General features: G+C 38.9%; 3 protein-coding genes and 1 pseudogene across 3 annotated transcripts; 1 reads left to right on the top strand and 3 right to left on the bottom strand.

Moving 5' to 3' along the window:
- Positions 1 to 8,285: 8,285 nt before the first annotated feature.
- LOC107620160 (uncharacterized) lies at positions 8,286 to 9,533 on the bottom strand (annotated as a pseudogene).
- A 12,596-nt stretch (positions 9,534 to 22,129) lies between these two features.
- On the top strand, positions 22,130 to 23,202 carry NF-YC13 (nuclear factor Y, subunit C13). Its single transcript, XM_016323784.3, has one exon. It carries the CDS (start codon positions 22,249 to 22,251, stop codon positions 22,912 to 22,914), a length of 666 nt encoding a protein of 221 aa, XP_016179270.1. The 5' UTR covers positions 22,130 to 22,248; the 3' UTR covers positions 22,915 to 23,202.
- A 253-nt stretch (positions 23,203 to 23,455) lies between these two features.
- MAP65-8 (microtubule-associated protein 65-8) lies at positions 23,456 to 27,861 on the bottom strand. The gene is made up of 11 exons (XM_016326720.3): positions 27,539 to 27,861; positions 27,234 to 27,437; positions 26,484 to 26,735; positions 26,168 to 26,380; positions 25,670 to 25,825; positions 25,406 to 25,565; positions 25,149 to 25,300; positions 24,971 to 25,058; positions 24,821 to 24,894; positions 24,127 to 24,201; positions 23,456 to 24,006 (listed from the first exon to the last, which is right to left on the bottom strand). Exons 1-11 carry the CDS (start codon positions 27,620 to 27,622, stop codon positions 23,677 to 23,679), a joined length of 1,788 nt encoding a protein of 595 aa, XP_016182206.2. The 5' UTR covers positions 27,623 to 27,861; the 3' UTR covers positions 23,456 to 23,676.
- A 4,319-nt stretch (positions 27,862 to 32,180) lies between these two features.
- Positions 32,181 to 34,657, bottom strand: LOC107623920 (uncharacterized). The gene is made up of 3 exons (XM_088506255.1): positions 34,245 to 34,657; positions 33,805 to 33,881; positions 32,181 to 32,581 (listed from the first exon to the last, which is right to left on the bottom strand). Exons 2-3 carry the CDS (start codon positions 33,849 to 33,851, stop codon positions 32,347 to 32,349), a joined length of 282 nt encoding a protein of 93 aa, XP_088362381.1. The 5' UTR covers positions 33,852 to 33,881; positions 34,245 to 34,657; the 3' UTR covers positions 32,181 to 32,346.
- Between the last annotated feature and the right edge of the window lie 37,091 nt (positions 34,658 to 71,748).

The following is a 71,748-nucleotide window of genomic DNA, read 5'->3' on the forward strand; positions in this document are numbered from 1 at the left end:
TTTATTAGAGATATTTTATTTCCATAAATTATTTCATTGAAATTAAATAAAGCAGGTTTTGATAATTAAATTAGATTTTTATCTTATATGTAATTATTAGATAATTTTCATATTTAAATTAAAAAATTTGATAATTGTGAAATAATAAGAATTTTACACGATCTGGTTTAAATAATTGAGATTTGGAATTTAAAACTTTTATTTTCTTTATGAACAAAGAAAATTAAGCATATTATCTTGTATTTTAAATTAGACTACTTATTTAAAAATGATTTGTAATTTTGATGAATAATTTATATATATATATATATATATATATATATATATATATGATTATTGTTTGATTAAATTAGTTTTCAATTACTAAATTATCCTTAGTACAAAAATTATCCTAACACTAAATCCCCAAATCAACCTACACTAAACCTAATTTCAAACACCCACAGTCTCCTATGTTTCCATCAGCGCCGCCACTCATTTTCTTTCTCCCTTCTTCATTGAGTTCACATATGTCACCGAGAGAGAGAAAGAGACCCGAGAAGAAGAGAGCGCACTGACGGGAGAGGAAGACCGCGTAGCTCGTCACCGCCTCGCCACGGTCGCCGATCCTGTGCCGTCGTATCGCGAGTAGAGAGAAAAAGAGGATATCCGAGAGAAGGAGAGGAAGAGAAGCTGCGCCGCCTCCTCGCGCCAGTCACCGACAGCTTGCCGTTGCAGCTGTTACTGTTCGTGCCGTCGTCGCCGAAGGAAGCCAGCATCGCCGTCGAAGCCTTCGCCACCACAGACACAGTCAACGCTGATTAGGGTAGGGGAGAGTGGAAAGCAAGAGAGATGCACGGAAGACAGAGGAGTAGAAACGCGACAAGGGGGAGAAGGACGAGGTCCGTTCTCTTGCCATCCTGCCCCGCCACCGCTGCTGCTATCGATTAGATTGAAACCGTTGCTGTTGTGCCCTGTCCTGTTGATTGAGCCGACGTTGGAGTTGTTGTTTCGGTTCCTATTCCTCCGTTCTTGAAACTGTAAGGTTTAATCCTTGCTCTGCTTCAATCTTGTTCCTTTGTCTTTCTCCTGTTCAAACTAAGGAAACCAATGTCTCTGATTAGTATTGTTACTTTATTTTTCCTATTTGCTGCTAGAACCATCATAGGGGATAGTGTTGATGCCATCAGGAAAATACTGAAGCTGCTGCTAGCTCTGATTTTGTTATCTTGGTACAAATGGTACTGGTCTGATCTTTCTCTTAGGTTTGGTCAATTCGTATGTCCTGTTTTATCACTGCCATGGTTTCCATGTTTTGATTTTAATTCTAGTCCTTACTTGGTCTTGACTCCCCAGGTTGTAATTGCTTTTAATTCCTATCCAATTTGAATCTTCCATTTTGTTGTAACCATAGCCACTGCCGTTCTAGTTGCGTGAGAGTCGTAGCCGCTGCAGAATAAGGTGAAAAGAGGGTTTATCGCATTAAAATCGCTGCGGGTTTGATTCTGAGGTAGGAGTTTTCTTAAAATCTATTTTATATTACAGAGTTGTGATAAATAGATATTGATGCAAAGAGATTTACTTCTGTGATTATATTTATTTTATGGATGTGATGGTTTGTTGAACTGAATTATTGGGTGCTTGATTGCGTGAGTGGTGTGTGGTTGTGGATAAAAACCGGTTTGGAATGTCATTTACTTGATTATTAAGAAAGGTGGATTTTTCTTGGTTTTAGAGTTTACTTAGTAATATAAATGAAACGATTTTGGAAATAATTTGAGATATGAAAATAAATTGATTTTGGGAGCGGTTTGATTGTGAGTTGGTTTGATTTTATGAATGATTTAATATTTGAGCTGATTCGATTTTAAAAAGAGTTTTATTGTTAGAATTGGTTGATTTGAAAATGATTTGACATTGGAACTGGTTCAATTCTGGAAAATGTTTGAGATTTGGAAAAGGTTGAGAAAAGGTTTGAGAAATGTTTGGATGTGACCCTAAAAGGGTGGCAGTATCCGAGTTTTAGAGGAAATGCTGCCAAAATTTTATAAAATTGAAAGTTTTATTTAAAGTAATTAATTAAAAATATTTGTTTTTAAGCATTATACGTTTTAAGATTGATTTGTCTATCAAATAAAGAATTTTGTTTTGGAATTGAGATTGTTAACGAACAGAATGAAAAAGAGGATGATGAGGATTTTATTTGAAATATGGCTTTGAAATGAACTTGGAAATGAGATTCGGATTGATGAATGATTATGATGTTGAGAATGTTGAGAGGTGAACTTTGAATTATTCACATGCCTTATGAATTTGAAATATCTGAGATGCGAGGTTCCCTGGATTAAGTGCCGTGGCTTGCCACCACGTGTACCAGGTTGAAAACTTGATACTCTGTTGAACTTACGACGTAAGTGTGTGACCAGACACTATATAAATTCCCGGGAATGTTACCCCCATTGAGTAATATTGATTATTTGAGAAAAAGCTATGCATAGACTCTTGGGGATGCACGTCGGGGGACAGTCTAAGTACAATTCAGACTTGTCGGGTTGGCTGGATAACCGAAAGATGAGCCTCATCAGCCATAGGACAGGCATGCATCATATGCATTTGTATGCTTTGCTTGAGTTTGAACTTGTTTTGGTTTGCCTAATTGTAAACTGTTCGTAACTGCTACTTGAACTATTTGCTGTAACTGCTGTCTACTTTTGCTTTCCTTGTCTGCCTTGCCTGTGTTTGTCCTGGCGTGCTACATTTGAGATTGAACTTTGGTGCTGAATTAATGATTGTGTTGTTTGATTGCGTGGTTGGTTTCTGATTGGGTTTTTCTTATAAGAAAGGAAAGGTTTCGGATTTCTGAAAGATTAAACATTGTTTCTTTGAAAAGGTTTTGAACGATTACCTATTTTTTTTTAAAAAGATTCATAAGGCAATGATAATCACTGAGTTTGAAAACAATTTTCCTGTTAAATATCTTCTTATGACAACTTTGAAACTCCATGGTGAGACCGTGTGGTTAGGTTCTCACCCTCCTACAGCTTTACTTTTCAAGAACCGGATCAAGAAGCACTAAGAAGAGTTATACTGTGTTTGGTTTATATGTTCTTGTATTAATTAGATTATTTTCTTCCCTCGTCTTTGTTATTACAATTTTGTAAGAGGAATAGGAGTTGTATGTTATATATATATATATATATATATACTATATATATATAAGATATTATGTAAGAAGTCTTGTATATGAATCTATGCCAGCTTGTTTATTTTAGATGAAGTATGTATTTCCGGTTTATAAAGTGATTAGCGATACGGTGTTGAGTCACAGGCTCCTATTTTAATATTTAATATGTAAAGTAGTCGTAATACTTCTTGCTATCAGAGTAGCGCAGCCGGAAGCGTGACTTCTGATAGTGAGGGTATTACAGAGGAGGAATCACTCTAAGCAACTCCTGAAACCACTCCCACGCTGGACGGCCACCCTGGATGTATATCTAAAAATCTGTAAGGCAACCACTGACATAACGCCCGTCCACTGGCAACCCCAACTGGTACGTCACGTCCTGAAGTGTGATCGTGCACTCTCTGAACTGCATGTGGAAGGTGTGCGTCTCTGGACGCCACTGCTCGATGAAGGCACTGACAAGGGGCTCATCTAACCGGAACCATCTATCGTTCAGCCTCGCAAGATGGTATAATCCGGCCATCTGCAAGTACGGAACATACCGCTCATCGAGTCGCATGCCCTGTTGCCGCCGCATGCTCGAGATGCATCGCTGGGGCTGCGCATTACATGGACCTGGCTTATTAAAACCACTTACAAAACCACTAACAAAAACAACTAACACCAGAAACCACTTATGGAAACCACTAACAGAATCTACATGCAAAACCAATATAATAAACCACTAGCAAAACCACATGCTTAAACCGCTAACATAAACCACATACAAATCCACTTACGAAAACCACATGCAAAACCACTATCATAAACCACATGCAAAACCACATAATAAACCACTTCCAATACCACCAAACTAAACTGCCAAAATAAACCATCAACAAAACCACATACAAAACCACTAACATAAACCGCCAACAAAACCACATGCAAAACCTCTAAAATAAACCACTTGCAATACCACTAGGATAAACCACTAACATAAACCGCTACTAAAACCGCATGCAAAACCACTAACTCAAATAAACCACTGCTAGCACAAAGTTTTCTATCTACTAACCTCGTCGTTGATGACCCCGGCTATATGAGCAACTCCATCCAACCGATATAGCCTTTCCGGATCGTCCCCCATCGACTGAGTATTCTACTCGAGTCTTTGTCGAATCGAATCTGGGTCGTTTTCTCTGGGATTTGGTGGGATATGAGAATGGAAAAGTGATTCGAATGAGGGGGATTCGAACTCCTTATATAGCCGAATCCAGTGTAATTCGAATCAGCCCCATTCGAATTACTATTTGAGGCAAATTGTGAGTAATTCGAATCACCTAGATTCGAATTACTTGGGAAAGCGTTCACATGAGTAATTCGAACCAGCCTAGTTCGAATTATGCTTCTTTGTAATTCGAATCATGTAGATTCGAATTAGTGTGGGCTCGTGTTCCTTTATAATTTGAGTTATATTGATTCGAATTATGTGTTAATGTAATTCGAACCCAGCTGTTTCGAATTACATAGTAATCTGGTTTGGCTGATTCATGAAGCTATTTTCAGTTTGGCTGATTCGTGTAATTTGGTTCTTCCCTTGGCTTAATTGTGTTTTTTGCCCTATTTTTTGTCTTTCTATTTTAAAAAACCATATATTAGAGAAAATTTTACTCCCCTCCTCTGCGAAATGTTAAAATGACACTCCCTTCCCCTCTATTTTATAAATGTACATTTTTCTCCTTTTTAATTTTTAAAAAACCTCCTCTTTAATCCATTTTAAACTTTTTGTGTTAACTAATGTTAACTTTATCCATTTTTTAAGAAAAAATACGCATTAGCAAAATTTTATTTTTTATCATTAAATTTGCTTACCATAATATCCTTTAATAAATTATTATTTTATTGATTAAATTATATTTTTAAAAAAATTTAATAATTATATTATTTTTTTCTAAAATATCTTTCAATAATTTTTTAATTATTAAATTATAATTTTACCAAAATTTTCGTTAACAATTTTTTTATATTTTATTATTAATTTTTGATATCTATATATATTATTTTAACATTAAATAAAAATTTTAGTAAGATTATTTTTCAATATCAATATATATTAATTGTTATACATATTAACAGTGGTAAGATTTTTTTATTTAATGTTAAAATAATATATATTGATATCAAAAAATTAATAATAAAATATAAAAATAATTGTTAACAAAAATTTTGGTAAAATCATAATTTAATAATTAAAAAATTATTAAAGAATAGGTATCTTAAAAAAATAATTTAATTATTAATTTTTTTAAAAATATTTTGGTAAAAATATAATTTAATCAATAAAAAAATTATTAAAGAGTATTTTGATAAGCAAAATTTAATGATAAAAAATAAAACATTTGTTAATGAGTATTTTTTTTTAAAAATAATTTATTTTTTCTTAAAAATGGATAAAGTTAATATTAGTTAACACAAAAAATTTAAAATGGATTAAAGAAGATATTTTTTAAAAGTTAGAATGGAGAAAAATGTACATTTATAAAATAAAAGAGAGAGAAGTGTTATTTTAGCACTCGCAAGAGAGAGGAATGAAATTTTCTCTAGAATTTATCTCTTTAAGAGTTAATCTGTTTGAAAAATTTCAAATCCTAACCAGTGGCGGAGCTTAGTTCAGACAAGGGGGGCCATGGCCCCCAAACTTTTTATAAAAAATTTAGTAATACTTTTTCAAAAGATAAAAAATAGTTCAATTGACTTAAATACTTTACTATGACTTAAAGTATTTAATAAGTTCAATAAACAACACTCTCTCTATCTTTAAGTTTAAATATAAAAAATTAGATATTTTTTATTTATTTAATTTAATATTATTTTATATTTTACTATTTATTTAATTTAATTTTTATATGATAAAAAATAATAGAATATTCAATAAGTATTAATATTATTGTATTTGTATAAATTGATAAAAAAATTCAATAATTATAAATTTTAATATTTGTCCTTCTAATTTCTTTACATATTTTACAGGATATATATTTAAATTTTTATATAAAATAATAATGAAAAATCAAAGAATTGATACATTTTTTAAGAGGAAGACTAATATTTAAGAAGGAGAACATATAACTTTTATAATATCAACACCTGTAGATAGTTCTTCTACTTTAAACGAAGAAAATGAGATATAACCTTCAAAAATTCAAAAAGTTATATCTGATGACTTTAACCTTAACTTTTTGAAATGAGATCTTAAAAAACGGTTTTAAATTTGGCAATATCACCCAAACTAGAGAGATGAGATTAGACGAATTTATCTTAAATGGGTCCATATCAAAAACATTTTGACAATTATTTTCTATTTGACCCCCAAAATTTTGCTTCAAGTTCCGCCACTGATCCTAACGACATGAATTTTAAAACTCCATGCAAGTTTCCTTGCATTAACATGTTATCATATGTTTCAGCTATAATGTGTTCAATTTTAACTAAAGCACCTAAAAAGGATTTTTGTTTCTCACGTGACAATTCAAACTCAGAAAGAAAAGCAGATGGCAAGTCAGCATAATGCGTTTCAAATAAATGCGTCCTTGAAATAATATTAAATTAATTACCATTTGTGTATATTATCTGCTAGACATGATTGAATCTATTTGTATTTTTTTGGCAACGACTCTTTTTTTTTTGGATTTCAGGTAACAAAATAAATATTTTTTATTTATTTTATGATATTTATTTGATTTGAACATTGTCATGCGTTCAACTTTGAAGGTGTTTAGTTGTCAATTATACAGAATTTCACGTACTGCGTATGATACGCTACACTTATTAATCACAGACCTAGTTATTATTCTCTTATTTTATATATATATATATAAGTGATGTTTGTGGTGGATAAATATGTTTAATGGTTAAAATGGCTAAATGGCGTATTTAGAAGATAAGTTGACAAGTGAAAGGAGGTATGTAATTAACCGTGAGAACAAGATCCGTTAAAATCCTCTAAAAATATAATTTTTTTTATCTAAAGTCAACGATAACAGATGAAAAGATGGTACTATATCAGAGTAGTTGAAGCTAAACAATACTTTCTTCAATTTACATAATTTGGATAATTTTATATGTTTAAATTTTTAATATTAAATATTTTAATTTCATAACAAATTTGATACCAAATGAAATAAAAATAAAAATAATAAAAAATAACTACAAATAAAAAATTATATCTTAAAAAATAATTAAATACATGACTGTAAATATTTTTAAAATATAAGTTAAAAGTGTTATAATAGTAAAATGGAAATTGACAATTTTTGTTACTTTGTTCCTATGGAACCAAAAAAAGAAAAATAATTAATTTAAATTTTTGTTGATAAAATCTTAAATATCGATAATATCATATTTTTATTTACTTAAAAAATATTTAATTCAGATATAGTTATAACTTAAATTAATTTGTAGATAATTGGTATATACTAATCATGCATTACCCAAATGATAAAAAATTAAAAGTGTGAAATTCAAAATAATTCTAATATTTCATGATCATTCTTACAATCTAAGTTTTATATATATTATATATATTATTTGTCAGTGAATTACCAATTATACTGGTAATCAATAAATTCATATCAACAAACAATATTTAATAAAATTTTCAGTTTAAATTTTATAAAATGTTTACTTAACAAATAAGATAAAAATAAAAATAAAAAATCTAATAAAGTTTTTAAAATAAAAATAAATATAATTTAGTTAAAAAGTATATTTATTTAGACTATCTCCAGTAAGAAACTCATTCCAATCTTTATTTATGGTTCACCTGTCATAAAAAATAATTCCACATCAGCTTTTGGGTCATAAACAGTAAATAAGAACTTAAAGTATCTCTCTCTTTTCTATTACGAAAAACTAACTTTAGTCCCTATTATAGTCCTACTTAATTAATTAATTAAAATACTTAAAATTAATATAATAATTTTTTCAATAATATTATTTAAATTTATAAATTTAAAAATAATTCACTATTAAAAGATATTAATATTAAAAAAATTCATTTGTAATAATAATACACAATATATAATTCGAGATTACACTAATTTGTAAAATTACTTAATACAAAGAAAACCATAATTAAGCTCTATCGTTGACGACAAACATTGTGAAATTGCCATATGTGTTTAATCAAGTTCTCTTTCAATTGTCTATGTTGCTGCCTATTTTGAAGTTGGGCATTTCTTTGGAGAAATTGATGGTATGGTGCAAAATCTTCCTCTCCCAACTGAGGTTGTGATAAGCCATTTTCGACATCGTTATACTCTAAGTTTTGAGCAAAATTTTCTGCATAAGTGTCTCTTTCATCCTCAACAATCATATTATGTAATATAATACAAGCTCTCATTATGTTAGCAAGTTTCTTCTTTTTCCAAAAGCGAGCTGGACCACGTATAATTGCAAAGTGTGCTTGCAACACTCCGAATGCTCGCTCCACATCTTTTCTTTGCCCTTCTTGATATTGTGCAAATAACTTGTGTTTCTCCCCTTGTGGATTTGAGATTGATTTGACAAATGTGGCCCATTCAGGATAAATACCATTTGCTAAATAGTATCCCATAGTATAATTATTACCATTAATAGTATAATTTACCTTCGGAGCACGGTCATTTAGAATATCATCGAACACTAGAGAACGATCTAACACATTGATATCGTTATTTGAACCAGAAACTTCAAAGAACGCATGCCATACCTTTCAACGCCTTTGGACAATTTTTCCATTGCCAATGCATGCAGTCAATGCTACCCAACATGCCAGGAAAGCCACGACCCTCCGCCATTTGTAGCAGGCGTCGTACATAATTTGGATTTGGTTTTCACAAGTATTCATCCTCGAACACCGAAATGACACCTTCAACAAATTTTTCCAAGCATTCAATTGTAGTGCTCTCGCCTATGCACACATAATCATCAACAGCATCAGCTGCTACGCCATATGCTAACATCCGTATCGCAGCGGTGCATTTTGGATTGGTGACAAGCCTCTTCTTCCAGTTGTATCAACCCTTTGTTGGAAATACGAATAGACGTTTGAGAGAGTGTCTACTATCCGAAGGAACACATGTCTTCTCATTTGAAATCTCCATCAAAAAATGTCAGCATTATACACCGGTTCATTTGCAAAGTAATCTTGGAAAAGGCGATTATGTCCTGCTTCTCGATCTCTGTTGATCCATTTACGAGGAGTTGGGATAGAACTTCTATCGATATCTTCTTCTTCTGAATCTTCGAATAAACACTCATCGATCCAATTATCTATGAGTGTGTTATATTGTCGTCTTCTTTTGCCATACAAAGCCTCATTAAACGTGTCATCAAAATTTTTAGCCATATCTTGAAATGTAATTTTTAGTATCCTTTCAAGGTGAGAAACAAGAGTTGAAATGGAGTTGCAAAATCATTGATATTTGATATTTATAAGTGTGTCTGCAACAAGTACCTACTTTTCAACGGCTAGTTTTACAACGGTTACTTAACAGATAGTTTTGCAACGACTACTTAACGGCTAGTTTTGCAACGGCTACTTAACAGTCACTTTCATTAACAATAACAACACAATAATATTGACTAATTTGAAAAGTTACATCAGAAATGAATAAAACAGACTACATCACATACCAGTAATACGCAATAAAAATAAGAACGTACTACATAACTCTACTAATACAAGGAACTATTAAGTAAACCACTTCGCGATTATTTTCTCATATGCAATCTCATGAAGAGCTCGTCGTTTTTCACTCATTGTAGACGTGTCAGCATTAAATATTTGCATATCAATTTTCCTTTCCCTTTTCTTAGCCATCCTTTCCATTTTCCTTTCTTTTGCTTTTATCTCTATTTCTTTAATATACCTTTGAGTTTGTAATTCTTGTTCTTTCATTGTCGCTTGAATTTGTAACTCCTCTTTCATTGCCATAATCTTTGCTCTATGTGCCCTCTCCTTTTCTCTTTCTTTTTTTCTATCCATTAGTTCCTTTTCTCTAACATTTTTAATATCTTCCATGAGAGATAGTTTTTTAACAACCGATGATTTCTTTTCGCTAAGATCTTCAGACATTTGTGCTTTTCTCTTACCTTTTTGCTTGCTCTTCTTTGATCTTTGTGGGCGAACGGGAGAGTCCACACCGGGTTCGTTTGCCAATGGTGTATCTGGGTTTGATGAGGATGAGTATCCTCCAGTTGCACTAACCTTGGTTCTCTTTGAGCTTCCATTTTGTGTAGGTAGTTGGCTTCTCCATTTTTACTCCAAACAAAGCATGTTCCAATGCCTCTCAAAAGTGAAATTTGGATCATAATTTGTGGAATAAAGTTTATAGGCCAACTCCTTTATATCATCAGCATTCGAACCATTCCTTATGTTTCGACTAGCTTGATCGTAACAACCAGCAAATTGTGCAACAGTCTTGTTGATCTTATATCATCGTTTCTTACCTGCAATTACCCCCTTGTCATGTAGGAGCAAAATTCTACACAGTAGCTATGAATTCGACTCCAAAATATTTTTTCCTTTTGATCGGTACCAACTATAGGGTCAGTTGAAACATTTAACCATGCACTAATCAGCATCTCATCCTCTTTCCAATGCCAGTGTTGAATACTATCTTGCCTCCGATTTTCAATATCATCATTATTGAGGTCGATAGCATCTAATCCACGAGGGTTGGCAAAATCTGAATATTGCGAATTTGGACTAGATTGTATCGGAGTCTGAGAGGATGGGTTAGAAGAGCCACCAACACCAGATGAGTTATGTCTTGATGCACTGAATTGAGTTGAAAACGGCAAAGATGTTGGAGTAATATTTCCAATAGAGGGGTTAAATATGGATGAAAATGGAAAATGTGGTGTTTGTGAATTTTGATTTTGTGGTTAGAATATAAGAAATTAATTATTATAAGGAGCTTGACAATTGAAATTAGGAAGATTTTGTGAATTTGGATTTTGAAATGTATTTGGTAGTGTGAAAGTTTGATTTGGAACTTGAGAGTTTGAGGTTTGACATTGTTGGGTATTTGGAGTTTGAGAAAGTTTTGTAAATAATTGGAAAAAGAGTTGAGTTGGTTTGGATCCATTTTTTCGAACAAAAAATAATATCAGCAGAACTTTGATTTCATAAACTTGGAAGACGATGAAGAAGAGTAGAAAAAAGTGTGAGAATAGAAGTGTATGTAAGTGGTATATATAGAGTAATAAGATATTAATTTATTAATAATAACGATAACATAGTAACGGTTAGTTTCCAACGGCTAATTTTGCAATGGCTAGTTTTGTAACGGCTAAATTTAATAATATGATTAGCATTTTAAATTTTAAAAATAAAAATAACCAACCCACCAAAAATTATTTTGTAAAGTGTAAAAATTAAATTTATCTTTTAATGTAAGTAAATTAATTAATTATAATTTAATATAATAATATAAATAATATTTAATATTAATTATGACATAAATAATTAACATAAATCTTTAATTAAATAGAAATTTAATTATTTAATTAATTATTATTTAAATAATTAATATAAATTATTAATTAAATAGAGATATAATTATTTAATATAATTATTTCAGATTTCATATAATTATTTATTTTTATGATAACGTGCCAAGTGGCAAGTTATTATTGGTTAATATAAGTCCCTCTGAATGAAGACTCTCTCTTCTTAAACTATGTGAAGGGACTCCATCTCTCTCTGCTCCAACCGTAGGTTCTCCCACATGTCAGAAAAAGTTGAATGAGAACCCAGTCGTTGGTGGTGCTATTAGATAAAACACACTAATAAACTAGTTTAGCCTCAAAATTATGTCAATGTCTTATTTTGATTTTTCGTTATAAGTATATTCTAAATAATTCTATGTAAATAGAATCAATTGGATCCGATTTAGCATGTATATGTTGTAACAGTAGTAAATCTAATTGATTCGATTTATATAGAATCATTTAGGACATGCTTGTAACGAAAATTAAAATAGAATATTGACGTAATTTGAGGCTAAAATAATTTATTAGTGTGTTTTACTCTTAAATATACTCTTAAACGCAAGTAAATATTAATTTTGTTATTTATTTACAAAATACTTCTTTCGTACATAATTATAACTTAAATAAATTAGAAGATAAATAGTACTTATAATGTATTACACAAATAATAAAAATATTAAAATAGTTTATAATTCAAAATAATTCTAAAATAAATATCATTATAAAATAAATGAAACTATTTTTTATTTTGATTTATAATATTTAAAATTTATAATTATATAACATATAATATTAATAATATAAATATTTTTTTATAGTAACAATATTTGAGTAAAATACTCTACATAAATTAAGGCATCAGTTCGTAGTAAGTGACATAAAGTTAAGATAAAATGATGTTTATTTACATAATTTTCTAATTTCTTAGTATTTGTTAATACGTGGGTCTATACTTCCATCAATCTCGCCTCAAATAATTAATAAAATAAATTATGTTTTTTATTTAAGTTAAAAAAAAAGCATAATATATAGATAGATTTTTTTCATAACAAATATGAGTTTATTTATTATTTGTTATAAATTATATTAACTTGGCAAAATATTACAAATGGTTGAATATAATTATTTTTGTATAATTTTAATTATTTAATACCACTTTTTTTCTATTATTGGTCGGCCTTTTTTTTAGTTGTTCCTAATTTCTTTCGATCTTTTCCAATACTCACAAAAATTCCTTTTCCGAAAACTAATTTTCATATTTGCCATTGCAATTAATGTTTGTCGTTTATCACACTCCTCCTTTAATACACTTTTCTATGAGTTACCATACATGCCACATGTTGTAAGGTTATTTGTCAGTCAACACACAGTTATTCTTAGCCATCCAAAACTATGTCATCAAAGAACTCACCATATATATAGAGATAGATAATAGATCAATAAATAATAAATAAATTAATAGTCAATAGATACTACATTTCTATTATATATTAATAGTGTTCCTGCGCGAATCTGAGTGCTCCGAGGTATAGCTCATCCTGCTAGGACTCAGACCAGCTTTCCTTGGAGCGGAAGGATGGAACGTCGTCTACTTGCTGGGGAGGCGGCGTTAAGCACCTGCAAAGGGACTCCAACGCTCAAGTAAATAAGGTTGTGAAGTAATTCAGAGTAAAATTGAATGTATTGCCTACATGTGACTAAGTGAGTCACCCGTATATAATGGAGTTACTGAAGGCAGTTATCCGTATTGTTTGTTATCGATTTGAACGGAGTCTTTGCTGGTGGCTCGATATTCGGGGCTTGAGTAGTTTTGAGGAAAGATTTGCGGAGGAGTTGTGTGTTGATCCTGGTTCCGAGATTATTGGTATGAATCGGTTTTAGGCTAACGGATCCTAGCCCCCAAGGTTGACCTGTTTCGGAAGTCGAGCTATAAACAGGTTAAGCTTTTTAAAGTGTTATAACTCGGGACCAGGATCTGAGGTAGGTTGTTTCATTGTTGGCAACTTTGGAGTATGGTGGTTTTGGTGTTTTGATGTGCTGAGTTATAGCTCAGAGCCCCCAAGGTTAACTTGTTTATTGTCGGATTTGAAAAGTAGAAAAAGGTCAATATTTTGAATTTTCACGGTAATTCCTTTTGTGTGTGTCTTTAGGGAGGAAAGAGAATGTTGGAAAAGATAGTTTCATTTAATGCGTGTTGGAAATTGGAACGGCGGTGAGATCTGGCCATTGATTTGCTTTTTTGGTTTTATTATCAACGGCTGGGAAATGCTCTTGAAGATGTAACATTTACAAAAGGTACAGGGTAGTGGGCTGGTGGGTGGTTTTCATTGGACTCTTTGTGTATCCAATTTTGGGATTTGTTTTTCTTTTTGCTTCTGTTTCCGGAAGATGAGTAAGAAATGTTAGTTGTTCTTCTCTTGTTGTCCTTTTGTTTTCTATGTGCATGTTTATTTTCGAAATGGAAAAAGGAAAAAAGGTTGAGATATGGATAGTTGTGAGGGGTAAGGCAGAGGTTAAACTCGCGGAAGATGTGTGGGTTTGGGATCCTGTAAATTCGTTTTCTTGGGTGACGGAGTCGGTTAAGGGGTATGCTTCCGTGTTTGACGATGAGCAAAGTGTGTTGCAGTTAGGGTTAATTTCTTCGTGGATTAGAGAAGGTAGTGATATTAAACTTAGGTTCGTGCCATGCAGTACTGATGATCACATCTTTCATCGCGAGGAGGGATTTGAGTTCTTCTTCATGTATAGTTGTGTATTTGTTGATTTAGGTGTGAAATTCCCTTTTTCTGAGTTTGAACGTGGCGTGTTGATGCAGCTTAAGTGTGCACCATCGCAGCTACACCCTAATTCCTGGGCATTTGTTAGGGCTTTTCAGATTCTGATGGGGTATTTAGAGATTGAGCCTTCTTTGGAAGTCTTTTTTGCTTTGTTTCAGTGTAAAGGGGTTAGGCGTGGTTGTTGGTTGAACCTTGCCAGTGCCCCAGGTCGTGCCATTTTCAGTTTATATAGTTCATATAAGGGTTTTAAATCTATGTTTTTGAAGATTGGTGTTGCTGAGGGTGAATTTTCCTGGTTTGTTGATGAATGCCTGTTGGAGAGGTTTCCTTTATTCTGGGTTCCGAGGCCTAGACAGATATTGGGTATGGATGGGATGGAGTATAGGAATAAGATGATTGTAGAATTTTTAGTTAATCATATTTCTTCTTCAGGTTTGTTGTCGGTTGTTGAACTTCTTGAGTTGGAAATGGATAAAGATGCATTGGTTGGATATATAGGTAATTGTTGTGTGTAGTTTGTTTGTATGTGGTTGGTTATGGTTTGTAATTTCTTTCCTGTTTATTTGTTTGCAGTTGAGAAGGCTCCTAAGGAGACTTTGAGTAGCCTGCGAGCTTATTTTCAGACGAAGAACGTCGAGAAGCAAGGTTCTAATAGCCATATTATGGCGGAGAAAGGTGCTGAGGTTAATCAACCATCTCCTAAGAAGGTGAACTTTAAACGAAAAAAGGGTGAGGTAAAAAAGGATAAGCTTGTGGATGTGGCCGAGGGTAAGCTCGGCGGGAAGGATGTTGATTTGGAAGTAGTGAAACGTTTTATTGAGAACCATAGGGTACTGCATGGGTACCGAGGAGATGAGGATTTGACTTCTCTTTGGAGTGAACATTTCCCGCTGAGTATGGTGGCTGATGAGTATTGCCAGAATCCGGCCGATGTCAAGCTCGTTCAGGAGGTTGGTGACATTGGGGTTTGTCAGTATCTGCAGGTGTAGTATCTTTATTCGTCTCTCTCTGGTAGCATTTGCTTGTTTTGATTTTATTTGTTTTGCTGGTTTGTTTTAGGTGATGGGAGCTCAGTTGATATCTATCGGCCGAACACAGGAGTTGAAGCATGCTAGGGATTTATTTGATAGAGCTACGGTTGATCCAGAGGCGAAGCTAAGTTGAAGTTGAGGGAGGGGCCAAAAATTAATCTTGTAATAGAAAAAAAGTAAAATAAAATTTTTAAGGGGAACTAAAATAAAATTTGTACACAATTTATAAAGAAAATTTGAAGTTTGGGAGGGGCCATTGCCCCCCTTTTGTTATAGGTAGCTCCGCCCCTGGGTTGATCAGCTGATGCAGGATAATTTGGAGAAAGGGAATAAACTTCGTACTGCTCTGGTTTGGTTGATTCTTTGCAAGATAAGCTAACACCCGCTGAGGGTGTTGGGAAGAATATTGACGAGGATAAGGCTGCTTTGGAAGCTCGGTTGATAGTTCTTGGTGTTGAGAAAAAGCAGCTTGAGACTGAGAAGGAGGATCATGGGCTTGAGATGTTCGCAGCTGGATTTGAGAGGGCGGTTGAACAAGCAAAACTTCTGGTGCCTGCTGCGGATTTGTCTGCCATGGATCCGTGCAAAGTAGTCGTTGGTGATGAGTTGGTTGATGACGATGATGGTGTTGAGGGTGAGGGTGAAAACCTTAATGTTTAGTTTCATAGTGGACTGTTTGTTTTTGTATATGTACGTTTGGAACTTCTAGACTTATAGCCGTTTGGCTTTGTTTGTTTTGAACTGCTGGCTTTTAGCCAAACAAATTTGGTAATGTTAGGATTTGGTTTCATGTTTCTATTACATGTTTGATTTTTGCGAAGAATGTGTTTGAATACTTCGGATTTTAGTATTATTTGTTGGTAGTAATCGGACGAGTAGAATATGAGATAGAATGTAGATAATAGTTAGTGTTTGTATTGTAATATGATGAATGAAAGAAGTGCGGGGTTGTGTGCCTCATTAAAACCTCTCTAGCAAAACCCTCCTTAGGGATAAAATCTGGTAGTAGGAAAAAGAGTGCATCACCATGTCCGACTTATAGACTAACTGAAATATATTTTTAAAGAAGATGTGTTCCAACTGTTTGGTAGGATAGTTCCATCGAGCTTTTGTAATTTGTATGCTCCTTTGCCTATGACTCTTTGGATTTGAAATGGACCTTTCCAGTTGGCGCTTAGCTTGCCGTGTCCTTGTAGTTTTCGTACATCTTCTATTCTTCTGAGAACGAGGTCTCCTTCTGAGAATGTCCTCGGTTTGAGTTTCTTATTGTATTTCCGAGCTATAGCTCGTTTAGCAGCTAGTTGTTGTAGTGCTGATTTGTCTCGGCTTTTTTCAACGAGGTCGAGCTCGGTTCTTCTGTTTTCGATGTTTTTGATTTTGTTGACGTTTGTAGTTCTGGTATTTTGTAGGGAGATCTCAATGGGTAGCATGGCATCACATTCGTATACCAGCCTAAAGGGGGTTTCCTTTGTTGATGATTGTTCTGTTGTGTTGTAGCTCCATAGTACTTCGGGGATAAGCTCGGCCCATTCTCCTTTTGAGTCTTCGAGTTTCTTTTTAAGGCCCTGCAAAATGATCTTATTGGCAGCTTCGGCTAAACCGTTAGTTTGCGGATGTTCAACAGAGGAGAACTGTTGAACTATTTTAAAATTTTGTAAGAAGTTTGTGAACTTTTGATCTATAAATTGTATGTCGTTATCAGTAATAATTGATTGAGGAATACCGAATCGGCATAGTATATTTTTCCATACAAAGAAATCATTTTTTCGGAAGTTATTTTTGCCAATGGTGTTGCCTCTATCCATTTTGTAAAATAATCAATGGCAACGATTAAAAATTTAACCTGGCTTGGAGCGGGTGGAAAAGGTCCAAGGATATCTAGCCCCCACTTGTTGAACGGCCAGCATACCTCGGACGTGTGTAATTGCTCGGCTGGGTTGTGGATAATTGGTGCGTGACGTTGGCAGTGGTACGCAATGTTTGACTTTATTCATGCAATCTTGTTGTAACGTCAGCCAATAATAACCTGCTTGGAGGATTTTGGCAGCTAAGCTTCGTCCTCCTATGTGTGTTCCACAGACGCCTTCATGAACTTCGTCCATTGCCAGTTTGGCTTCTATTGTGTTTAGACACTTTAGGAGCGGTCTTGTGAAACCTCTTTTGTATAGCTCGGTTCCGAGTATTGTGTAGAAACTTGCTCTTCTTTTGAATATTTTTTTATTTTGAATGTTGCTGGGTATGTTACCTGTTTGCAAGTAACTTATGAGAGGTGATCGCCAGTCATCTTTCTGTGAGATACTTGAAATTGTTGTTAGCATAACACTAGGTTCATCAAGCATTAGTTGAGATAATATAAGTGTCGTATTTTGACTTCTTGTTGTTGCTAACTTTGAAAGGACGTCTGCTCTATCATTTTATTCCCGAGGAATATGGGATATATTGAATTTCTGAAAACTGTTTACAAGGTTATTGACAGTGGTGTTGTATTTTTCTAATAATGGATCCTTTACCTGGAAGTTACCTGTTACCTGTTGTACCACCAATAAGGAATCGCATTTGGCGTTTAGCTGCGTTATGCCCATTGTGTGAGCCAATCGCAATCCTGCTATTAGTGCTTCATACTCTGCTTGGTTGTTGCTTGCGTGGAAATTGAATTGCAAGGATTGTTCTAAGGCTGTTCCTTGTTCGTCTTCAAGTAGTATTCCTGCTCCGGATCCTCTACTATTTGAAGCTCCATCGATGTATAATGTTCATTTGTTCTCTGTAGAACTTGGTTCTTCTGAGGTGAGTTCTGCGATGAAGTCGGCTAGTGCTTGGGATTTGATAGCTCCTCGAGATTGGTATTGGATGTCGTATTTTAATAGTTCGATCGACCATTTGATTAGTCTTCCTGCCAGTTTGGGCTTCATGAGGATTTGCCTTAGGGGTTGCTCGGTTCTGACCACGATGGTGTGGCTTTGGAAGTAATGCCTCAAGCATCTGGCTGTTGTGACAAGAGCCAGAGCCAATTTTTCTAGCTTAGGGTATCGGACCTCGGCATTCTAAAGGAATTTGTTGATGAAGTATACTGGGTGTTGTTGCTTTCCTATTTCTATTACTAAGACAAAACTGATAGCATGATTAGTAACAGATAAATAGAAATAAAGTGGTTTACCAGCCTCTGGTGTTTGAAGGATTGGTGGCTCTGATAGGATAGTTTTGAGCTCGGTGAAGGCTTCTTCACACTCATTGGTCCATTCAAACTTTTGTTGTTTTCTTAGAGTCTTGAAAAAATGATGTGATCGGGTGGGCGATGCGTGGTAAAAACCTAGCCAATGCTACAAGTCGACCAGTTAATTGTTGAACTTCTTTGACTGTCTTTGGGCTTCTCATGTTTAGGATTGCCTGGCATTTTTCGGGGTTGGCTTTGATACCATGGCAAGTTAGCATAAAACCGAGGAATTTCCCGCTCTACACTCCGAAAGCACACTTTTCTGGATTGAGCTTCATGTTATATGTTTGAAGTTGTTTGAATATTTCTCTCTGGTCATTAACGTGGTTTGTTGTGTGGGTTGATTTGGCCACCATGTCATCGACATAAACCTCTATGTTCCTTCCAATTTGGTTTGCAAAAATCTTGTCCATGAGTTTTTGGTAAGTAGCACCTGCATTTTTGAGTCCAAACGGCAATAACTTTATAGCAAAAATTGCCATTGCCAGTGATAAAAGCAGTTTTATCTTGGTCAGTTGAATGCATGGGAGGGGGTATGCGTCCTTCGGACAGGCCTTGTTAAGGTATGTGTAGTCCACACACATCCTCCACTTACCGTTGTTTATCTTTACCATCACCACGGTGGCCAGCCAAGTGGAATACCTTAGCTCTTTCATGAAACCAGCATTGAGGAGTTTTTGGATTTCCTTCAGGGAAGCTGCCCTCTTGTCAACACCAAGATGTCTTTTCTTCTAAGCTATAGGTCGAATTGATGGGTTGATAGCTAGCTTGTGGCAGATGACGTTTGGGTCTATCCCTCGCATGTCTGCTGGGGTCCATGCGAATAGGTCGGCGTTGTGCCTTAATAACTCGGCTAGTTGATCTTGTTCTTCATTTTTGAGTGCGTTGCCGAGGTATGTATGTTTTCCTTCCTCGGTCATTAGCTGAATCTTAGTAAGATCGTCGGTTGGCATCGGTCGTTCTTGATGGTTGGTCCTTGGGTCCAGTTCGGCCAGGGGGGTAGTTGTTCTGAATTGTATAATGCTTGGACGTATTGTTGTTTGGGTTGTTTTGATTATTCGTTCTTCAGGTTGGTGTTATAGCACTGCCTGGCTTTCTTCTGGTCTCCGTGTATAGTTATGACTTTGTTATCCTGTGAGAGAAACTTAACACACAAATGCACAGTAGAAACAATAGCATTGAATGCATTCAAGGAAGGTCTGCCCAGAATGATATTATAAGGGCTTTTGCAATCAACGACAAGGTACTGTATGTCTATGGTTTTATTGTCAGGATAATTTCCAAAAGTGGTTTGTAACCAAATGTAACCTCGGATGGAGACTCGCTCACCTGAGAAACTACCAGTTCTCCGAATGAGGGTTAGAGTGTCTTGTCGCTCAGTTTCATCTTTTGGAACGTTGAATAAAATAATACATCGGTGCTGCTGCCTGGGTCCATCAGGATCTTCTTTACTAGTGGCTCTTCGACCTGTGCTGTGATGACTACGGGGTCGTCCAGGTTTCGATCGGTTGCCTTATAGTGTTTAGGGGTGATGAGATCTCTGGTTTGTCCTTGTTGACGGGTTGGGATGAGGTTGACTCTGTCATAGTCATCATAGCACGGTACGATCTTTTCTTGTCGAGTTTCTGCATCCGCCACCTGCAAAACTACCGAAAATGCAATTTATTATTCTGTGAGGTGGATTGATATCACTGTCTACCTTTTTCCCTTTATCTCGGGAATCGTCAGTTGTTTTGGATTGCTGGCCGAGGTCTTCTATGTTCCGCTTTCGTCCGCGGCTATCGATATACCTATCTAATAGTCCTCGGTGGGCCAGCTTCTCGAGAAAATCTTTTGCTATTACGCAGTCATCTGTGGTGTGGCCATACTTTTGATGGAAAGCGCATTACTTAGATTTGTCTACATATCGCTGGTCTTGATATGTACTGGCGCTGTTTGGGGGTTTAATGAGTTTTAAGTGTAGGATGTCTTTTATAATGTCTTCTCTTTTTGTATTAAGGGGAGTGTAACTATTGAATTTAGGTGTTAGTCTGAAGGATCTCTGGTCCGTTCTACTGCTTGAATGCTTGTTTCGTCTTTCCTCCTTTCTATTTGAGGTAGGTTTTCTACTCTTCGCAGTGCTCGAAATTCTTTAATTTTGATATGGGTTGTTGCTTTTTCTTGGAATTCGTCCAAAGTCTTTGGTTTTGCTATGACTATGGACTTTTGAAATTTTCCTGAGCGGAGACCGCTCTTTAGGGCGTGGAGATGGACTTCGAGGTTTAGGTTGGGTATTTCATTGGTTGCTTCCGCAAACCTGGTCATGTAGTCTTTCAGGATTTCATTCGGCCCTTGTTTGATGGTGCTCAGGTAATCAGAATTGTGGACGTATATTTTGGATGTGGCAAAATGATTGACGAACTGGTCGGCCAGCTCATCAAAGTTTGAGATGGAGCCTTCAGGGAGGTTGGAGAACCAAATTAAGGCGACTCCATCCAGAAAGGTTGGGAAGGTGCGGCATAGAATTGTGTCGGATTCTTTGTTCATAAACATCATGGCGTGGAATTTAGTGGCGTGGACATTTGGGTCTCCTAGTCCTTGGTAAGGTTTTAGAGTTGATGGCAGGGTGAAGTTTTTGGGCATTTCGAAACTCATGACTTCCTTTGTGAGGGGTTGGTTCTTTTGGTGGTTGTTTTTGGGGGATTAGGTATAGTGTGTTTGGTCTCCGATGTATGCTCATCGTTGTTGTCTTTGTTTTCAGCGTTCTTGTGATATCCCCCTTTGCTGTGGTCGTGCTGTTTCTGGCGTAAGAGTTCAGCCATTCTCTGGTTCTCGGCCCTGAGGGCCTCATTGATTGCTAGGAGTTCGGCCTGGTTAGTACTCGAGGGAGCATGACTGTGCTCGTCCGCCATGCGCTGTGACCTGCAAAAAAGAGTAGAAAATGTACGGGATCAAGAGTTGTGGGGTAAAAAAAAGTCGAGGCCCACGGTGGGCGCTAAATGTTCTTGCGCGAATTTGAGCGCTCCGAGGTATAGTTCGTCCTGCTGTGATTCCGACCAGCTTTTCTTGGAGCGGAAGGATGGAACGTTGTATACTTGCTGGGGAGGCGGCATTGAACACCTGCAAAGAGACTCCAACGCTCAAGTAAGTAAGACTATGAGGTAATTCAGAGTAAAACTGAATGTATTGTCTACCTGTAACTAAGTGAGTCACCCGTATATAATGGAGTTACTGAAGGCAGTTATCTGTATTGTTTGTTATCGGTTTGAATGGAATCTTTGCTGGTGACCCGATATTCGGGGCTTGAGTAGTTTTGAGGAAAGATTTGTGAATGAGTTATGTGCTGATCCTGATTCCGAGATTATTGGTATGAATCAGTTTTAGGTTAACGGATCAAATAGATTTAACAAAAATAAATTAAAAGCACAGTCGGGAAAGAAGAAAAGGAGCTCGAATTACGATAATACCCCACAGCCACTTTCCATTCCCGCCAATTCGAAACCCTTACAAAATGAAAGAGGGGGAAAGTGAAAATAGAATCGCAGTCGTAGGGTGGAGTATCTGAAAATGGCGGAGGATGAAGTTCAGATTCAAGAAAACGAGGAGTCATCCCGACCCGAATTCCCGACGAGTCGGGTGAAGAAAATAATGAGACTAGACAAGGATGTGAATAGGGTGAGCGGAGAAGCGCTGTTCCTGGTGTCGCGCTCCACCGAGTTGTTTCTTCACTTCCTGGCTCAGAAATCGGCGCGCGTGGCCATCGAGAAGAAGCGCAAAACGGTTACCCTTGACCACCTTCGGGTCGCCGTCAAGAGGCACCAACCTAGCAGCGATTTCCTCCTCGACTCGCTCCCTCTGCCTTCTGAGCCCAAAAATCTCCCTCCTTCCACCATCGCCGACCGGAGAAAAGCTGATAAGCCCGCACCTGCCGGCACGCGTCGCATCGATCAGTTCTTCCGGAAGCCTGAAGTCCAAGTTGCTCCCGCGGCAGATCCTGAAGCCGAAGCTCCTGCGGAAGCTGATGCTGAAGCTAAAGATGCTCCCGAAGCTGATTCTGAAGCCCAAGCTGCTCCTGTGGAAGATCCTGAAGCCGAGCCTTCTGCGGAAGCTGATGCTGAAGCTAAAGCTGCTCCCGAAGCTGATTCTGAGGCCCAAGCTACTGGAGCTGAAGCTGACGCCGGAGCTGAAGTTGCTGCCGAAGCTGAAGCGGCAGTTCACGTAGATGAGTGTTAGGTTGAGTTTGTTTATAGTTATACTATTTGGAAAAAAGGAAAAAATTTAAAAATAGAGATTAATTAAAGATTGCAGCCAGGTCTTTGATTTCTCTGCAATAGCTTTTTTGTACATCGATAGCGACATGTGATTCTAATTTTCAAGCTGATTAAGGGTAATTCCTTTCTTTCTGTATTGCCTATATCTTTATCCATGTAGGGCTTACTTGATTTTCTTCTTTTTGACGATTTGTTTTCTTTCAATGAACTAGTAACTTTGCTCTTTGGTTTACACGTCATCATTAGGATCCGCGAAACTGTTTTTTATGATTATCATGCATTTACAATGTCAAGTTGTTATTTCTATTCAAACTGTAAATTGTGTGTTTGTATCAGCTTCGGTTTTTTAGAACAGCTTATAATCAACTGCTGTATATGGTTTTCTTGTCAATATCCAATTCAAGTCTTCCACTTGGATCTGCAAACCTGAAAAATGATTTCACTTTTTGTTGGGGACCTAGCAGCAGCTTAGCACACTGGAAGCAAAGTTACAAACAAAGCAATGGACGAAGAATTTAATCTGTATACAGGTATACAACTAACAAGGTCTCACTCATTTAGGAAACTCAAGTGCAAAGAGATAAATACAAAAAAAAAAAAAAAAAAAAAAATCCTATACATGATGAGTTCATATTTATTCTTTTGCAGGTTGGTAACAGTTTTATTGCAAACCATGCTTTCTACAGGTGCTTTTCACTCAAATTATGTTTCAAATAAAGAAAATTTAAGGAGAAAATGGTCCAGAATGTGTTGATATCACAGAAGATGCCTCGTCTCTTGAATGAGGAGGAATGCCAGATTCACCAAACATCTTTCTTCTTTGCATCTTCCTTCCATCATTAATGAAGGATATAGCTTGATTTCCTGAATTTATGCTGTTTGATCCGAATTGATGGATACTGATGGGAAGCCTTCTGTTCACTGGCATCGGACTGTCTAGACCTCCATTACAGCTTTTATTTGGAATTCGTCTACTGCTGGTGCTTGGTCTTGATGCATACATATTATCTCGCTCAACTGCTACTTGACTCTGGACCTTCTTCTTTTCCCATGGCTAAGACCCAAAAAATATTAGAGGAGCCAAGAATTTGATGAATATGGCATAGTTATTTCTTGAACAACATAAGGTGATATAGAAATTAGTATCTGTTTAAAACCGGTGTATGATACCAACCTGCTGTCTTTTCTTTTCCTCCTCTTTTTCTCTTCTTAGCATGTTATACTCTTCCAACATTTCCATTAGAGGTACCTACACAGATATTATTTTGCCAGCTATGATCAACGTAAAAACGAATGGAACCATACTAGAAAAAGCATGGCAATGAGAAAGTAAACTGTGCCAGTGTAAGAATGCTCAAATCATTGGTCAACATAACTGAAGCTAGAACTGTATAATATGATTTGTTTCTTGCAATTCTTTAAGTTTTTTGTTATCATTTTGTGTGCTGCTGGTGTGCTTTTTGTTACTCTGTTGGGTGTTTCTTGAAAATTTATCTATAGACGGTTATGCCATTACTTGATTAACTGTAAACACATTTTGCAACTTCACATTTTTCTCAAATATCTAGAGGACTCACAATTGTGCCTATCCTCTGCCCAGATGTTTCTAATACTATGCTTAAGTGTCACGCATTTAACATTGGCCAACCTTTCTTCTAAGATTAGGTCCTAAATTCGAATCTACTTTTACACATGCATCAATATATATTCTTGCAATACTTGTTTTGCCTTTCTTTGGATGCTACATGTTCTATGAATTTTAAAATGCTTCTCACTATTCCATTACACAATTAGACTCTGTAATATATACTTTTCAGATGCATCTTTTCTAGTATAAGAATAGTGTTTTAGAATGTAGGATATCTGACCTGATCATACAAGAAAACTTTATTTCGTTCTTCTTCCCAAGATCTGGCCATTTTAATTATCAAATCTACCAAAGCTGTAAAAAGCGTCCATGTTATGTAAGTATTTGAGTTTGCTTCCAATTAGTGCAAATCTTATTGTTGTCTATATACCTGGCATTTTGCTGACCATTATACGGGCACGTTCAGCACGTCTCAAGTTTTTGTGAGCTCCTCTGCTGACTGAGTATCGATTCTCATCCTGATAATACACTTGGATTGTGAAACATATAATAGAGATATTTATTCCTTAGCCATAGTTATGAAGATTGATTGAAATGAAAATTCTAACCGTGCTATATTCTTCTAGCCAGCGTTCTTCATCACGTGCTAACATCCACTTCTCCACCTTCTCCATTATAGCCTTCCTGCTAGCAGCCTCTTCTTTTGCTCTTGATATCTGTTCATCCATACTCATGAGGAGATTGGAATGGTCAATCTCCCCTTTTTCACATCTATGTCACTTTCTAGGACTGTTTAATTTTTAGATAGGCACTTAATTTTGTTTGCAAAGGAACACACATTCATTAATTACAGACTTACAGTCACCTGAGTTTATAAGGTTAATGATATTCTTCATCTCTGTCTGTGAAGGTATCTCCACATGTGATTTCTTGCATATCAATTCCAGTTCCTCCCGTTTCTTCTGGAATAACTCTTTCATCTTGCTTGCTTTTAGTTGATCCAGTCTCTTGACTTCAGCTTCAGTCTTGAATAATGAAAAAAAGATTCTTCTTTTAGTTCCATTTTTATTTTCCACCATTTAAATATCTGAGAGTTTCTGATATTCTGGGGATAAACTTAAATACATACCTGCTGCACTATTTCTAGAGTAAGACTTCCTGGATCAGATACTTCTGAAGATGAGACTGATAACAAATTGATTACGTGTGAAAAAGGTTGTCGGTCATTGTAAGGTGCATCCATGAGATTCCATAGATTCAACAGTTCTTTCCCTAAATGGTGAAGCTGCAAAGCATTCAAGTTAAAAATGCAATACCTGAGGCTTTAAGACATAATATTTGTTTTAGACTGGCTGGCATCTCAACAGGTTGGACTAAATACAAAATTTTCTCAACTAAGAGTCAATGTTTACTGAATGTTTTATAATTTTCCACCCCAAGTCAAGAGTCATTTCACTCATTTCTAATTACAAAATAAATTCAAATAACTATGTAACTGTTATAAGATGAGATTAAAGGCTTTTCTTAGTTCATTAGTGACTGGTATAACTCCTTGGGATGGAGATAAATTTAACATATTTCATATATGCCCAAAATAAAGATACAGCAACAGTTCTATTAGTTTCACCTTGTCAAGTCGGGTTTTCTTTTCTTCATAAAGGGACTCTACTGTGGTGTCAAGTTTATCCAGGATTTTGTCACTTATGTTCTTTGTTATTCCACACAAATCATTCAAGCTTGGGTGAACTTCCATGATGATCGCTGAGGAATCTTTTCCCAAGATTGTGGACAGGCTGTATATTACGTCTATGTATTTCTCCACTTGCTGGAGTCTTTCATTCTTCAAATGTAATTGCAATAAGCAAGATGAAAAAGTCTAGTTTGTAAAATACTAACTTCTTAAATGGCAGGGAAGGAAAATAACTGCTGCTAGTGCTAGGTACCTTCTCATTGTAGAGCCTTTGCAACTCGTTCTGATACTCCTCAAGTCTTTTTAGTGAAAGATCATTCTCGTTTACTACAATGATTGATGTTGCGTTATCTGAATTACCTGCAATTTCTGCAGAAATCTTTTGAATTTGCCCCTGCACCGCTCGGAACTGGTTTAGCCTCTCTTCCTTCCTCAGACGCATCTCTCGGAGTGCTGGAGTGATCGAATCTAGCTGCTCTTTTAGTGTTCCCGCCCTTTTTTCTGGCTGTTCAGTTAGTAATCTCATCAATGAAGAGTCTACAGTTATAGTTCATGTCTTGTTGAAGCATACACATTTGTCATTTCTCATTAGTTACATTTAACAATCAATGCACTCTGGCATAAAACTATTTGTGCGTATCTACTTAATTGCTACATAACATGCTATCAGAGACTATATATATGCTCAATCTTTGAAACACCCACAACCCCCCCCCCCTCCCCGGCGGGGCGCCCTCTATATAAAAATTTAATTTTTAAAAAAGGGCTCTTGCATGATAGTCTTATGACAATTATCAAATTCGTATCTACTATGAATAATGAGACAGTTGGAAGCATAACTGTTTCTAGATTAGTAAGTCCCATAAGAATTAAGTGAAAAAAAAGGGTACTAATTGGCTCACTTTACTTTAAGATATATGAAAATGGTCTAATTTTCTTGTTATGATTTCTAGTTCTAATTGTTTATGTATACTAACTGGAGAAAGCTAAGTGGAATAGGTACCCGTCCAGGTAGAGATCTTTCACCAAGGGACAACAGAAGGTGTGTAAATTCAGCCTCGGCCTCAGCCAATTCTTGGTGCAGATGTGCTCTGGAGATATTTGCTTTGTCGACTTTTCGTCTATAGACCTCGAGGCACTCTTGCTCCAAATCCAGCAGAACCTTCTCCCTTTCGAATTTGTCTTCTCCGACTTCGTCCCATATTATCTAAAGTCATTCAAAATCGAGGAAAAATAATATAAATAATGGAATGTGACAGAAGAGTCAAGACATTCAATGTGTGAAATGAGTGTGAAGGAGGCTCTTGCCTGCAGTTCCTGCAACAAGAATCCACATGAAGTTTCTAATATTGCAGAATTTCTCATCCCTATTGGTGTCTGGACTGAACCCATTTTTGTTTTTGGTGGCACCGTTCCAGTGTAGAAGGAACTCAGATACTACTGAGTAATACACTTCTGAATGAAGAGTAAAAAAACACAGAAGAATGATTGGGGAAGAAAAGAGGTTTTGGTGTCAGTGGAAGAGAGTGTTTACCATTTGGTATGAGTTTTAGCTTAAAAGACAAGGGTGGCAGAGGTGGGTAATGTAAGCTTTTGTTTCAAGAATCAGACTCGGCCACATTTGATCCTACAAACTTTAACTTTTTCCCTCCATCTTTTTATTATTCCAATTGCAAAGTACAATATAACTGTCTCTTTCATTTTAGAACCTAAAATTGATAGGGTTCCTTAGTTAGATGTGCTAGATGTGATGTGTGTCTTGCACCATGTTTCTTCAAGTATAGCTCTTCTATTTTGTAGGACTTGATTCCTACGTTATCTATCATTATCAAATATATATGTTTTGATGCTGATCCTGATTGGGATAGACAAGCATAAAACACTTATTTTCTGCTTTCTGTATTGGATGCCTCTTTTATTTCTTTTTATCAAAGAAAAATTTTGGTGGATGCAATTTTATATCTATTAAAGTTAGGACATTTCTCCAAATTTAGTAAATATTTATTAAAGTATTTTATAATTTATATATCAAATGAGTTCTCATTTTTCTTAATTGCGTTTTTTGCATGTATTTTAAACGTGGTAATTGTTTCGGTATCTTTTCAAAACTAGAACATAATTTTCTATCATGTATTATTATTATTATATAATAGGTCTGTTTTGTACACTTTTAACATATGAAATAATTATAACCAACTTGGATTGGTCGAGTAGTCAGCTCACTCGTCCGTTTAAGTGAGTGTCAGGGATTCAAATCCCGCCTTGTGCATGCAGCAATCCATTGGCCAGCGGCAGACCCTTAAATAGAGCTCAGATCCGCGACGGATTAGTTTTTGACCTGTCGGGTTGGGGTGGGGGATATCGTGGGAAACAAAAAAAAAACATATGAAATAATTATACGTTTAACTAATTCGACACATATTTAAAGTTTTGATAAAATAATCTTTTAGTTCATGAAGTACGCAATGAATATCCTCTAGAATAAGTTATTATCTAAAATTTAATTCAAATATGATTGTTTTTTATATTTAAATAAAATATATAGAATATTTATTTCACATATTAAATACGTGTACAAATAGATTTTTATGTGATAATATAAAAAATGTAATTTATTCTCTAATTTCCGGATGATACATGAGTAATTGCCTTCAAAACTTTTATCAATTGTACCAATTAATTTCCTCAATGGATGATGCTGATTTCTAATGTTGATTATTTGATTATTTCTGTTGCAAGTTTCCTTTCCAGAAGTGAGATCGAATTTAGTAGGACATCATTATCACGTGTATTGAATTTTTTTTTCTTTTTAAAAAATTAAATAAATGTAGTTTTAGGTGCAATGGAAACAGCGAGGAATTTGATTTTCGAGTTGCTATGAAATTTTCTTTTATTGAATAAAACGTTCCACCCTGTTCCAGTATAGCAGTATAAAAGCTGAGACATGCCTTGCAAAGGAAGAAAGAAAGCATAAACATAAACTATTATGTTATAATAGTGCATACATGGACTTTTTAAGACACCTTGCACAGGAGAATGGAGTTTAGAGTATATATAGTGGTGGAGCTTGAGAAATTCGTTTGAGGGCCAAAAATTTTAATATAAAAAATAGTAAAATACATAATAATATTATATAAAAACAAAATTTATAAATACCACAATTATTTAATATTTTGTCAATACCATGACAATAAATAAATTATTTTAAAAGAAAAGGATAAATAGGTCCTTGACCTTTTGATTCGCAGACATTTAAGTTTTCGAGGATTTGAAAATACATTTAAGTTTCTAACATTTTCAAAACTTAGACATATTGATTTTTTATGTTCACTTGGGTTTGTACGACTCAACGGAAAAATCAAACGTGACTCTCGTTGTACTGATCTTGGTTGATACGGAATTACAGATGCACACGTGAGAGAGTTTTTAAAATTGGACAAATTAAATTTAAGAATCGATATGTCCAAATTTTAAAGAGGTTAGGAACTTAAATGTATCTTTAAATTCTCAGGAACTTGATTGTTCGCGGACAAAAAATTAAAAATCAATTTATCTTTTTTTTTTATTCTAAAGATAAATATTATAAAATATCTTAAAAGGGAACTTTTCAAATTTTAAGTGATTTAAAATTTTTAATAATGATTATTAAATCAATTATTGTAATGATTATGATGATGATGATCTTTTTCAGGTAGTCCAATAGTCCATCATGTTGAATTAAAATAAGTATTGAATGAATGTGTGAAGAGTTAACATGTACACTTAAATTGTTACATAATACTTTAGTCAAATGAGCTTGCTATGTTATCTATGGTATTACTACTAAATATTTTACAAAATGTTTCGGGAATTATGGCCCCATTGTCCACAAAAAGTTTTGTCAGTGTATATGTGTTATTTTTTTATATTATGATAAAGTATATTTTTTGTTTTTAATATTTTTAAAAAATTTTAAAAATAATTTTAATATTTAATATGTTTAATTTTGTCCATAATGTTTTAATATATTTCAATTATACTCTTAAGTATTAACACTGTTAATTAAGATGTTGACGTGGTAATTGTATATTGATATCGAGAATAAAAATAATATTTACAATTTAGTAATTTTTTTTTAAATAAAAATTATATTGTAACATTCTTAAACAATCACTTTTATTGAGTATAAGTTTTTTTCTTGTGTCTATTGAGAATTAGTTTAATATAATAATTTTTTTTAATACAATTATTTACACAAAAACATTTTTTTTGAAGCATATCGTTTTTATTATATAAAAATAACTTGGATATCTAAAAAAAATCATATAATTTGTTAATAAATATGTGATTGTGGAAAAAAACTTCTAAAAAGTGAAAGAATTTAATTTATATAATTTTGTATTGACATTTAATCATGTGCTATCACATACACAAATAATTAATTTCGTTACTCATTTAAGTCAGTATAATATAATTTTTTTTAGTAATCAAATTCTTGAATATGACAAGATTGCAATTCTGCCTTCTGGCTCTAAAATAATGAAAATACTCTCTTAAATACGTATCATATTTATTCACCAAAAAAAAAATATAAAATATTTAAGAGGAGATAGATTGGGTATATAAAAGTAATGATAAATTCAACAAACATATGTTAGATTAAATAAATCATAAATAGATTTGTACTAATATTTTTCAAGAGCTTGCAAATAGATTTTAAATACTAATAAAGACTTGTATTTTTCACATCATTTTAAAATATAAATTATAATTAAATGAAAGATAAGAATAGTAAAATTACAAGTATGAATTTTGACATGTTCGGATTCGGTCACACCTCTGTATTCACATCTAGTTCTGCCTATAATCATGCCAGAAATTTATCTACTATCAATAAAACATTAAAACTTGAAACATGTGATTGATAAATCACTACAATTTTATGCACGTTTGATACATATTCAGGAATTCTTCATCATATATATTAAGTCTCGCCTTATGGATTTAGCTCATTTTTAGGATCCTGCTTTTAAAATTACCTATGATACGTCTTTCAGTCTAAAAGGTTGGTATTATTCCAATTTTAATTAGCTAATTGCGTATAATTAAGGGTACTTGCAAAATTATTGTAATACTTTTTTAACTACATTTCTTAGGCAGAGTTGCATATAGAATATCATTGATTTACCTTCAGTATATTTTAGAAGGCAAATTCTATGATGCCTTTAATTTGATACTTAACTTTTGTCTAACTTACTTTTTATAAATTTTAAATATTTAATCATTATTTACTTTTATACTTTTAAATTTAAATATTAATTTTTAAACTTTTTGGTAAGTTAGACAAACAATTATAAACACTATAGCAATCACCATTTTAAGATTAAGTTTGGATGCTTTACTTACATAGTTAATTAATAATGTACTTATTTCAGAATGTGGATTCTTTCATGTTGAATTTTCATATATAATTTGTCACTATTTTCTCATGCTATGCGATTTATCTAAAATAAATTATTAGAAACTATGCATAATTTAAAAAGTTTGGTGAAAATAGTATACGGGGATCTATTTCCTCTTCTCTTGTACAACAAAAAGCACAAAAACTCTTGGAGAGCAAGATTCATCTCTGCAATGGCTCCCTTCTTCGCAATGTAATGTCTTTGAATATTAAGATACAGTATTCTGGATGTGACGGTATAGTTATGGTTCAATTATTCTCAAATTTGAAATCCTTGTTGCTCTCAACTTAAATAAGGATGATGGGTTTGGAATTATATTATGCAACTGGAACCAACTCATATCGATGAACTCAAATCGTCATTAAGTCTAAAAAGATGACCCTTAATAAAATAAAAGTATACTTAAACGTTCGCCTCACTGAGTTTACAAAGAATCCAATAAGGTCGTTTTTCCATTACCATTATCTAATAATGGTAAAAGAAAACCAAACATTTATGCAATTTATAAATGGGCAAAGGAATGCTTTCTTATTAACCTGCTTTAATTTACATATCTTAAAAGGTAAAATTCCAAAAGCATCAATTAGAACATTTGACCATGGACCACCAGAGAAGTGCATTTGGTTTGTTACAATAAACCAAACAAATTTGACAACTTAGAAAGATATATACTGACTATGAATCCGTCTTTGCCTCCACCAAAGAAGTGTCGGTTGCAGCTCTTTGAGCATCTAGCAACTTCATTTGGCGCTCCGCATGTTCCCTTTCGCAAGCACTAATTCCCATAATAATATCCAGCATAGTACCAGTAGTGCCAAAGAATACAAGGGGTGCCAGAGATTTGCGCTTTATCCCCACCGGAATCGCCAGCAGAGCTCCTGCCACTGAGAATACCCAAGTGCCCAATGCACTTAAAACATTCCATTTCAGTAACATTTTTGAATGAATATTTTCGAAAGACGCATGTAGAAAAGCTAGAAAATTAAACAGTAACGAGTGGACAAAAGAAACTTTGCCAAAAAGAGGAATATTATTGATAATCTTTCTATACTAGGGAACAGCGAGACTAAAACCATTTAGAAGATGCACCAAGGTACCAGCCTCACTACAATTCATGGTTGCTCATGGAATCACCTAACAACTACAAAGCAAGAGATATATAGAAAGGAGATTGGAATCAGTTAGGGAGTAACCAAGGGGACAAAAGTGCCATTGCAGCAGTGAAGAATCATCAATGGCCCCAAAAGTATTCCTCTAAGTAGTTGTTTCAGCGGATTGATGCAAATCCACAGAAATAGAGTGAACATGACAATGAGCATCGTGATTTCAATTCAACACTAACTTCATCAGAAAATATAGCTATTCATATTTTTAACACTGCATTGGCAAGTTCTATGCATCAATTTGATAGTATGGTGTAATCATAAACAACAAAATCAAAGTCTTTTCATGCTAAACAAAGTTGGTTACATGAATCAAATGGTACCGAAGTGTCTCACTGTAAACTATGAATAAAAGCATTTAAATCTAAATGGCATAACAAGTAATAAAATTTCATGCCTAATGATATTTAAAACCCCCTACTAAATGACATAGTAATATCATGGAAATTTTTTGAACACCTTAACCCTATACAACGTGTAGAAACCCACTCCATCACCTTTAGAATTTTATGTGAATGCCACTCCAACATACAACTCTAACTGAAGCTTCAGTCTACCCTATACTCTTACTCTCTTAGTGTTCCTAAGCATTAGTTTCTTGAAGAATTGTCAACATTTCATTACTTATTGCGTTGCTAGTTATCCTTGGTGGACCAGAAAAGTTTATTCCTTATGTCACAAGAGTGGGAGTAATAGGGAGTTAGGGACAAGAAACATAAAAAGTTTTTGCCATTTTCATCACCAAGGTAATAAACAAATGGGTTACTAATGTCATTTCCAATAACAGTCCCTCTAATCGACCCATTAGTAGACTATGAAATCTGAGTACAACTTTCTCACACACACCAGATATCTGTCAAGAGAGGTTTCTCTAAATATTGAAAACATGAAAAAACACAAAATGTGATCATTGTATCAAAAACAAAGAGAAAGGTCACATAACAGAAAAGATGAGATGGGGCTTAATTACTTGGAAACAGAGCAGTCTTCGAGATGCTTCACTTCTTCATTTGCCATTTTTCCTGTGATAGGTTTTGCAGCGTTGATCTGGACATAAATTATCAAATCTATTAATATATAGTTACTTTTTTTTTTCCATTGCATTCACAATTTTCCTTTTCCCCTTCCCTTAGAGCAGAAAATTTTTCTTTAAACCAGATTTTTAAATTCTGATGGTGTCATTAATCTAATAATTATTATACTGTCTTAACAACTGCAATATTCAAGGAAGAAGGAAACAGAAGATGAAATGGCAAGGATTCCTTTCCTATGGAAAACTAACTTTTGGTTTTTGTTTTTGTTTTTTTCTTCTTCTTTTCCTTCTATGCAAATCTCAGCACTCTCTGAAGAACTATTATCAGGGTTTACAGGGACAAAAAAAAAAAAAAATACAGAAGCAGAAAATGGTACCACGAAGGGGAGGGCTAGAGAAGAGGACGGCGAAACCACAGAGCTCGGAGAACAGGACGGCGGGTCGGCTGCGACGCTGGTCAGACGAAGGCGGTGATCCTCAAGACGGAGAGACAACGGAGCTTGAGGCGCAGTGAATCGTGCACGGCGGAGCTCGAGGCGCGGTGAAATGAGGACGGCGGAGTTCCAGCCGCAGTTAATCGCGGACGGCAGGAGATTGAAGAATTGTGAATGGTGGACGCTGTGTGAGTCTTGAGTGTGTGGGAGAAGAAGAATACAAAAGTGATGAGTGATGAGAGTAGATAATGTGAGTGGTGAATGAGAAAGTGATTTAGGGTTTGGTCGAGCTCATGTTTGCACTTTGCAACATGGAGAGCAGGAGAGGGAAGTCTTCTGTTGAATGCTGGGTCGGGTTTGCGTTTGGATATCCAGCTTTCTTGGATCTAGGCTAGGTTGTGGGCCGGGTCGTGACAGAAAAATGTAACGAAGGGATGATTTATGAGAAATTTTTCTTTGGTGGAAGATATCCAAGCAAATGAGGCAAATGTCATTTTCCATAATGCAATTTCATTAGATGATAAATGAAGATTACCATCATCGTCGTGGTGTGCATGTCGCCTCCATAAACGTCATTGTCAATCGAATCCGCTTTTGTTGCTATCTTCCTATGCAAACAACATCAAGTGTAGTTAAAAGTTGAAACACAAAAAAGTAGAGGAACTAAAAAATAACTAAGATCCGAGATATCGCAAGTGAACTAGCGAATTTGTTAAAGGGCTTAAACTTTTTGAAGGGTTAGGCTTTATCACCTCCAAATATGGAATCAAAATTGGAAGAGCTTCATTACATGTATTTCATTGGATTTAATGGGTGCATTAAGAATTCAAACGAAGGGTAAGTGTATCGCGTTCGTGTTCTTCGGCCCTGCGTTCTTGATTCCGAGATATGCCACCATGTTGAAGAAGCGCTTGTGCAGCTTAGGGGAAAATGCAAGAGAGGAAAAAAAATAAAGTTTGAGGATAATGGAAAGAAATATATAGAAATGAAATCATCTTTGAATTCAAAATTTAAACTTTTAAACAGTAAAAATTTGCATATTAAATATAAAAAAAGTGAGAAGGAATAAAAGGCACAAAGAAGAAGATAGATGAAGACAAAAGAAATTATTCTTGGTATCTGTTGTTGCCTGTGTGTTCGGGAAACAAGTCGGCTCTTGTGACGAACGATTGTCGAGTTGTCGCCTTTAATTTGATACTGAATTGTTGGTCTTGCTAATCCGATTTTTTTTTTTTTGACGGGGTATGAGGTGTGAGCAATGAAGATGGGAGGAGTGTACCTGCAAAGGCACTCTAATGCTTAAGTCAGTATTGTGTTCTAATCGTAAGAGAAGAAGATATTTTACCTCGCTTTTTGTATGTTGAGATCTTCGTTCGTTACTGTCCGAGCATTTAGCTCGGAATGGAGAGGATTGGTAACATATCCGATTATTGTACTGTTTGGTCGGACGTTATGATTGAAGTATTATTCGGTCGAGTTATACCTCATAAAAACCGAGCTGTAACATATGATACCGAGTTATAACTCGTATTTGTAACTGCCATATCATAGCCCCATGTTTAGCCTGAGGGGAGTTTTTAATGAAGCAGATTGAGCTTTTTTATGAGTTATAACTCGGTTGAATGAGTTAGCCACGGAACCCCCAATTCAACTTATTTCATTAAAAAATGTGTTTGGTTTTAGACGTGGGGAGTCATGTCCGCATCTGACTCATGAGAGAGAAAGATATTTAAAAAAATTAAAAGCTATTGTCATTTCCAATGCAACTTGCGCCGTTTGATTTCATTGAGGCAGCAGTTGCTGGAATTGAAATAGTTTTTGTTATGTGATTAATTGGATGGTTGGGCTCCAATTGAGACTTTGATTTGACTACATCTGACGCTTGGTTTTGCTATTTTGAAAACAGAATAAGTAAAAGAGGTATGCATGTTCTTTCTTTTTTTCTCTGAGTTATCATTTCCTACTTCTTCTCTCGGCTTTTCTTTTTGTGTCTGTACATGGGGTTTGAAAAGGAGAATAAGGGTAAGATTGACTGGTCGTATGACTGGGTGAATGATGCTGTGAAGTCTCGAGTGTCTCTGTTTGTTGATGAGACAACTGTTAAAGAGGTAGATATGTCTAAGATTGTTAGAATTGGGTCTGGGGTGCAAGTGGAGTTATTGCCATGTAGCAGTGATGATAGGGTTTATCATAGGGGGCAAGGGTTCGAATACTTCTACATGCATAGTTGTGTTCTAGAAGAGCTTAGGGTGAAGTTTCCTTTTACGGCGTTTGAGTGTCAGCTTTTAAAACAGCTAAACTGTGCAGCGCCACAACTTCATCCCAATGGTTGGGAGTTCTTACGATGCTTTGAAAATTTGATGGAGTTTCTTGAGGAAGAACCATCTGTAGACTTGTTCTTTTCTCTTTTTCAAGCTAAAGGAGTTTGGAAAGGAGGGTGGGTTAATCTGAATAGTACTCCGGGGTTTGGTATTGATGTGTGAGCATCTTTCCTATCTTTTCCTAGTGAATTTGCATTTAATTTGTTAACTTTTATCAAGAAATAATTATCTTTTAGCCACTATGGATGCTACTTTGAGTCGTTTGCAATTATATTTAAAATTTTAGGTAGTATTCGGATGGATTTGATGGAGTTTCTGCAGAAAAAGAAAAGAAACTAAGGAGCTGACCAGCGAGGAACGACGCGTACGCGTGCCTGACGCGTACGCGTGAAAAGCGAAGTTTCTTAGCGACGTGTGCGCGTACCTGACGCGTGCGTGTGACTCGCAGAAAAGACCATCGACGCGTACGCGTGACATGTGCCACGTGCAGAAAACGCAGAAAAAATGCTGGAGGCGATTTCTGGGCTGTTTTGATCTAGTTTCCAGCCCAGAAAACACAGATTAGAAGCTACAGAATGGATAAAACAAGTGGTCCCACCCATCAACTAAAGACTTGTTAATTAATTCTAATTTAAATTTAAATATTATTTTAAAATAGGAAAAGATATTATTTAGTTTTAAAAATTAGATTTTAAATTATTAGGATTAGATATAAAAAGGATTCCAATTAGTTAATTTTTCAATCCGTCTCAGAACACAACATTATTCCATTCCAATTTACAATCCTTATTTTTCTCTGAACCATGAGCAACTAAACCTCCACTGTTAAGGTTAGGAGCTCTGTCTATTTGTATGGATTGATTTTATTGCTTTTTCTATTTTAATTCATGTATGAATTTATAATTTAAGAATTGTTTTCGCTCTTTATCTTATGAATTTGGGTGGAACGGAAGTATGACCCTCTTTCTATTTGAGTTCTTGTATAACTTGGAAAAGCTCTTTACTTGCAGTTTGAAAACATATTCTCCTAAATTTTAATTATCTGGATTTAATGGGATACGTGACATATAATCCTTTTATTTTTGGGTAATTAGAGTTTTTGTGGCATATAAACTGGAATTTGATCATGCAGCTTCTAATTGGAATTAATTGACCAAGGAATTGGCAGTTAATGAATTTTAGAGGAGATTAGAAAGGTCTAAGGAATTAGGATCTAGTCACATATAGTTTGCCATGAATTAAATCTTACATGATTAAAATAAATTAATAAGAAAAGTCAATCCAGAAAATAGATAACTCTGAAGTCTTAACTGTTTCTCAATATTTTATTCCCAACTTATTCACCTGCCTATCTTCAAACATCTAAATTTATTAATTAATGCTTTTGAACTCTCAAACATTATTTTCTGTTTGCCTAACTAAGTAATTCAATTAACTATTGTTGCTTAGTCCTTCAATCCTCGTGGGATCGACCCTCACTCACCTGAGGTATTACTTGGTACAACCCGGTGCACTTGCCAGTTAGTTTGTGGGTTTTAAATTCCGCACCAAATTTTTGGCGCCGTTGCCGGGGATTGACTGTGATTAACAACTATCAGTTGTTTGATTGCTTAAATTAGGCATTTTAATTTTAATTTTATTTAAATTTTGTTTTATTATTTTCGAAAAAAAATCTAAATAAATAAATAGCAATAGTATTTTTCCTTAATTTCTGAAATTAAGTTTGGTGTCCCGTAGTAAGTTTTCTTTTAAAAATATTTTTTTTAAATACTAGTATTTTTCTTTGTTTAATTTTTGAATTTCTAGTTGACCTCTTTTTATTTATTTTTGAATTCTTCTTTTATTTTGATTCTTTATTTTATTTCTTCTCAAAAAAAAAAAAAGAATTCTGTTCTTTCTTCTTTGCTTTCCTTTTTACCACATGGTGCGTTTAATTCTTTTTATTGTTTTGTGCTAAGAAAAATAATGGAGAGAGATCACATGGGTTACTACTCACACCCAAGGAGTGATTCACATTATTGTGAATGGAGGAACTACTCAAATTTTGGTTAGCAAAGTCAAAACGAAAGAAACTTCAGTACTCCATATTCCAACTATCAAGAACCACCATCTCCATATTTTACCAAGAACCACCACCTCTCTACCCATATCAAGAACCATCATCTTTCTACCCACATCAAGAGCCACTATCTCCCTATTCATACCAAGAACCATCATCTTTTTACTCTTATCAAGAATCATCATCTCCTTCTTATTCATATCAAGAGCCACCATCTCCTTATTCATTTCAAATGCCATCAGATCTTGAGCTTCTCATGAAAGAATGCATACATGATATAAAGACAAGTGTCAAAAATGTAGAGAAACATGTGCAGTCAATTATCAAGTCACAGGAAGAGAAGCAAGCAAATTCCTTCCCAAGAGATATAATGCAAGATCCTATGGAAGAAAGTGAAGAAATCAATAAAAGGAGTTTATACTCCAGTGAATTAGAGAAATTTCCACCCTCACATATAGAAGAAGAGAAAGATGCAAAAACAAAGGAGGTTGATGCACCAACAAAGAAGGAAGATGCACAAACAAGGGAGGTTGCAAGGGATGAAGACAATTATGGGAATCTACACTCCAATGAAGCAGAGAGTGGCATAGAGGGTGAGTTTATTGAACCACCAATTCAAGAAGTTCTTGATGAAGGGTACACTCTAACCATCACACAACACCCATATATTGAAATCAAAGAAGTGAAGATAACCAAGGGAAGCACTGAAAAGGGGATTGTGACCAAGAAACCGAAGAAAATATATGTTCCGAGGGTTACCTGAAACTGGAGGTCGATCTCGGATAAGATCTTCTGTACTGGTCGGAGATGGCGTATCCGGCTGGCTGGTGGCGGCCGGAGCTGTTGTGTCTGACTTGTTGGACTTGCTGCACTGCTGATCCTTGGTCACTGGAGGGTGGGGGGTACCTGCAAGAGACTCCGATGCTTAAGTTAGTACGGGTATTAAGCAGGTTTTTAGTAGAATCAGAGTATGAGTTATACCTGGATGCTTCAGTGTATTTATAGTAGTTGTAGAGTGACCTTTTTAGATAAGATAAGTTAGTTATCCTATCTTATCTTATCTTTTGGCGAGGTCAGCTTATCTTCAATGGAACCGCCCTTATCTCTATAGGCTTGGACTGCCTTTAGATCTGGGTCGTATTCCTTGAGTTGGGCCCATTTTTCGGGCTTTCCTGTCGATTTGGACGAGCTCTTTTGGGAAGAGGTCGGATAGTCTGACCTGAAGAGGTCAGTCGCTTTGTCGCTGATGTTCCCGGGTCGGATAGCTCGACCCAGGGTATGAACAGTGCCCCTGCTCGAGCTCGGTCTTTCTTTTGGAGGTCGAGTCTTGGTTTTAGGATTCGATCCTTCTCGGGTGAAGCCGAACTCGAGCATTTTGTCGACTTCCTCTTTTGTAGAACTTTTTTGAATGTAGAACGTTTTCCTCCTAAAGCGCGTGCTTTTGTATTAGCGCCTTGTTATGGGGAACGTGTGAGGGTTTAATGCCCCAATTAATTTGGCATTAATTGCCCCGTTTCCCTTAACTTCTTTATTTTTGAACTTTACACTCAGGAAACAGTTTCTCTTCTTCACTCTTTCTTCGTAACTTCTCCCTTTACTCTCTCGCTTTCTGTTTCTAGCTTTGAGTCCATAGCTCCTTCCTACGACGCTTGCTTTGTTGCTGTTTTCGTGGAAGAGGGGTGATTCTGGATTTTGCCTTCCGTTTTTCTGCTTTCTTTTGCAGCTTTTCTCCCATTTTCCAGGTTTGGTTCTTCTTTCTTCCTTCCTTTACGCCATTTATTTTGAGAAAGTTTTGATTTTGGCTGGAGAAAGTTTGGATCTTTCTGCCTTTGCTTATGCCTGATCGTGGTATGTTCTATAGTTTCTTTGCCTCTTTGCATGATTTTTCGCTTTTCCTGTTGCTAGTGCTTTTGGTTTCGAAGCTTTGAGTGATAATTTTGTTTGATCCTAAAAAAGAAAGTATCTTTGACGCTTTCTACTTGTCGTGCTTCGATGTTTGGGGATGCATGCTTGTTCTTTACTGATAGACTGTATGAAGATAGTGGTTTTGATGACTTTCTGTGCTTTTTGCGTTTTGTCTTTCTCCTATGAAAATGCTCGCTGTTTGAGGTCTTCTATTCTTGTTTGAGAGATGCTGGAATGTAAGCGGTAGTTTTTTCCTGAAACTGTGCTTTGTTACTGCCTCCAAAGGATGCCCCAAGACTTTGGTTTAAGTCTTGGGGTTTTTCTTTCCTTTTTGTTCTTCTGTATCATATTAGTCGAGTTGTTTCACCCTTTGTCCGAGATGTTTTTTAGTAATCCATTCTTCTTTTCTTATTGTAGGATTAGTTGGTCTCATGTCTTCTCGCAATAACGTTGTAGAGATGTCTTCCCAGGTTCCTGAGGGCATGGCCGATTGGGTGGACTCAATGGTTCTTATGTGTGTCTCTTTAGTTGATTCCGAGTTTTGTGTGTAGCTTAGGCAGTTTCATAGGGTCTGTAGTAGTGCTGGTGATGAAAAGAATTATGAACTTGTACCTCCCTCTTCTGAAGAGAGAGTTTGTTTCTCTACTCGGGTTGTTAGAGATCGCCCTTATTTCTATGCTTATGACTTCTTCTTTGGTCAGCTGGGTATCACCCTCCCTTTTACTGAATTTGAGACCAACCTGTTATGGTCCTGTAATGTTGCTCCCTCTCAACTTCACCTTAATTCCTGGGGTTTCATGAAAATTTTTCAATTGTTGTGTGATGGTTTCAGTATTCCTGCCTCGCAATCTCTCTTCTTCTATCTATTTGTTTTGACGAAGCCTGGAGTAGTAAAAAAGAAGGCAGCTTGGGTCTCCTTTCGATCTTCCCAGGGGAAGAAAGTCTTCTCCATGTTTGACGAGTCGTTCGCGATTTTAAAAATTACTTTTTCAAGGTCCGAGCTGTTGAAGGAGCTCGGCCCTTTTTTCTGGATGAAAATGATGAGCCCGCCTTTCCCTTGGAATGGCAAAAAGATGTGAGAGTGTCCAGATACACGTGGAAGATGTTGGATGAAACTGAGCGAGCTTTTGTGACCGTCTTGGAAGAACACTAGGGTCAACCTCCCTATCTTGATACAAAGAAATTTTTAACCAATCCTTCTCTTCTTCAAACCGAGCTGGATATTTTGCGTTCCTGATTTTCCCTTTATTATCTGTTTATATTGCTTGTAAATGCCTCTCTGACTTGTAGCTTAATTTCTTACTGTTGTGTTTTATTTGCAGAGGCAATGAAGAATAATGAATCCATGAAGGCTTTTAAAAGAGCACAGAAGGCGACTGCTGCTAAAAACATCTCGGCCAAGGCGGCCGGGGAGGGATCTTCCCAAGTGCGTGTGAAGCCGTCCATGCTGAGTTCTCCTGGGGCGAGGAAGGTGATCCCCACTCTTCGAGTTCGTCTGGCTGACCCTCCACCAATTTTTGCCGCTCCTTCTGGCGCTCCTCCCAATAAGAAACAAAAAACGGCTGAGCCTTTCAACTTTGATGCTCCCGACTTCAATGTGATCGAATTCGTGGATCAGAAAATCGGTCCCTACGGTGCTCTTCCTATGGACGATGTGTCTATCCTTCGCCATCTGAAATTTATGGCCCGAAACAGTGTAAAAATAGCGTATATGGGGGCTGCTTTGTACCAAACTGCTCAGAATATTCCTCTCCATGCCACCAAAGAGTTTATGGAGGAGGCGAAGCAGGAGTTTGACCGGATGAAGGGCCTTAAAGAGGAGCTTGAGGTAAAGGTTGCCAAGTTGGAGAAGGATTTGGAGAACGAGAAGGCGAATTCTCTTGCTTTGGCAGCTTCTGTGCGGCTGGCCGAGGACACGGCACTGATGCATAAAGATAGCTACGTTACGTCTTATCGGGAGGTGATGCGTCTGAGGGGGGAGCTGGAGAGTGCCCGGGAAGATTACTTTGAGCTTCAGGATCATATCGTTGATAGCGTGACTGCTGCTTACGAGAACCTGAAGGAACAAGTTCGGGTTATTGCTCCCGAAGCCGACCTTACCCTCTTCAGCCTGGATAACGTTGTCAGGGATGGCAAGATTGTCCCTGATGACGAGGATGATGATGTTGAACCTCCCCCTGTGTCCTCTGCCAAAGTGTCGACTTCTTCAGCTCCTCCGGTTGTAGCCGATCTGGATTGCCAGATTCTGAACCGAGAGGATGGAACTGTGGATGCTGTGCCTATTCAGACTCGCCCTCCTTCTCCCCCTAATGATGCTGCCAAGAAGGCTCCCGATGTTTGCTGATTTCTCTCTGAACATTTGTGTAGCTGGCCCAGCTTGTGGGCTTTTAAACTCTTTATTGTTTTGTTAACTGCTGACACTTTCTAGTCGCTTGCCTAGCAACTTTTATTTTGAAAAACAAAGGTAGCTTTCTAGCTTTTTGAGGTAGTTTTGGTGGCCTCTGAAGCTTTTTATCTTTTGTAGATTATATCACGCTTTTTTGCATTTAACTTGGTATCTCTTCTGGTTTTTGAGAGTGTTGGAATCTTGCGGCTCGGCCTCTTTGGATTGCTTTGTACTTATTGTTTGTAGCTTGGATCCTTTGAGGTTGTGGCTGTGTGGGTCCAACTTGTTTTTCGGTTTTCTCGCTTTTGCTTGTATCTTTAGCACTTTCATAACCGATTTCTTTATGTTAGTCCTCTTTTCCAGTTATTTTTGTAGTCCTCTTTTTTGAATCTTTGCCAGATCTCTTTTTAAGGACTACTTTTATAACTTGGTTTTTGTAGGAGGCCGACTTCTTTACGTCGTTCTCTTCTAAGTTATTTTTGTAATCCTTTTTCTTGGACCTTTGTCAGGTCTCTTTCAGGGATTACTTTTATAACTTGTTTTGTAGGAGGCCGACTTCTTTACGTCGTCCTCTTCTAAGTTATTTTTGTAATCCTCTTTCTTGGACCTTTGTCAGGTCTCTTTCAGGGATTACTTTTATAACTTGTTTTGTAGGAGGCCGACTTCTTTACGTCGTCCTCTTCTAAGTTATTTTTGTAATCCTCTTTCTTGGACCTTTGTCAGGTCTCTTTCAGGGATTACTTTTATAACTTGTTTTGTAGGAGGCCGACTTCTTTACGTCGTCTTCTTCTAAGTTATTTTTGTAATCCTCTTTCTTGGACCTTTGTCAGGTCTCTTGCAGGGATTACTTTTATAACTTGTTTTGTAGGAGGCCGACTTCTTTACGTCGTCCTCTTCTAAGTTATTTTGTAATCCTCTTTCTTGGATCTTTATCAGATCTCTTTCAGGGATTACTTCTATAACTTTTTCATTTTGGGCTGACTTTGTTATGTCGGGCCCTTCTAAGTTAAAGTAATCCTCTTTAATAGGGTTGGGCATACCTCTTTCCAAGGTTTACTTGTAACTTGGGTTGACTTGGTCCGACTACTTTACGTCGGCCAGTCTTTAAGTTATTATTTAACAATCCATAAGACCTCGTCAGGTTCTTTTTCGGATCACTTTCAATAACTTCTTACATTATTCTGTGTTCATCTTTGCCGATTTGTAGAAGGTGGTTGCTATCTTTAGATCGTCTTTTAGGTGAATCGCGTTTTCACCTTTATCGGACGATTGTCTTTATCGTGATCGTGCAGTAAAGTTGCTTTTCACTTTATGCCGATCTGTTGCTTTATAATCGGACGATGAATGCTTCAGATTAATGCGTCTTGAAAACTTGTAAAATATCTAAAATATATTTTATTAAAGGAAATTGCAAATATATACATGTGGGAATTTTTCATCCCTTTAAGTCGGATAGTGTCTGAGTCTCAACTTGGTGCCTCATTAAAAAACCTTTTCAGGAAAAAGAGTGCATCCAGTAGTGAGATCTTTACTTTTTCTAGCTGTAGTAACTTCTTAGGTTGCAGGCGTGCCATGATCTGGGAAGCTCTCGTCCATTGAGTTCGGACAGTCTGTAGTAGCCCTTCCCAAGTACTTCTACGACTCGGTAGGGTCCTTTCCAGTTTGCTGCCAACTTTCCTTCTCCTGGTCGAGTTGTTCCAATATCATTTCGGATTAGGATGAGATCATTTTCTGTGAAACTTCTCGGCACTACCCTTTGATTATATTTGGAAGCCAGTCGACGCTTTAGTGCTTCTTCCCTGATCCGAGCTCTTTCTTGGATTTCAGGTAGTAGGTCGAGCTCTTCCCTTTGAAGTTGGGAATTTGCTCCCTCATTATAATGAACCATTCTAGGCGATCCTTCCTCAATCTCTACTGGAATCATTGCCTCTATTCTGTATGCTAACCGGAAGGGGGATTCCTTTGTGGTGGAGTGTGGCGTCGTTCGATACGCCCATAGAACTTGTGGAAGCTCTTCTGCCCAAGCTCCCTTTGCGTCTTGTAATCTCCGTTTTAACCCGGCCAATATGACTTTGTTGGCAGCTTCAGCCTGTCCATTGGCTTGCGGATGTTCCACGGAGGTGTACTGGTGCTTTATGTTTAAGTCGGCTACTAACTTTCTGAAGCCTGCTTCTGTGAATTGAGTGCCATTGTCTGTGGTGATGGAGTGCGGAACCCCGAACCTTGTGACAATGTTTCTATATAGGAATTTCCGGCTTCTTTGAGCAGTGGCGTTGGCTAGGGGCTCTGCCTCGATCCACTTTGTGAAATAGTCTACCCCTACTATGAGGAATTTAACTTGTCCTGATCCCTGGGGGAAGGGTCCGAGAAGATCAAGTCCCCATTTTGCAAACGGCCAAGGCGAAGTTACACTGATGAGCTCTTCTGGCGGAGCGATGTGAAAGTTGGCATGTTTCTGACATGGTGGGCATGTCTTTACAAATTCTGTAGCTTCTTTCTGTAGAGTTGGCCAATAAAATCCCGCCTGGAGTACTTTTTTGGCGAGAGCTCGTGCTCCAAGATGATTGCTGCAAATGCCGCCGTGTACTTCTTCTAGCACTTCCTTTATGTTGTTGGTCGGCACACATTTTAGTAATGGTATTGAGATCCCTCTTTTGTACAGGATGTTGTTTATGATAGTGTAGTACTGTGCCTCCCTTTTTAACCTCTTTGCCTCCTTTTCTTCTGTAGGGAGTGTTTCTGTTTTGAGGTAGTTAATTATGGGGGTCATCCATCCTTGGTCCTGACTTGTTATGGCTAGGACTCTTTCCTCTTCCAAGATTGACGGGTTCTGTAGCATTTCCTAGATGAGGCTTCTATTGTTGCCCCCTGGTTTGGTGCTGGCTAGTTTCGAGAGTGCGTCAGCTCGGGCATTTTGTTCGCGGGGTATGTGGCGGATCTTATATTCCCCGAGTTGTCCAAGCTGTTCTTTGGTTTTATCCAAATATTTTTTCATGGTGGGATCTTTGGCTTGGTAGCTCCCTGTTATCTGTGAGTTGACTACTTGTGAATCGCTGTAAATGTTGAGTTTTTGAGCTCCAACCTCTTTAGCCAGCTTCGAACCAGCTAATAACGCTTCATATTCCGCCTGATTGTTTGAGGCTAGGAACCCAAATTTAAGGGAGAGCTCAACTTGGGTTCCTTGGTTGCTTTCTATTATCACACCTGCGCTGCTTCTAGTTTTATTTGAAGAACCGTCCACAAAGAGATTCCATTCTGTGGAGATTTCCGGGGCATCTGTGAATTCTGCGATGAAGTCAGCCAGATACTGTGATTTGATGGCCGTCCAAGCTTCATATTGGAGGTCGAACTCGGATAACTCGACTGCCCATTGTAAAATTCTGCCTGCTAAATCTGTTTTCTGCAATATTCCTTTTATGGGCTGGTTAGTTCGAACCTTAATTGTGTGAGTCTGGAAGTACGGGCGAAGTCGTCGAGATGTTAGAACGAGAGTATAGGCAAACTTTTCTATTTTCTGGTAGTTCAACTCGGATCCCTGTAGCGCTTTACTAATGAAGTAGATGGGTTGTTGCCCACTTTCGTCTTCTTTGACTAGTGCTGAGGCTATTGCCCGGTTTTCTACTGCGAGATATAATATGAGCGGTTCTCCTTTTCGTGGCCGAGATAGGATAGGTGGCCGTCCTAAGAAATCCTTGAAGTCTTGGAAGGCTTGTTCACATTCTGTTGTCCATTCGAACTGCTTTCCCTTTCTTAAAGTAGCATAGAAGGGGAGAGATCTTATCGCTGATCCTGCTAAGAACCTGGATAGGACGGCCAATCTCTCGTTGAGTTGCTGTACTTCTTTGACACAGGTTGGGCTTTTCATGTTGAGTATGGCTTGACATTCATCCGGATTTGCTTCAATTCCTCTTTGTGTGAGCATGAAACCTAAAAATTTGCCCGCTTCTACTGCAAAGGTGCATTTTGCGGGATTGAGTCACATGTCATGCTTCCTTATAGTGTCAAACACTTGAGCCAGGTCGGATAACAATGTCTCTTCACTTTGTGTCTTTATCAACATGTCGTCCACATAGACTTCCATGATTTTCCCGATGTGATCTGAGAAGACTATTCATTAGCCTTTGATAAGTAGCTCCCGCATTCTTGAGACCGAAAGGCATCACAATGTAGCAGTAGTTTGCTTTTGGCGTTAAAAACGAGGTCTTTTCTTGATCTGGTGGATACATGGGAATTTGGTTGTATCCCGAATATGCATCCATAAACGAGATGTATCTATATCCGGAGGAAGCATCGACCAGAGCGTCGATACTTAGGAGTGGGTAAGGATCTTTTGGGCAGGCTTTGTTGAGATCGGTGTAATCGGTGCACATTCGCCACTTCCCATTTGATTTTCCCACCAAGACGATGTTGGCTAGCCATAGTGGGTACTTGACCTCTCTTATGAATCCTGCCTCCAGTAATGCTTGTACCTGTTCTTCCACAGCTTGGGATCGCTCTGGCCCAACTTTTCTTCGTCTTTGCTGTACCGGCCGAGATCCTAGATAGACTGCCAACTTGTGGCACATTAGCTTGGGGTCTATGCCTGGCATGTCTGCGGCTTTCCATGCGAAGAGATCGACATTATCTCGTAAGAATTGTACTTGTTCATACCCTGGGTCGAGCTACCCGACCCGGGATGATTGGCGATAAAGCGACCAACCTCTTCAGGTCAGACTACCCGACCTCTTCTAGAAGAGCTCGGCCAAATCGACAGAAAAGCCCAATAAAGGGCCCAAATAGAGGAACACGACCCAAATCCAAAGGCAAATCCCAGCCTACAGAGATAAAGGCAGTTCCCTTGAAGATAAGCTGACTTCATCCAAAACAGGACAAGATAAGATAAGATAACTAACTTATCTTATCAGAAAGGTCAGCCCACACTACTATAAATACACTGGAGCACCCAGGTATAACTCATACTCTGATTCTACTAAAAAAACCTGCTTAATACCCATGCTAACTTAAGCATCGGAGTCTCTTGCAGGTAACCCCCACCCTCTGGTGGCCAAGGATCAGCAGTGTAGCAAGTCCAACAAGTCAGACACAACAGCTCCGGCCGCCACAGGCCGGCCGGACACGCTATCTCTGACCAGTACAGGAAATCTCATCCGAGATCGACCTACAGTTTCAGGTAACCCTCGGAACATTGGCGCCGTTGCCGGGGAACCTGGAAGTCATCCCATCACCATGGCGGACAACCATAACAACGACCACGATTCGGGTCTGGAAGAGAGAACACCGCACAAGAACGCGGATGTCACGCTACAAGACACTCCAGAAATCAACAAAGACAAAGACTCGCCAAATTCAGGGGCAATAGAAGCGCTCCTAGATCGCCTAAAACAACTGGAAAAAGAAACTCAACAACAACGGGAAATCGGAAGGGATCTACAAAGAGAGATGCAGTAACGTCGGGAGTTGGAAGAAAAACTACAGCAATTAGAAGCCGATCTCAAATTAAAAACCCCTCGGGCCAATTTCGAAGAAAATTCACGCAAAGAGCAAGACCCGTTCACCAGGGAAATCATGAAAACCAAAATTCCAAAAGACTTCAAACTCCCGGATATGACCCTGTATGATGGCACCACGGATCCCAACCACCACCTCAGTAACTTCAGAAGCAGAATGTACCTCACCGACGCCCCAGATGCTGTTCGCTGCAAAGTCTTCCCAACAACTCTCACAAAGACAGCCATTCGATGGTTCGACAACCTACCCCCAAGTATTCGACACCATAAGGAAGCATGACATGCGACTCAATCCAACAAAATGCACCTTTGCGGTAGAAGCAGGCAAATTCTTAGGTTTCATGCTCACACAAAGAGGAATTGAAGCAAATCCAAACAAATGTCAGGCCATACTCAACATGAAGAGCCCAACCTGTGTCAAAGAAGTACAGTAACTCAACGGGAGATTGGCAGCCCTATCCCGATTCTTAGCAGGAGCCGCGATAAGATCTCTCCCCTTCTATGCTACTTTAAGAAAGGGAAGGCAGTTCGAGTGGACGACAGCATGTGAGCAAGCCTTCCAAGACTTTAAAAAGTTCTTAGAACAACCACCTATCCTCTCCCGACCACGAAAAGGAGAACCACTCATATTATATCTCGCAGTAGGAAGCCGGGCAGTAGCGTCAGCACTAATCAGAGAAGACGAAAATGGACAACAACCCGTCTACTTCATTAGTAAAGCACTACAGGGATCCGAGCTGAACTATCAGAAAATAGAAAAATTTGCATATACTCTCATTCTAACATCTAGACGACTCCGCCCTTACTTCCAGGCCCACACCATCAAAGTTCGCACTAACCAGCCCTTAAAAGGAATATTGCAGAAAACAGATTTAGCAGGTAGAATTCTACAATGGGCAGTCGAGCTGTCAGAGTTTGACCTCCAATATGAAGCTCGGACGGCCATTAAGTCACAATATCTGGCTGACTTTATCGCAGAATTCACAGATGCCCTGGAAACCCTCACAAAGTGGAATCTCTATGTGGACGGTTCTTCAAATAAAACTGGAAGCGGCGCAGGAGTGATAATAGAAAGCAACCAGGGAACCCAAGTTGAGCTCTTCCTCAAGTTCGGGTTCCCGGCTTCAAATAACCAGGCAGAATACGAAGCAGTGCTAGCTGGTTTGAAGTTGGCTGAAGAGGTTGGAGCTCGGAAACTCAACATCTACAGCGATTCGCAAGTTGTCACATCACAAATAACAGGGAGCTACCAAGCCAAAGATCCCACCATGAAAAGGTATTTGGATAAGACCAAGCAACAACTCGGACAAATCGGGGAATATAAGATATACCACATGCCCCGAGAACAAAATGCCCGAGCTGACGCACTCTCGAAACTAGCCAGCACCAAACCAGGGGACAACAATAGAAGCCTCATCCAGGAAATGTTACAGAACCCGTCAATCTCGGAAGAGAAAAAAGTCCTAGCCATAACAAGCCAGGACCAAGGATGGATGACTCCTATAATTAACTACCTCAGAGCAGGAACACTCCCCACAGAAGAAAAAGAGGCAAAAAGGCTAAAAAGGGAGGCACAGTACTACACCATTATAAACAACATCCTGTACAAAAGAGGGATCTCAGTACCATTACTGAAATGTGTACCGACCTCCCACACAAAGGAAGTGTTAGAAGAAGTACACGGCGGCATTTGTGGCAATCATCTCGGAGCACGAGCTCTCGCCAAAAAAGTGCTCCGGGCGGGGTTTTATTAGCCAACTCTATAGAAAGAAGCTACAGAATTTGTAAAGAAATGCCCACCATGTCAAAAACATGCCAACTTTCACATCGCCCCGCCAGAAGAGCTCATCAGCATAACTTCCCCTTGGCCATTTGCCAGGTGGGGGCTCGACCTTCTTGGCCCCTTCCCCTAGGGGTCAGGACAAGTTAAATTTCTCATAGTAGGGGTAGACTATTTTACAAAGTGGATCGAGGCAGAGCCCCTAGCCAACGCTACCGCTCAAAGAAGCCGGAAATTCCTATATAGAAACATCGTCACAAGGTTCGGGGTTCCATATTCAATAACCACAGATAATGGCACTCAATTCACAGATGCAGGCTTCAGAAAACTAGTAGCCGACTTAAATATAAAACATCAATACACCTCCGTGGAACATCCACAAGCCAATGGACAGGCCGAAGCTGCCAACAAAGTCATATTGGTCGGATTAAAATGGAGATTACAAGATGCAAAAGGAGCTTGGGCAGAAGAGCTTCCACAGGTCCTATGGGCATATCGAACGACGCCACACTCCACCACGAAGGAATCCCCCTTCCGTTTAGCATACGGAATAGAGGCAATGATTCCAGTAGAAATTGAGGAAGGATCGCCTAAAGTAGTTCATTACAATGAGGGAGCAAACTCTCAACTTCAGAGGGAAGAGCTTGACCTACTACCTGAAATCCAAGAAAGAGCTCGGATCAGGGAAGAAGCTCTAAAGCGCCGAATGGCTTCCAAATATAATCAAAGGGTAGTGCCAAGAAGTTTCACAGAAAACGATCTCATCCTAATCCGAAATGATATCGGAACAACTCGACCAGGAGAAGGAAAACTGGCAGCAAACTGGAAAGGACCCTACCGAGTTGTAGAAGTACTGGGGAAGGGCTACTACAGAGTGTCCGAACTCGATGGACGAGAGCTTCCCAGATCATGGCACGCTTGAAACCTAAGAAGGTACTACAGTTAGGAAGGTAACAGATCTCATTATTGGATGCACTCTTTTTCCTGAAAAGGTTTTTTGATGAGGCACCAAGCTGAGACCCAAACACTATCCGACTTAAAGGGATGAAAAAATTCCCACATATATATATTTGCACTTTTACTTTGAATAAAGTTTATTTAGATATTCTACAAAGAATTCAAGACGCATTAATCTGAAGAATTCATCATCCGATTATAAAGCGACAGGTGGGCAGAAAGTGAAAAACAATTTCACTGCACGACCACGATAAAAATAAACCGTCCGATAAAGGTGAAAGCGCGATTCACCCAAAGGACGATCCAAAGATGCCAACCACTTTCTACAAATCGGCAAAGATGAACACAGAATAATGTAAGAAGTTATCGAAAGCAATCCAAAATAGAACCTGACGATGTCTTACGGATAGCTAAAATAATAACTTAAAGACTGGCCGACGTCCAGAAGTCGGACCAAGTCAACCCAAGTTATAAGTAAACCCTGGAAAGAGGTCTGGCCAACTCTATTAAAGAGGATTACTTTAACTTAGAAGGGCTCGACCTAACAAAGTCAGCCCAAAATAAAAAGGTTATAAAAGTAATCCCTGAAAGAGACCTGACAAAGGTCCAAGAAAGAGGATTACAAAAATAACCTAGAGAGAGATCGACCTAAAGAAGTCGGTCTCCTACAACGGAAAGTTATAAAAGTAATCACTGAAAGAGACCTGACAAAGGTCCAAGAAAGAGGATTACGAAGTAACTTAGAAGAGATCGACATAAAGAAGTCGGTCTCCTACAACGGAAAGTTATAAAAGTAATCCCTGAAAGAGACCTGACAAAGGTCCAAGAAAGAGGATTACGAAGTAACTTAGAAGAAATCGACATAAAGAAGTCGTTCTCCTACAACGGAAAGTTATAAAAGTAATCCCTGAAAAAGACCTGACAAAGGTCCAAGAAAGAGGATTACGAAGTAACTTAGAAGAAATCGACATGAAGAAGTCGGTCTCCCACAAACCGGTTATAAAAGTAATCTCTAAAAGAGACCTGACCAAGGTCCAAAAAAGAAGATTACTTTAAATAATTGAAAAAGATTGACATCGGTCAACTACTTGGAAATGGGCAAAGAAGTCGGGCATGGATTGCTAAATCGGATCCATGCATCGACAACAAACCAGTTCAAAGAAGCTAAGCAAACAAGCCCTCAAAGAAGCTAAGACAGGCGCAAGCAAGTGTGACATAAAAGCCTTAGGGTCAGACCCAAAAGCTCAGAAACTATTCGTTGTGTTTTTAAATAATGTTGCTAAACAAGCAACCAGAAAGAGTGTCAACAAAATAAACCAAAGAGTTTTAAAGCCCACAAGCCGGGCCAACTACAAAAATATCCAAAGTAAATCAGCTAAAGGTCAGAAGGTTTCTTAGCAGCATCAGTCTGAGGAGAAGGAGGGCGAGCCTGGAGAGGAACAGCATCCACAGTACCATCGTCCCGGTTTAAAATCTGACAGTCAGGATCAGAAGCGGGAGGGTCGACCTTGGCAGGAGGAACAGTAGGCGCTGACACCTTGGCAGAAGACACAAGGAGGGGATCGACCTCATCATCATCATCCCCATCATCAGGGACAATCTTGCCATCCCTGACAATGTTGTCCAGGCTAAAGGAAGTGAGATCGGCCTCGGAAGCAATAACCCGAACTTGCTCCTTCAAGTTCTCGTAAGCAGCAGTCACACTGCCAACGAGATGACTTTGAAGCTCAGAATAATCTTCCTGGACATTGTCGAGCTCCTCCTTCAGACGCAACATCTCCCAATAGGATGTAACGTAACTATCCTTGTGCATCATAGCTGTGTCCTCAGCCAACCTTAAAGAAGCTGCCAGTGATTGAGAACTCGCCTTCTCGTTCTCTAAGTCCTTCTCCAGCTTGGCTACCTTTATCTCAAGTTCCTCCTTCAACTCTCTCATCCGATCAAACTCTTGTTTTGCCTCCTCCATAAACGCTTTAGTGGCATGGAGAGGGAGATTCTGAGTAGTCCGATATATGGCAGCCGCCATATACGCCATCTTTACGTGATTTCGGGCCATAAATTCCAAGTGATGGAGGATGGACACATCATCCGTAGAGAGGGAGCCATAGGGACTGATTTGCTAATCCACAAACTCAATGGCATTAAAATCAGGAGCATCGAGGTCAAAGGGCTCGGCTGTTTTTTGTTTTTTATTGGGAGGAGCAACAGATAGAGCGGTAGAAGTAGGGTGAGGATCCACCAAACGGACTCGGGGTGTAGGGACCACCTTCTTCACCCCAGGAGAACTCGGCACTGATGGCTTCTCGCGCATTTGGGAGGACCCCTCCCCAGCCGCCTTGGCCGCAATATTCCTGGCAGCAGTCACCCTCTGCGCCCTCTTAAAAGCTTTCATAGCTTCATTATTCTTCATTGCCTCTGCAAATAAAACAGAAATTAAGCTACAAGTCGGATAAGTCGGAAAGACAGCTACAAGCAACATAAACAGATAAACACAAGATACCCAGTTTAGTTTGAAGAAGAGAAGGATTGATTAGAAATTTCTTTGTGTCGAGATGGGGAGGAAGACCCCAGCGTTCTTCCAAGACAGTCACAAAGGCTCGTTCAGCCTCATCCAACATTTCCCACGCATATCTGGAGACCCTCACATCTTTTTGCCATTCCAAGGGAAAAGCAGGTTCGTCATTTTCATCCAGAAAAAAGGGCCGAGCTCCTTCAACAGCTCGGACTTTGAAAAAGTAGTTTTTAAAATCACGGAACGACTCATCAAACATAGAAAATACCTTCTTTCCCTGGGTGGAACGAAAGGAGACCCAAGATGACTTCTTTTTTACCACACCGGGCTTAGTCAAGACAAACAGATAGAAAAAGAGAGATTGGGAAGCAGGAATACCAAAACCATTGCACAACAATTGGAAAATTTTTATGAAACCCCAGGAATTGGGGTGAAGTTGAGAGGGGGCAACATTACAGGACCATAACAGATCGGTTTCAAATTGAGTAAAAGGAAGGGTGATACCCAGCGGACCGAAGAAAAAATCATAAACATAAAAGAAGGGGCAATCATCAACAACCCGAGTAGAAAAGCAGACTCTCTCATCAGAAGAGGGAGGGACAAGCTCATAGTTCTTCTCATCACTGGAATTACTACAAACACTATGAAACTGTTTAAGCTGTGCACAAAACTCAGAATCAACCAGAGAGACACACATAAGAACCATCGAGTCCACCCAATCGGCTATACCCTCAGGAACCCGGGAAGGCATCTCTACAACGTTATTTCGGGAAGACATGAGGCCAACTAAAACCTACAAAAGAAAAGAAGAACGGATTACTCAAAAACATCTCGGCGGGCGAATACACAGAAAAGGAGACCCCAAGACTCAAACTAAAACTCCTGGGGCATCCTTTGGAGGCAGTAACAAAGCGAGGTATCAAGGAAAATCTACTTACGTCCCGGCGTCTCGCAAACAAGAATAGAAGACCTCAAACAGCAAGCATTTTTCACAGGAGAAAGACAAAACACAAACAAAACAGAAAATCATCTTCCTACAGTCTATCAGCAAGAAACAACAGCAAACATACCAGGCAAAAATCATCAAAAATGCGACCTTTTTTCAGAATCAAACAAAACTATCATTCCAAAGCTTCAAAATCAAAAGCATTTTGCAAGATGCAAAAACCCTAAAAGCATCAAGCAACAAAAGCCATGCAAAAGACGAAGAAATTACGAAACACACAGTGATCAGGCACAGCGGAAAGTAGAAAGATCTAAACTTTTCCCAAAAAAACTTTCTCAAAATAGACACAAAATGGCGTAGAGGGAGAAAAGAAAGAAGAACCAAACCTGGAAATGAGAAAGCTGCAAAGAAAGGCAGAAAAGCAGAAGGCAAAATCCAGAATCACCCCTTCCCCCACGAAAAAGCAAAGTCACAAAGCAACGTCACTGGGCTGAAACGCGAAAGCTACAGGCGGAGGCTTCAGAAAAATCAAAGAGTTGAAAGTGAGAAAGAAGTTACGAAGAAGAAGCGAAGAAGAGAAACCGAGCCAAGGGAGAATGGGGCAATTAAATGCAATTAATTGCGGATATTAAAACCGCTTGCGTTCCCAAAAAAGCGCTGATATAAAAGCGCGCGCCTTTAGAGAAAAACGTTCTACATTCAAAAAGAGTCTACAAAAGGAAGAAATCGACAAAATGCTCGAACTCGGTTTCACTAAAGATCGAAGTCAAAAGGACTCGACCTCAAAAAAGAAGACCGAACTCAAGCAGGGGCACTGTTCATACCCTGGGTCGAGCTACCCGACCCGGGATGATTGGCGATAAAGCGACCGACCTCTTCAGGTCAGACTACCTGACCTCTTCTAAAAGAGCTCGGCCAAATCGACAGGAAAGCCCAATAAAGGGCCCAAATAGAGGAACACGACCCAAATCCAAAGGCAAATCCCAGCCTACAGAGATAAAGGCGGTTCCCTTGAAGATAAGCTGACTTCATCCAAAACAGGATAAGATAAGATAAGATAACTAACTTATCTTATCAGAAAGGTCAGCCCACACTACTATAAATACACTGGAGCACCCAGGTATAACTCATACTCTGATTCTACTAAAAAAACCTGTCTAATACCCATGCTAACTTAAGCATCGGAGTCTCTTGCAGGTACCCCCACCCTCCGGTGGCCAAGGATCAGCAGTGCAGCAAGTCCAACAAGTCGGACACAACAGCTCCGACCTTCACAGGCCGGCCGGACACGCTATCTCCGACCAGTACAGGAAATCTCATCCGAGATCGACCTCCAGTTTCAGGTAACCCTCGGAACAGTACCAGTAATTCTTTTGAGTCTCCTCTTAGGATCGTGCCGATATTAGTCATTTTATCCGAGGTGTCTCCGATCTGAACCTTCTCTATCTCACCTTCTGGCTGCGGACGGAGCTCTTCTCGTCTCTGAACTCCGCCAAGCTCAATTGTGTGGAATTCTTCTCCTCTGCCTCTGAGGTTTAGACTTTTGTTATAACAGCGGCGTGCCATCTTTTGATCTGCTTTTATTGTGGCTATCCCCTCTGTAGTTGGGAATTTCATGCATAGATGTGGAGTCGAGACTATTTCACCGAGTTGATTTAGTGTTGTCCGACCTATTAGAGCATTGTAGGCTGAACTCACATCGACCACAATGTAGTCTATTTTGAGTGTTCTGGATTGGTTCCCTTTTCCGAAGGTTGTATGTAGTGATACGTATCCTAATGGTTGTACCGGGGTATCTCCTAGTCCGAACAGACTGTTCGGGTATGCCTTAAGCTGCTTGTCTTCTAGGCCGAGCTTGTCGAAGGCAGTTTTGAATAAGATGTCGGCGGAGCTCCCTTGGTCTATTAATGTGCGGTGCAGATTGGCGTTTGCCAGTATGATGGTGATGACCATGGGGGTCGTCGTGTCCCGAGATGATACCGGATGCATCCTCTTTAGTGAATGTGATTGCAGGGATGTCGGGTGTTTCTTCCTTTCCCTCGACATGATATACTTCTTTGAGATATCTTTTGCGGGATGACTTGGAGATTCCTTCCCCTGCGAATCCGCCGTGTATCATGTGGACGTGTCTTTCCGGTGTACGAGGTGATCGCGCGGTTCGTCCGATATCTTCGTCCCTTCGTCTCTTTCTTTGGTCGTCATCTCGGGTGGCTAGAAACCGATCTAGTTTTCCTTCCCTCACCAATTTTTCTATGATGTTTTTTAGATCGAAGCACTCGTTGGTGGAGTGCCCTCGCACTCGATGATATTCAAGATATTCATTCCGTTTTCCTCCTCCTCTTTTGCCTTTGAGTGGTCGAGCTGGGAGTATTTTCTCCGTATGGCAGACTTCTCTATATACGTCAACTAGGGATGCCCTGAGAGGGGGTGTAATTGTGGTATTTTTTTATTTTCTCTCCTTGTCGATCTTCCTTCCTTTTGGATTCCTTGTCTTTATCTCGGTAGGGGACCCCGGATTTTGAGGTTTCTCCTAACCGAGCGTTTTCTTCCATGTTGATGTATTTTTCTGCTCGCTCCTGCACTTCGTCTAAGGCGGTAGGGTACTTCTTTGATATGGATTGGCTAAAAGGTCCTTCTCGTAGGCCATTGATGAGTCCCATGATGGCAGCCTCTATTGGCAAGCTTTGTATGTCCATGCATGTTTTGTTGAATCTTTTCATGTAGTTGCAGAGGCTCTCCCGATCTCCTTGCTTGATCCCTAGTAAACTGGGGGCGTGTTTGGTCTTATCTTTTTGGATGGAGAATCTGGCTAGGAATTTTTTGGCCAGGTCGTCAAAGTTTGAGATGGACTTTGGAGGTAGGTTGTCGAACCATCTGATTGCTGTCTTCGTGAGAGTTGTTGGAAAAGCTTTGCAATGAACGGCGTCTGAGGCGTCGGTGAGGTACATTCTGCTTCTGAAATTGCTGAGATGATGGTTGGGATCTGTGGTGCCATCATACAAAATCATATCCGGGAGTTTGAAGTCTTTTGGAATTTTGGTTTTCATGATCTCCTTGGTGAATGGATCTTGTTCTTTGCATGAATTTTCCTCAGGAGTGGTCCGAGGAGCTTTCGATTTGAGATCGGCTTCTAATTGCAGTAGTTTATCTTCCAATTCTCGACGCCGCCGTACCTCTCTTTGTAGATCCTTCCCGATCTCTCGTTGTTATTGGGTTTCTTTTTCAAGTTACTTTAAGCAGTTCTGAAGTGCTTTTATTACCCCCGGATTTGATGAGTTTTTGTCCCCGTTGGATTCCGGAGTATCCTTTAGCGTAGTGTCCGCGTTCTTGTGCGGTGTTCTGTTTTCCAGATCTGAATCGTGGTCGTTGTCATGGCCGTCCGCCATGGTGATGGGATGACTTCCAGGTTCCCCCGCAACGGCGCCAATGTTCCGAGGGTTACCTAAAACTGGAGGTCGATCTCGGATGAGATCTTCTGTACTGGTCGGAGATGGCGTATCTGGCTGGCTGGTGGCGGCCGAAGCTGTTGTGTCCGACTTGTTGGACTTGCTGCACTGCTGATCCTTGGTCACCGGAGGGTGGGGGGTACCTGCAAGAGACTCCGATACTTAAGTTAGCACGGGTATTAAGCAGGTTTTTAGTAGAATCAGAGTATGAGTTATACCTGGATGCTCCAGTGTATTTATAGTAGTTGTAGAGTGACCTTTTTATATAAGATAAGTTAGTTATCTTATCTTATCTTATCTTTTGGCGAGGTCAGCTTATCTTCAATGGAACCGCCCTTATCTCTATAGGCTTGGACTGCCTTTGGATCTGGGTCGTATTCCTTGAGTTGGCCCATTTTTCGGGCTTTCCTGTCGATTTGGCCGAGCTCTTTTAGAAAGAGGTCGGATAGTCTGACCTGAAGAGGTCGGTCGCTTTGTCGCCGATCATCCCGGGTCGGATAGCTCGACCCAGGGTATGAACAATATCCATGAAAAAGAGAAGGTCAGAAAAAAATAATCCAACCTCTACACCAACAAGCAAGGTGAATCAAGCTAATGACAATAAAGAAAAGCTTGTTAGGAGAAATTTATATCAGGGGGCACTAATTTTTACCTCTTCCCCCTTGGAGACATTTCTTTTAACCAACTGGAAGAAGAGGAAGAAAAATTAACAATCAAGTGTCAAGCTAGTGACATTAAAGAAGCGCTTGTTGGGAGGCAACCCGATAATTTCGTATCCTTAGTTACTTTTTGTAGTAGTAGTTTTTCTTACTTATTTTATTTTTATTGAGTTTTTACTATTTTTCTGATCATGCAGCTATTTTATAACAGGAACCTTCAGGCGACACACTATTTCAAAAAAAAAAAACAAACACACGACGCGCAAGCATCGCTGACGCGTACGCGTCATATGTGTGTGCGTGAAAAATAAAAGTGAACAGAGAGTTGAGCAGGAGTGGCACTGAAACTGTGCTGGGCGCATAAGCCGCATCACGCGTACGCGTTCCTAACGCGTGCGCTTCGTTTGCGCAAATGGCCACCCACGCGTGCGTGTCCCTGACGCGTACGCGTGACCCTGCAAATCGGTGTCAATGAGTGTTTGGGCAGAGAGTTGTGCTGGCTTAGGGCTGGAAGTGTGCTAGAGGCACAAAGTTAATCACGCATACGCGTCCTTGACGCGTGCGTGTCGTTTCTTCAAATGGCCTGACGCGCACGCGTCATCTGAAAATTTTGATTCCCAAGCCACGCGAACAGAGAGTTGTGCGTGCGCGCGGCAGCCCTTGCGCGATTCGCACAAACCAAATCCACGCGGACGCATCCCTGACGCGTACGCGTCGCTTGAAAGTTGTGCGATTCGCGCGTACGCGTGCCTGATGCGTACGTGTCGCATGCGATGCCCAAATTAAATCCCTCAGTGCCTGAATTCAAATCGTCCACCCCCAATCCTAATTCTCTCTCGTTCTTTTATCCTTTTATTTTTCTTTCATCTTACTATTTGTTTTTGTTTTCAGTTCTTCTTTGCTTGAGGACAAGCAAACCTTTAAGTTTGGTGTTGTCGCTTCGTTTATGGCTTTTCTGCTTATTTTAGTAGCACCAAAGGAAGATGAATGTTCTTCATGGAGGAATGAGATGGCCACTAGAATAACTGAGGAAGATGAATGTTCTTCATGGAGGAATGAGATGGCCACTAGAATAACTGAGGTGGTTGAGTTCCTTTCATTCTATTTCTCTTCCGCTCTTATTTTGTTGTTTTCTGTTTTCTGTTGTTTTGATTACCTGCATGATCTTTAGTACTTTTTGTTCTTAGAATTAGTTTCATTCTGTTATATGTCTCATGTACCACTCACTGAACTTGAATCCAAAAAGAAAAAGAAAAAGAAGTGATATATTGCATGAGAAATTGAGTTTATATTGAAGAGTAGTCTTATTCACTTACATGTGGTGGTATTTTCTGTGACTCTAAATGCATGATATAAACAGTGCATATTTAAATTTTAATCAAAAAGTGTTAATGTACAAGGAACAGGGATTTAGAGAATTATTATGATTTCTCTGAAATAAACAAAAATTTAATCCTTGAAGCAAAAAAAACAGCAAAAAAAAGGAGAGAGAAGCAAGGTCCAAGGCTCTGAGCATCAATGACTAGGGAGGTCAGACATGATTAAAAGCTCAAAGAGTTGTTTTCCTAGTTACATGCTTGTGGTGTTCTTGTGTCAAGTAATCCTTGAGACAAAACATTTAGAGTCGAAATCAATTGCAATTATAAGAGTATGCCAAAGGCTTTGAGCACCACTGTCTGGGAGTAGCTGAAAGAAAAATTAAAACTCCAAAAAGAGTTTCCTAGTTAAGTGCTTGTGGTGTTTCTGTGTCAAGAAAATTTTGAGACAAAACATTTAAAGTCACGGCTAGGCTCAAGGTGCAAAGAACCAAAGAAAAGAAAAAAAATTGATGTGTTCAAGGGTTAAATTAAGCTACAAAAGATTAGAGAATTCATAATATTATCCGGATTCTAATTCCGAATGACACTGACATCCTTCTGATTCAAAGGGGAGTGAGATGCCAAAACTATTCAGAATTACAGTTGTAAACCCCGCTATAAGAAGAGACATGAGCTTAATCAAACTCTCATTCTCATGCAAATTCACATTCTAAGCCTATATTATTTTGGTTGCTTGAGGACAATCAACAATTCAAGTTTGGTGTTGTGATATGTGAGCATCATTCCTACCTTTTCCTAGTGAATTTGCAATTAATTTGTTAAGTTTTATCGAGAAATAATTATCTTTTAGCCACTATGGATGCTACTTTGAGTCGTTTGCAATTATATTTATTTTAGGTAGCATTCAGATGGATTTGATGGAGTTTCTGCAGAAAAAGAGAAGAAACTAAGGAGCTGACCAGCGAGGAATGACGCGTACGCGTGCCTGACGTGTACGCGTGAAAAGCGAATTTGCTTAGCGATGCGTGCGCATATCTGACGCGTGCGCGTATTTGATGCGTGCGTGTGACTCGCAGAAAGGACCATCGACGCGTACGCGTGACTGACGCGTATGCGTGACATGTGCCACGTGCAGAAAACGTAGAAAAAACGCTGGGCGTGATTTCTAGGCTTTTTTGATCTAGTTTCCAGCCCATAAAACACAGATTAGAAGCTACAGAAAAGACAAAACAAGTGGTCCCCACCCATCAACTGAAGACTTGTTAATTAATTCTAATTTAGATTTAAATATTATTTTAAAATAGAAAAAGATATTATTTAGTTTTAAAAATTAGATTTTAAATTTATTAGGATTAGATATAAAAAGGATTCCAATTAGTTAATTTTTCAATCCATCTCAGAACACAACATTATTCCATTCCAATTTACAATCCTTATTTTTCTCTGAACCATGAGCAACTAAACCTCCACTGTTAAGGTTAGGAGCTCTTTCTATTTGTATGGATTGATTTTATTGCTTTTTCTATTTTAATTCATGTATGGATTTATAATTTAAGAATTATTTTTGCTCTTTATCTTATGAATTTGGGTGGAACGGAAGTATGACCCTCTTTCTATTTGAGTTCTTGTATAACTTGGAAAAGTTCTTTACTTGAACAACAGCTTGAAAACATATTCTCCTAAATTTTAATTATCTGGATTTAATGGGATACGTGACATATAATCCTTTTATTTTTGGGTAATTAGATTTTTTGTGGCATATAAACTGGAATTTGATCATGCAGCTTCTAATTGGAATTAATTGACCAAGAAATTGGCAGTTAATGAATTTTAGAAGAGACTAGAAAGGTCTAAGGAATTAGGATCTAGTCACATATAGTTTGCCATGAATTAAATCTTACATGATTAAAATAAATTAATAAGAAAAGTCAATCCGGAAAATAGATAACTCTGAAGTCTTAACTGTTTCTCAATATTTTATTCCCAACTTATTCACCTGCCTATCTTCAAACATCTAAATTTATTAATTAATGCTTTTGAACTCTCAAACACTATTTTCTATTTGCCTAACTAAGTAATTTAATTAACCATTGTTGCTTAGTCCTTCAATCCTCGTGGGATCGACCCTCACTCACCTGAGGTATTACTTGGTACGACCCGGTGCACTTGCTAGTTAGTTTGTGGGTTATAAATTCCGCACCAGGTATCTTCAAACTGTATAAGTCCTCTTTTAAGGACTTTAAAGAGATGTATCTGAAAATTAGGAGTGTGGAAAAAGATTTTCCATTTTATATGGACGAATATTTGGCCGAGAGGTATCCATTGTGGTGGTGCTCGGAACCTCAAAACATCCTCGGGGCCGAAGTTAGTAGTCCGAGGAATGTTTGTATAATTGAGTTTCTGGTGGAGGGTATTGATCGGAAAGACTTAATATCAATGTTTGAACTGCTCAAGTGGGAGGAAAATAAAGAGGCTGTGGTAGAGTATATGGGTGAGTTGGTTTGTTATCTTTTTGTTTTTCTGTTTTGAAAGCGCTACTAATCTGCAGTGTTTTATTGTATTTTCAGGAGGTAAGTATCCTGTTGTTTTGGCTGCTTCTCTGAGAACTCGTTTTAAAAATTAAAACCTGGAAAAAGAAGTTTCGTCGTCTGTTCCGAGGGTTACCTGAAACTGGAGGTCGATCTCGGATGAGATCTTCCGTACTGGTCGGAGACGACGTGTCCGGCTGGCTGGTGGCGGCCGGAGCTGTTGTGTGCGACTTATTGGACTTGCTGCACTGCTGATCCTTGGCCACCGGAAGGTGGGGGGTACCTGCAAGAGACTCCGATGCTTAAGTTAGCACGGGTATTAAGCAGGTTTTATGTCGAATCAGAGTATGAGTTATACCTGGGTGCTCCAGTGTATTTATAGTAGTGTGGGCTAACCTTTCTGATAAGATAAGTTAGTTATCTTATCTTATCTTATCTTTATCTTGAGTGAAGTCAGCTTATCTTCAAGGGAACCGCCTTTATCTCTGTAGGCTTGAACTGCCTTTGGATTTGGGTCGTGTTCCTCCATTTGGGCCCTTTACTGGGCTCTCCTGTCGATTCGGCAGATCTCTTTAAGAAGAGGTCGGATAGTCGGACCTGAAGAGGTTAGTCGTTTTGCCACCAATCATCCCGGGTCGGACAGTTCGACCCAGGGTATGAACAGTGCCCCTGCTTGAGCTCGGTCTTCTTTTTGAGGTCGAGTTCTTGACTTCGGTCCTTCTCTAATGAAGCCGAACTCAAGCATTTTGTCGATTTCCTTTCTAGAAGCTTTTGAATGTAAAACGTTTTTCCTCTAAAAGCGCGCGCTTTTATATCGACGCTGTTGTGGGAATGCAAGCGGTTTTAATATCCGCATTTAATTGGCATTTAATTGCCCCGTTTCCCCTAACTTCTCTATTTTTTTTGAATTTTTTGCACTCAGGAAAGCGGTTTCTCTCCTTCGCCCTTTTCGTAACTTCTTCACATTTCTTCTTTCACTCTCTCGCTTTCTGTCTTTCGCTTGCGCTTCTGCTTTCGTCGCTTGGCGTTTTTTCTGGGCAGCCTTTGTCTCTGCGCTTCCACTCTTCCTCGCAGCTTCTTCCGTCTCCAGGTTAGTCCCATTTCGTATTTTCCTCGTTTGTTTTTGTCTTTGCGATGGGGTTTTCCTTTTGATCTTCTTTTTGGAGAAAGTTTGGATCTTTCCGTTTTTTATCATGCTTAGCTTATTGCATGCTCTGGAATTTCTTTATTTTTTGGTGCGAATCTTTTTCTTGTTGCTTGACCCTTTTTCTTTTGCATGTTGCCGCCGTTTCTGTTTGTGCCTTGGCTGATGATTTTTTAGTCGATTTCAAAAGAAAGTTTGCGCCTTTGCTGCTTGGTCTTTTTTGACATTTCTGATATACTGTAGAAGTAGTGTTTTTTGCTGGTAAACTATAGAAGTGTGGTCCTTTGCGTTTTTACTTCCTTTGTTTTCTTTCTGGATTTTATTTTGACGAGTGCTGGGATGTAAGCCGTAGAAATAACTTGAAAACCTTGCTTGTTTACTGCCTCCAAGGGATGCCCCAAGGCCTTTGTCTTGAGTCTTGGGGTTTTCCCTTTTTGTTTATCCGCCCGTCGAGATGTTTTGCCCTCTGTCCGAGATGTTTTTGTGTAATCCATTCTTCCTTTCTTTTTGTAGGATTTAGTTGACCTCATGTCTTCCCGAAATAACGTAACAGAAATGCCTTCCCAGGTTCCCGCGGGTATGGCTGATTGGGTGGACTCCATGGTTCTTATGTGTGTCTCGCTGGTTGATTCCAAATTTTGTACTCAGCTTAGGCAGTTTCACAGTGTCTGTAGTAATTCTGGTGATGAGAAGAATTATGAACTTGTCCCTCCCTCTTCTGACGAGAGAGTTTGTTTTTCGACTCGAGTTGTTGACAATCGCCCCTTCTTTTATGCTTACGATTTTTTCTTTGGTCAACTGGGTATTACTCTTCCTTTTACTCCATTTGAAACCGACTTGTTATGGTCTTGTAATGTTGCCCCTTCTCAACTTCACCCCAACTCATGGGGTTTTATAAAAATTTTCCAGTTGCTGTGCGATGGTTTTGGTATTCCTGCTTCCCAATCTCTCTTTTTCTATTTGTTTGTTTTGACTAAGCCCGGTGTGGTAAAAAAGAAGTCAGCTTGGGTCTCCTTTCGTTCTACCCAAGGAAAGAAAGTTTTTTCCATGTTTGACGAGTCGTTCCGTGACTTTAAGAACTACTTTTTCAAGGTCCGAGCTGTTGAAGGAGCTCGACCCTTTTTTCTGGATGAAAACGACGAACCTGCCTTTCCCTTGGAATGGCAAAAAGACGTGAGGGTCTCCCGGTATTCGTGGGAGATGTTGGATGAGGCTGAGCGGGCCTTTGTGACTATCTTGGAAGAACGCTGGGGTCAACCTCCCCATCTTGACACAAAGAAATTCGTAACCAATCCTTCTCTTCTTCAATCTGAACTGGGTATCTTGTGTTTCTTTTATGATTTTGTTTATGTGGCTTGTAACTGTCTTTTCCGACTTGTCCGATTTGTAGCTGAGTTTTCTGTTTTGTTTTGCAGAGGCAATGAAGAATAATGAATCCATGAAAGCTTATAAGATGGCGTAGAGGGCGACTGCTGCCAGAAATGCTGCTGCCCAGGCGGCTGGGGAGGGATCTTCCCAAGTGCGCGGGAAGCCATCGGTGCAGAGTTCTGCCGGGGTGAAGAAGGTGATCCCTACTCCCCGAGTTCGTTTGGCAGATCCTCACGTCACCTCTGCTGCCCCTTCTGTTGATCCTCCCAATAAAAAACAAAAGACTGCTGAGCCTTTTGACCTCGATGCTCCTGATTTTAATGCTATTGAATTCGTGGATCAACAAATCAGCCCCTACGGTGCTCTTTCCATGGACGATGTGTCCATCCTTCATCACTTGGATTTTGTGGCTCGAAATCATGTTAAGATGGCGTACATGTCGGCTGCCATATATCGGACTGCTCAGAATCTCCCTCTCCATGCTACCAAGGCATTTATGGAAGAGGCGAAACAAGAATTCGACCGGATGAAGGGATTGAAGGAGGAGCTTGAGGTGAAGGTGGCTAAGCTGGAAAAAGACTTGGAGAACGAGAAGGCGAGTTCTGAAGCGCTGGTTTCTTCTTTGAGGTTGGATGAAGACGCAGCCTTGATGCATAAGGATAGCTATGTTACATCCTATAGGGAGGGGAGGCGCCTGAGAGAGGAGCTTGACAATGCCCAGGAAGACTATGCTGAGCTCCAAGGTCATCTTGTTGGCAGCGTGACTGCTGCTTATGAGAACTTGAGAGAACAAGTTCGAATCATTGCTCCCGAGGCCGATCTTACCCTCTTTAGCTTGGATAATGTTGTCAGGGATGGCAAGATTGTCCCTGATGATGAGGGTGATGACGATGAGGTGGTTCCTCCCCCTGTGTTTTCTACCAAGGTGCCGACTTCTTCCACTCCTCCAGTTGGGCCCAAGTTGGATTACCAGATCCTGAACCGGGAGGATGGTACTGTAGATGCGGTGCCGATTCAGACTCGCCCCCTCTCCTTGTTTTGACGTAGTCAAGAAGGCTCCTGATGCTGCCGAGAAGGCTTCTGATGCTTGTTGATCTTTTTCTTTAAAGTAGTTGGCCCGGCTTGTGGGCGTTTGGAAACTTTTTATTTGATTGCTGACATTTCTTAGTTGCTTTTCTAGCAACTTTTTATTTTTGAAAAACAAACAATTAGCTTGCCGTCTTTTGGATAGTAAGTGTTGGTGGCCTTTCGAGGCCTTATGACTCTGTGAAGAACAGGTTTTTTGGCTAGGCTTCCTTCTGCCAATGCTGACATCTTGCAGCCCGACCTCCTTGGGTTTTTGTTGTGTAGCTTGAATCTCCGTAGTTATAGGGGTCTGACTTGTTTGGTTTTCTCGCTTTGTGTGTGTTCTTTAGCGTTTTGTAACCAATTTCTTTGCGTTGGTCCCCTGCTAAACTCTTGGACCTTTGTCAGGTCTCTTTTGGGGATTACTTTTTACGATCTTCTCGTTTGTAGGAGATCGACTTCGTTAGGTTGACCTTTTCCAGGTTATTTTCGTAATCCTCTTTCTTGGACCTTTGTTAGGTCTCTTTCAGGGATTACTTTCAGTAGTAGGAGTCCGACTTGGTTGTATCGGTCTCCTTTAAGTTATTCTTTTGTAATCCTCTTTCTTGGACCTTTGTCAGGTCTCTTTTAGGGATTACTTTTATAACTTGTTTGTAGGAGATCGACTTCGTTAGGTCGACCTTTTTCCAGGTTATTTTTGTAATCCTCTTTCTTGGACCTTTGTTAGGTCTCTTTTAGGGATTACTTTCAGTAGTAGGAGTCCGACTTGGTTATATCGGTCTCCTTTAAGTTATTTTCGTAATCCTCTTTCTTGGACCTTTTGTTAGGTCTCTTTCAGGGATTACTTTCAGTAGTAGGAGTCCGACTTGGTTATATCGGTCTCCTTTAAGTTATTTTTGTAATCCTCTTTCTTGGATCTTTGTCAGATCTCTTTCAGGGATTACTTTTATAACTTTTTAGTAGTAGGAGTCCGACTTCATTATATCGGTCTCCTTTAAGTTATTTGTAGTCCTCTTTCTTGGATCCTTGTCAGATCTCTTTCAGGGACTACTTTGATAACTTTCCATTTTGGGCTGACTTTGTCATGTCGAGCCCTTCTAAGTTAAAGTAATCATCTTTAATAGGGTTGGCCAGACCTCTTTCCAGGGTTTACTTATAACTTGTGTTGACTTGGTCCGACTTCTCAACGTCGGCCAGTCTTTAAGTTATTATTTTAGCAATCCGTAAGACCTCGTCAGGTTCTTTTTTAGATCACTTTCGATAACTTCTTATATTATTCTGTGTTCATCTTTTCCAATTTTTAGAAAGTGGTTGTCATCTCTAGATCGTCCTTTGGGTGAATCGCGTTTTCACCTTTATCGGACGGTTGTCTTTATCGTGATCGTGCAGTGAAATTATTTTCCACTTTCTGCCGATCTGTTGCTTTATAATCGGACGATGAATGCTTCAGATTAATGTGACTTGAAATCTTTGTAGAGTATCTAAAATATATTTTATTTAAAGGAAAAGTGCAAATATATACATATGGGATTGTCTGAGTCTCAACTTGGTGCCTCGTTAAAAAACCTTTTCAGGAAAAAGAGTGCATCCAATGATGAGATCTTTTATCTTTTCTAACTGCAGTACCTTCTGAGGTTGCAGGCGTGCCATGACCTGGGAAGCTCTCGTCCATCGAGTTCAGACAGTCTGTAGTAGCCCTTTCCAAGTACTTCTACAACTCGGTAGGGTCCTTTCCAGTTTGCTGCCAGCTTTCCCTCTCCTAGTCGAGTTGTTCCAATATCATTTCGGATTAGGATGAGATCATTTTCTATGAAACTTCTCGACACTATCTTTTGATTATATCTGGAAGCCATTCGGCATTTTAGAGCTTCTTCCCTGATCTGAGCTCTTTCTTGGATTTCGGGTAACAAGTCGAGCTCTTCTCTCTGAAGTTGGAAGTTTGCTTCCTCATTGTAGTGAACTATTCTGGGCGACCCTTCCTCAATCTCTATTGGAATCATCGCCTCTGTTCCATATGCTAATCGGAAGGGGGATTCCTTCGTGGTGGAATGTGGCGTTGTTCGATATGCCCACAGGACCTGTGGGAGCTCTTCTGCCCAGGCTCCCTTTGCATCTTGTAATCTCCGTTTTAATCCGGCCAATATGACTTTGTTAGCAGCTTCGGCCTGCCCATTGGCTTGTGGATGTTCGACGGAGGTGTACTGGTGCTTTATATTCAAGTCGGCTACTAGTTTTCTAAAGTCTGCATCTGTGAATTGGGTGCCATTGTCTGTGGTTATTGAATATGGAACCCCGAATCTTGTGACAATGTTTCGATATAAGAATTTCCGACTTCTTTGAGCGGTGGCATTGGCTAGGGGCTCTGCCTCGATTCACTTTGTAAAGTAATCTACTCCCACTATGAGAAATTTAACTTGTCCTGATCCCTAGTGTGGGAAGGGGCCGAGAAGATCGAGTCCCCATTTTGCAAACGGCTAAGGCGAAGTCACGCTGATGAGCTCTTCTGGCGGGGCGATGTGAAAGTTGGCATGTTTTTGACATGGTGGACATGTCTTTACAAATTCTGTGGCTTCTTTCTGTAGAGTTGGCCAATAAAATCCCGCCCGGAGTACTTTTTTGGCGAGAGCTCGTGCTCCGAGATGATTGCCACAAATGCCGCCGTGTATTTCTTCTAGCACTTCCCTTGTGTTGGAGGTCGGCACGCATTTTAGTAAAGGTATTGAGATTCCTCTTTTATACAGGATGTTGTTTATGATGGTATAGTATTGTGCCTCCCTTTTTAACTTCTTTGCCTCCTTTTCTTCTGCGGGGAGTGTTCCTTCTTTGAGGTAGTTGATTATGGGGGTCATCCATCCTTGGTCCTGACTTGTTATGGCCAGGACTTTTTCCTCTTCCGAGATTGACGGGTTTTGAAACATTTCCTGGATGAGGCTTCTATTGTTGCCCCCTGGTTTGGTGCTGGCTAGTTTTGAGAGTGCATCAGCTCGGGCATTTTGTTCGCAGGGTATGTGGCAGATCTTATATTCCCCGATTTGTCCGAGTAGTTCCTTGGTTTTATCCAAATATTTTTTCATGGTGGGGTCTTTGGCTTGGTAGCTCCCTGTTATTTGTGATGTGACCACTTGTGAATCGCTGTAAATGTTGAGTTTTTGAGCTCCGACCTCTTTAGCCAGCTTCAAACCAGCTAATAATGCTTCATATTCTGCTTGGTTATTGGAGGCCGGGAACCCGAACTTGAGGGAGAGCTCAACTTGGGTTCCTTGGTTGCTTTCTATTATCATGCCTGCGCCGCTTCCAGTTTTATTTGAGGAACCGTCCACGTAGAGATTCCATTCTGTGGGAGTTTCCAGGGTATCTGTGAATTCTGCGATGAAGTCGGCCAGATACTGTGATTTGATGGCCGTCCGAGCTTCATATTGGAGGTCGAATTCTGACAACTCGACTGTCCATTGTAGAATTCTGCCTGCTAAATCTATTTTCTGCAATATTCCTTTTATGGGCTGGTTAGTTCTAACCTTAATGGTGTGAGCCTAGAAGTACGGGCGGAGTCGTCGAGATGTTAGGATGAGAGTATAGGCAAATTTTTCTATTTTCTGGTAGTTCAGCTCGGATCCTTGTAGTGCTTTGCTAATGAAGTAGACAGGTTGTTGCCCATTTTCGTCTTCTCTGACTAGTGCTGAGGCTATCGCCCGACTTCCTACTGCGAGATATAATATGAGTGGTTCTCCTTCTCGTGGTCGAGATAGGATAGGTGGCCGTTCTAAGAACTCCTTGAAGTCTTGGAAAGCTTGCTCACATTCTGTCGTCCATTCGAACTGTTTTCCCTTTCTTAAAGTAGCATAGAAGGGGAGAGATCTTATCGCAGCTCCTGCTAAGAATCGGGATAGGGCGGCCAATCTCCCGTTGAGTTGTTGTACTTTTTTGACACAGGTTGGGCTCTTCATGTTGAGTATAGCTTGACATTTGTCTGGATTTGCTTCAATTCCCCTTTGTGTGAGCATGAAACCCAAGAATTTACCTGCTTCGACTGCGAAGGTGCATTTTGCGGGGTTGAGTCGCATGTTATGCTTCCTTATAGTGTCAAACACTTGAGCCAGGTCGGACAATAATGTATCTTCGCTTTGTGTTTTTATCAACATGTCGTCCACATAGACTTCCATGATTTTTCCGATGTGATCTGAGAAGACTTTATTCATTAGCCTTTGATAAGTAGCTCCCGCGTTCTTGAGACTGAAAGGCATCACGATGTAGCAGTAGTTCGCCTTTGGTGTTAAGAACGAGGTCTTTTCTTGATCTGGTGGATACATGGGGATTTGGTTGTATCCCGAATAAGCGTCCATAAACGAGAGGTATCTATATCTGGATGAAGCATCTACCAGAGCGTCAATACTTGGGAGTGGGTATGGATCTTTTGGGCAGGCTTTGTTGAGATCGGTGGAATCGGTACACATGCGCCACTTCCCGTTTGATTTTTTCACCAAGACGACGTTGGCTAGCCATAGTGGGTACTTGACTTCTCTTATGAATCCTGCCTCCAGTAACGTTTGTACTTGTTCTTCCACAGTTTGGGATCGTTCTGGTCCGAGTTTTCTTCGCTTCTGCTGCACCGGCCGAGATCCTGGATAGACCGCCAACTTGTGGCACATTAGCTTAGGGTCTATGCCTGGCATGTCTGCGGCTTTCCATGCGAAGAGGTCGACATTATCTCGTAAGAATTGTATCAGTAATTCCTTTGAATCTCTTCTTAGGACCGTGCCGATATTAGTCATTTTGTCCGAGGTGTCTCCAATCTGAACCTTCTCTATCTCACTTTCTGGGTGCGGACAGAGTTCTTCTCGACGCTGAGCTCCGCCAAGCTCAATTGTATAAAACTCTTCTCCTCTGCCTTTGAGGTTTAAGCTCTCGTTATAACAGCGACGTGCCATCTTTTGATTTGCTTTTATCGTGGCTATCCCCTCTGCAGTTGGGAATTTCATGCATAGATGCGGAGTCGAGACTATTGCGCCGAGTTGATTGAGTGTTGTCCGACCTATGAGAGCATTGTAGGCCGAACTTACGTCGACCACAATGTAGTCTATTTTGAGGGTCCTAGATTGGTTCCCTTTTCCAAAAGTAGTGTGTAGCGATACGTATCCCAGCGGTTGTATCGGAGTATCTCCTAGTCCAAACAGATTGTTCGGGTATGCTCTAAGTTCCTTTTCGTCTAAACCGAGCTTGTCGAAGGCTGTTTTGAATAAGATGTCGGCAGAACTCCCTTGGTCTACTAGTGTGCGGTGTAGATTGGCGTTTGCCAGTATAATAGTGATGACCATGGGATCGTCATGTCCCGAGATGATGCCGGATGCGTCCTCTTTAGTAAATGTTATCGCCGGGATGTCGGGTGCTTCCTCCTTTCCCTCAACATGATATACTTCTTTCAGATATCTCTTTCGGGATGATTTGGAGATCCCACCTCCTGCGAATCCGCCGTGTATCATGTGGACGTGTCTTTCTAGTGTCCGAGGTGACCGTTCAGCTCGTCCATCATCTTCGTCTCTCCGTCTTT

Source organism: Arachis ipaensis, chromosome B10 (genome assembly GCF_059453495.1).
Source record: "Arachis ipaensis isolate K30076 ecotype BB chromosome B10, ASM5945349v1, whole genome shotgun sequence".
NCBI classification, from domain to species: Eukaryota; Viridiplantae; Streptophyta; class Magnoliopsida; order Fabales; family Fabaceae; genus Arachis; species Arachis ipaensis.

Excerpts from the sequence above, each read along its gene's own strand:
- MAP65-8 (XM_016326720.3), bottom strand. The coding sequence starts at position 27,622 with ATGGGTTCAGTCCAGACACCAATAGGGATGAGAAATTCTGCAATATTA. Across the intron at positions 26,736-27,233 it reads AAAGATCTCTACCTGGACGG|CCAGAAAAAAGGGCGGGAAC; the intron begins GTACCTATTCCA and ends CTAACTGAACAG. Across the intron at positions 25,059-25,148 it reads GGCTAGAAGAATATAGCACG|GATGAGAATCGATACTCAGT; the intron begins GTTAGAATTTTC and ends GTGTATTATCAG.
- LOC107623920 (XM_088506255.1), bottom strand. The coding sequence starts at position 33,851 with ATGGCAAATGAAGAAGTGAAGCATCTCGAAGACTGCTCTGTTTCCAA. Across the intron at positions 32,582-33,804 it reads GAAGACTGCTCTGTTTCCAA|TGCATTGGGCACTTGGGTAT; the intron begins GTAATTAAGCCC and ends GAATGTTTTAAG.
- NF-YC13 (XM_016323784.3), top strand. The coding sequence starts at position 22,249 with ATGGCGGAGGATGAAGTTCAGATTCAAGAAAACGAGGAGTCATCCCGA.